Source organism: Dermacentor variabilis, chromosome 1 (assembly GCF_050947875.1).
Source record: "Dermacentor variabilis isolate Ectoservices chromosome 1, ASM5094787v1, whole genome shotgun sequence".
NCBI classification, from domain to species: Eukaryota; Metazoa; Arthropoda; class Arachnida; order Ixodida; family Ixodidae; genus Dermacentor; species Dermacentor variabilis.
This window is the reverse complement of record NC_134568.1, coordinates 391,673-463,591: the sequence shown is the minus strand read 5'-3', so window position 1 is coordinate 463,591 and position 71,919 is coordinate 391,673. Positions and strand designations below refer to the sequence as shown.

The window sequence follows — 71,919 nt, the reverse complement described above, 5'->3', positions numbered from 1 at the left end:
TAATTTATTGGAAATGAGAGTGGGTGAAAAAACTTGCCGATGGTGGGGAACAATCCCACAACCTTCGCATTTCGGGTGCGATGCTCTGCCAATTGAGTTACCGTGGCGCCGTATGTATATATTATATATGGTTATATATATGGAGTGGTTATATATCTATATAAACCACACTGATGCATATCCCTGTAGACAGTGTTTTTGGCATAAAGGCCTGCAGCATAACGCTCATGAAGATGCCACTACGTTTCTTTTTGTTGTATAATGTGTGCAAATCTAGTTAATTAATATGCAGAATAGAGAGGTAATATGAATAGACTGTCAAGCGAACAAGAATTCGCGATTGGCAGTCCACATCTAGAATCTGAGCAGGAGTGCACTTACTTAGGTCAAGTACCCACAGGGGACCTGATCATGAGAAGTAAACTTGCAGAGGAGTGAAAATGGGTCAGAGCGCACTCGGCCGGCATTACCAAATCATGACGGGGAGCTCACCGCTAGCGTTGGAAAGAAAAGGCGACAATCACTGCGTTCTACCAGTGTTCAAATATAGGGCGGAGACTTGGAGGTTAACAGTGGAGCTTGAGAACAAGTTGAGGACAACGCAAAGAATGATGAGACGAAAAATGTTAGGCCTAACATTACAAGACAAAGTGAGTGGTGTCGATCAGTGAGCACAAGTGAATAGCCATATTATAGTTGAGATTAGGCGAAAGAAATGTGGCAGTTTTGCCAGAAAGGCGAAGCATCTATTGCGATAGCAAATTAGTGGACAGCTATGTACACGAAGTAAGGAAAATAGTTTTATCGGCCGTGTAAACTTGTAAACGTAGGCATACTAACTAAATTAACAAGCATGGTGTCACGCGCGCACAAGCAATCATGAACACATCTTATTCGATGACCGCGGAAACTCACTGTCAAAACGCTGCAGTGAGGAAACGCGGCAGCAGCAGCAAGCGAATCGACCTTCGTGCAGCTACTCGCGTCAACGCGAACTAATACCCCTGTCACACGGGAAGATTTAATGTCATTCGAATCGAATGGCATTCGATGCATCGAATGCCATTCGGTCTCTTGCGGTGCTACACAGGAAAATATAATGGCATTCGCAAATGATAGCAATGACGATCTGGAACAAAATTTGTGAAATTCAAAGAAATTTTGTGCCTATTAAACGCGTTTAAGAACTTTTGCGAGTACTTTTAAAACGGACGAAAACATTTTGACGCCAATTATTCACAGCTAAAAGCACTTGGATCAACACATCCAATTTGCCGACCGTCGCAACAGGCTCCTGATGCAAAGAGTAACAGCGCTTGAGCACAGCCCGCGGTGAAAATATCATCGCGGCAGAAATGATTATTCCTTTTTATAAGTCTAAAAAAAATACCTTCTGACTTTGGTGATGCACGCATTATTTATTCGCGTTGCGTGCCGGCGTTGTCTACCTGGGGTCAAAAACATACATTCGGTTCGAAATCGAATGTGAATGAGTTCCCCTAACTCATTCGATGGCAAATGTCATTCCATTCGAATGAAATTAAGTTTTCCCATGTAAATCGCGATTAGTGGGATTATATGCGAATGCCATTCGATTCGAATGACATTAAATCTTCCCGTAGGACAGGAGTATAAGTCGCCAAAACACAGCGCAGCGCGCACTCTGTACCCGTCGCAGATGGTTTTCAAGATACAGCGGGCACTGTCGGGGTGCATGCTGCCGCCCGGGCCGCCCGTAGTATGGGCTATGATGGACACCGTAGTTAGGGGCTCCAGACCTTGACGTCACCAACCTGACTTATTGCCTCCAAAACTGAAGCGTACGCGTCTCTGTGTATATAGATTCTGTCGGAATGCGGCCGCCCTGAACCTGCAAAACGAACTCTGGACTTAGTGCAAGGCATCGTCGTATTTTATCAGCTCAGGAGAAGCCAAGAAGAAGCGATGAACGCTGATACGATGTCAAAGTGTGATACGCAGGGAAACTTGTACGCACGGACGTTGCGTGGCGAAGTTTTCTGTCATAATTTGGGGGTGTTGGTAGCCACGGCTTCTTTCTGCATTCCTCTTTTAGAGCAGCTTTCGTAACTCTCCGCGCCCTCGACAGGGATCCTATGTGACAGGAGCGCGCGTTTCATCGTCAGTTGGTGATCGGAGACATCGTCGACCAGCACCTTAGAGGGCACCGGCAACACATGGAGCTGGTATTGAGCCAATGCGGGGCTTTTAACTGCACCCTGCCACCACGTGCAGCGCGATCACGTACGGCACCGATGAACGTATAGGGGTGCTAGTGCTCTTGCCTTGAGGTTATATAAACTATTAATCGTGCTGCTTTCTTTTTTTTCCTTTCCCTAATTTGTATCGAAGTAAACATATTTAATCACTTGGCAATATTGTGGTTCTAGTGCTGGGGGTGATGATGTTGCTGTAGGCGGGTTAGCCTGACCGGCAATTGCTCCGCCTCAGCGTCTCTTTCTGCGTCAATTATGTAACCATTTGCCTATCACTGCTGTCTCTCGCGGCAAGGTTAGAAGCATGCGTGACAGTTCACGCTGCCATTCTGTTGGACGGTGGTGCAGTGAATGGGTGAGCGTGGTTGCGCTTTTCGGCGCTGTAACAGACGTCCGGAAAAGGAAGCTGTTTAAGACAGGCGTGCCATAGAGTTTCCCACAATAACTAGAGTGAACTCTGGCGCAGCCTTCAATCAGCCACCCTGAAAATGAAGTGTAGTAATGGATTTCTCTGGTGTGCTTGGGGCTTCAGACGTTCCTGTGGCTTAGTTTATTACGCTTTATCTGGACCTAAATTGGCCTAAAATTCAAATCAATTTTTCTTTTTAGTGCAGAAGGTAATAAGAGTGCAAGTGCGCATAATCGTTGCTAAGTGCAATGGTTCGGCTTGTCCATGCATCCGTGGCGTAATGGATTTAACATCGGGCTTCTGTGACAGAGGCCCTTTGTTCGAATGCTGCCACTGTACAATTTTAACAATGCTCGTTTAATTATATGTAACGCAATACTTTCTAAAACATGGTCACCTTGAAAAGTCACGAAGCCATTCAAAGCCAGAAGGAGAAAGTTTAGGCAAATTCTTGTGCTACCCATCATTCCGATGCTGGTTGCACTGCCCTGATTGCAGCACCCGTAGACACTCGCACCCTAGTTCTCTCTTGTAACTGTATCAAACTCTATAGGGAGTGTGCAGTGGTTTGACCTGAGAATATGTCCTCAAATACAGATGCATAATGGGCGATCATGCAATCAGTTGACCACAATTCTTTCATTGTTTGATAAATCTAAGCTTTGCTTCCTCCTCGCTCTTATGCAACGGCGTAAGTGAATGCGTTGCCACTTCGGTTGCACCCTTATTTTACCGCAACACCTTTTCGCCAAAAACATTGCGCGAGAACAGCGCAGCTTAGGGAATTCCGCTCCAGTTATTCTGACTGAGGTGCAATTTCGCCAGCTCCAGAATCCTCTAAACCGTGAAAACCAAATTAATATGTCTTTCCCGGTTTTCAAGATTGTCGAGTTTCTCGCTAATACGGTAGACGCAGCATTATTGTCTCATTGCTATTGCTCTTCAATTTTATCGAATGCTGTACGCTTGTCATTGCTTCTTGGTATTTTTGTAGTGGTATGAGCATCAAGTGACAGCGTTGTTTCTTGCGCAGCACTTCCGGTTCACTTCCTGAGACGACCGGGGACAAAATTCAAAATAAATCAGAAAAGAATAGTACAGTACAAAATTCATTTGTTTCATTAATGACATGATGTCAAATCATAAGTTACAATTTGAGTTACTGAAGTGCCTGGAATAATTATAATAGAAATAATTGATTACCGTCACAAATGCACAGAGTCGAAGACTTTAGAGATCCGCCACGTGACCACGACTTTTGTGAAATTTCTGGAAACCCGGAAGTAGAACGCCAAAGTACTGACGTCACTAATGACGTCACACACAAGAAGGTGGCACGATATTTAGCCGGATAATTAATGGAAAACAGTTGCCTGCCATAGACTGAACATCCGCCAAGCATATCGGATGTTACGTCGCTCCTCTCTCGCTTCTCCTCATCCGGCGTTCACCTGCTCGCGCGCGCGCTTGCCACAGCTGCGCCCGCACGCACGCTCGGTACATGTTCTGACGTCAGCACCTGAGAAGGCGCGTAAGCTGCGCTTCGTGCGCCGCCCGCTATGGGGATACACCATGCCGGGTGGCGAGCGCTACGCTTCCTCCTCGCCATTCCTCCCTCCCTCCTCGCCCGCACATCATGCCAAAGAAAGGGCGTTTGCTCGCTTAACCAAAAGAACACCAATGCCGAGGTGCAAGTGCCACTAAGAGACACCTAAGTCAAAGGTTAGGGTCGCCTGGCATTTTTTTATTTGTGTAATGATGCAAGACCCAATTTCAGTTCTATAACGTTGGAAGTAGCCTGTGATTTCTTACATTCAATAACAGATTGCCTAGAGATAATGGCATTCTGTCCTTCCACTAACTACTTGACCTGCCCTTCGCACGGTCCTGGGTTCATATTCATGTCCCCATTGCACAACAACAAAATAGGCGAATGAAAAGCTGCACTTCGCCTTTGAGAACAAAATGCCGCCTGCGAATTACTCTGCGTAAGATATCTCGATCAGATACTGTATAGGCAAGAAAAGAAAACACTGGAGCGGAACTGGCATAACAAGATAGCAATATTTAGAAACCACCTTATTGTGCGAAAAACCAACCTGCGTAAGGAGCAAAAAGGAAATAAGGGTCCCCGCCATGTCGCTGGTTCCATGCCCCGCCGTTGAAATGGTGCTCCAGTCCCATAGAAGCCTAATGCGACCACCGGTGCCACCCAACAGCCAGTGCTGGCAGCTGGACAGTAGCAAAAAATGCAATGGAGACAGCGTCGGGTGCACCCGCAGATCTTCAAGCCTTGCGAAAAGGGTAGGCAGAGCTGTATTGATGTTGATCAGGCACCCGGTATACCGGCGATGAAAGGTGCTGTAGCTTTCTTTTCGGAGAGAAATCCGCTGTTCCAGCCTGCGTAAACGCAAAGGAAATAAAGGCCACCGCCACAACCACCACATCACCATCAAAATTATCATCGTCATCATAATAATTTTTAAAGACCCTCTAGTCGGGGTATTATATAAGGGGTGAGCATACAACATATGCAAACTAGTGTCACAACAGTTTTTAATCATTAAAAAAAATTTGTTCCACCTTGAACAAATTTTGAGAGCAAGAGATATAGAAAAGCCATGTCGCCGGTTCCATGCTATCGCCGGTTGCATACATCGTAATGAAGTACTAGTTCACGTCTAAATGCGTATGTTGCTGAATTTAGAGAAAAACACATTTTTTAAGAGGACCATCGTCGCGTGGACAGGAATTCAGGTGACTACGAAGTTCGGAGGTGTAACTTTTCAGCACTGCAAACTTCTTCTCCCAAAAGAAAACTGCTGCAGCGGCGACATAGACAGTAGAGTAGGCGATCTCCACGGTTCGTACACCAGACACATTCGCGTAAATATATTTCGCAAGATAACGCATACTGCAATAATAACGATCATCCGCCAGCCCTACATCAACAAAAGGCAAGCGTGAAATTACTCAAGGCGAGATTGTTTGCATGTACAATGTGAGAAGCATAGCTCAGTATACTCACACACGAATAATCTCACTCATACTCCCTCAAGAGTAATTTCACAGCCGAGAGATAGATCATTAGTGAGTGACGAAGTGTCCGAAAGGTCGCGAACAGAGCTCAATGCCGCTGAGTTTGGGTGTAGATGAGTACGTGCTGGCTAACCTGAGTACTAACGCAAGGAAGTGACGTTGACTTTGAGTGGACGTCCGCACAAACATAAGTAGTGGTTCTCGAGTGAGAGCAGACGTGAGCGATGCGTATGTGAGTGTGTGCTGCTGAGAGGCATTGTCGGCGAGCATGATCGTGAGCAGGCGCTGGTAAGCTTGAATGGAAGTAAATATGAACGCAAGTCAGTTTCTGTGAGTTGAGTGAGCGCGAGTAGGAACGCGAGTGAATACCGGCGCGCATACGATACGTACGTCAACGAGCACGAAAATCTTGGTTAGTGAGTCGTGGTGTCACTTGGGTTCCCATCATCCTGTGCGGCGGCTCGGCATGTCACCCTGTTCTCTGTCTCTTGCCACTTATTCCTATTTAGCGTTCATTTTACATTTAAAAGGGCAAGGCTCTTATTTTTGCCTTTAATTCGGCATTGATTTATCTGCACAAAATAAGTCGCAATTTCACCCGAAATGCGAAGCATCGATTGGGATAGCAAATTAGCAGACGAGAGAGAAAATGCGGGACCTTTGCTCCTTGAATATTACTACTATTGCTTGCCCGAGAAAATCAGTGATGTTTTCTTTTGTTTTTCAATATAGAGTGGCCTAAGGCGCCACAATGCTATAATCCGGCATGACTGACTCCGCACCAGCGCTGCACGCGTGAGGAAGTCTGTCCGACATTCGCACAGGCTCCAATGTTGGTTCTACCGCAATATTGTTTTAATTTTTCGGTTTGAATATGTGTGCTTTTAGACAGCAGCAGAGGCTGTGTTATGACACAGACGTGTTCGACTGTAGTGCAGCTTCTAGAAATGTTTGCTGTGTTTAAAGCTTATTTACCCGGTGGCAAATTTATAAGGAAAGAACGTCTCTTTTCGCCTATGTGCGGCATCGAACAAATCTCGGACGAAAACGTGTTAATGACAGCGGTCCTAAGATAACGACAAGATAACCTATACAATGTTATCCGACAAGTATGGCTTGTCGCTAACGGCTTGAAAGCAATCTTGCGTTAGTTATAAAGCACTGACCTGCTGGACTGTTGATCCTGCGCCTGTGAAAAACATGCTGACAGAGTAATCGTTCCATCTATTTCGAGTGTGAGTTAACCTTTTGCCATTAATAAACAGCGATTGCTCTTTTACTCTGGTTATTGCACAGCTACGTAAAATCGCCAAGTTTTATCGAAAGCTTTGTTTATGGGTTACGTGACACTTGTGTTACAAAGCATAGAGAGCTGTGAGCTTAAAAATGTCAAGTAATAACTCGTGCTTTGCGATGTCGAAGCATTATCGTGGAAATGCATCATCTCCATGAGAATTCGTTTGGCATAAAGGATGTTACACAGGCTAGAAGAGTGAGAGATCACTCTTCGTTTAGTTCCTTGGTGTATATAAGTTATTTGTGCAGTTGGAGAGGCAGGAATTATTATAGCGTGAGCATTAGCACTTTACCAGAATAATATGAAACCGATTGGGTATTTCAACTTTTTAAGCTTGAGAGGCTTTTAGCTGCCGTTGTCAGCGACCTTCAAGTGACCTTCAGCCAAAAGGCAGAGCCGTTATCCGGGTAAGTTGCGAAAACAAAACTACATCATCCGGCCAACAAGTCAAAACGTAAGAAAAAGCGGTCTCTGGCCCCCAACCCCTTCTACAGGACCGCATTACATACGCTATTTAATGCCCGAACGAGTTACAAAAATATTACTTCCGAGTTCTTCCTGATGTTTGTTCACAATATATCACTCAACCTGTAATTCTACTACGCTGAAGTTTTATTTCATTTCCATTAACGACGTTCAAAAGGCAGATACAGGGCACCATGCGCTTCATTGTCATCTTTTGGCACTGAGGCAGGGTTGCCTGTGCTCCTTTGAACGCCAGCGGTCCGTGAGTTCCACGGGGCTGGTTTTGCCTCACCTCAAGAGATGGCTCCACGTTGTGTGGTGCCTCCTTCAGGTGCTTTTCTCCTTCTAGCAGGGCAGTACGCTCTGTCTCCCTGGCATCTTTCGCTGCCTGTCGTGCTGCCCTCAGCCGGTTTTCTACTTCTTTCTGGGCAGCGTCCATAGGGACCAATGCGCAGTATGTCGTGGTGCGATGTGGTGGGGTGTAACGTGGCGACTACACCCATTTTAAGATTGTGATTAGTATCAGCTCCAACCAATCTGCTTTGCCGGTTGCGATTTCATGCCTACATCTACTCTCGATTACGGGGAAGCCATCTATCTTCTTTTTCAGTTCTTAGAATTTTTTTTTCAGGCCTATTGTGACATGCTGTAATTTATAAACGAAAATTAGCGGCAGCCTCACCTGGCAGTATTTATCGCATGCAACTGGCTCAGTCGCCAAGGACACTCTTATAGCACAGCGACGATAAACACTGAATCCATTTAGACGGCGGCAGTATTATACCAAAACTCCAATTTCGTTATTTCGCTTTTAAAACGTTAATTACACTACCGGGAAAAAAGAAAGGCCCAAACATCCATTTAATAATATTCACTCCGATCGATGACCCAGTGCCGAATTAGTGTGATTTCACGGATTGTAGCGCATTTTCTGGCAGTTTGGCCGTCCTGGAGCAGTAAAACTTTTAGAATCTTTTCGAAAATTTGGCTCTTTGACAATACATGTAGTGCATGCATATTAAATACGAAAGGAAGAACTAGGAGGCCATAACAGACGTCGTTAAAGTAGTGATGTCACGCGACCTTGTGCGGGAACTTCAAAGTGGAATCACCGCCAGCCTTTCCCTCTTTTTTTTTATTTTCTGGCCTTACCGACCCTGCTGTCGCGCTAAGAGTGATTTTCTTGGTATCTTACAAACGTATATTAGTTATGCAGATGAACCTATTTCTCTGCTGTGTCCGTTTCAATTATTCACTGCTCGTGCACGTACTTTCGTATACTATAGTGTTGAAATGTTAATGGCCCAGCGCAGTGATTTCAGCATTTCAAAAAATGAAAGCCCTTCTACGCGTTCACGGATGCTTCGGCGGTGCTGTCGTGACCAGGACACAGTCTCAAAAGAGCATCTGTTTAACAGTTATACTAGCTGCTGTTCGCCTACAGAGAGCTCAGTGCGTAGCCACACGGCAATATACCACTGCCCTCAAGCATAGAGAGTTTCTAAAGCTGATACGAACAATTCAATTATTCATTTGTACTAACGACATCGAAGGCCATCGCACCAGAGCACACGAACATGGTTCTGCAGCACTACAAAATGCGTGGCTGTCTCCCGCACATCGAAAGTGTTGTCCATTTACAAACTACGAAAGATTAGAGAAGCACGTTTTGTCTGTCCCTGAGCTAATGAAAATAAAGGAAAGAAAAGGCAACAAAAAGATCAGATACAAGTATATTTTTTTATTATTGCTTAGGAAATTGACCTACAAGAATGCGAAGTTTGCAAGATTCTGTGTGTTCTGTTTCGGGCAACGAATATGCGCATTATACCGATCCACAATTATGATGAATGCTACGAAACGCCTTCGTTACAGTGAAGACGGAAACTCCGTTTTTTTTATTTTTACTGCAGAAATAGCTTGCTTAACGGTATTTTATTCTCAAGAAATGTTTTCGGTTTGTTTTATATAGCACTTCACCGATCTAGCCTATATTATGTGGGCATACAAGAGCTTCCAACAATTGCTTTGCACGCGCACGTCAAGTACGCATTAGTATACAGGTGTCTTGGCATCTACGTGTATAGCTTTTTGTTATTATTCACTTGAGTAGCCCTGTGCAATAACTTCCTGCAGGATGAAATTAGATACAAGTACGTGGGCCCCACACGTATGCTTCTGCCAAACGGTTTCCCTCTCCCTTCACGTGATAGGCTTGCCGCTCGTACAGAGAACGGTGTACTTTATGTTGTACAGCAGCGAAAAGATTCTTCACCTGTCAGCTCTCCCGTCGACAATAGCGCGCAGCCATTCCTGCCAGGAACCAAGGGATGCTGAGACATGTCAGGTGCCACAGGACAAGACTTCGACATGCCTGTCGTGTTCTGAACATTCGGGAGAGCATAGAGGTCAAAGGCAGCATCTCGTGGACGCTACTGCAGATCCGATCAGCTCAGCCATAGGTGGTGTCTTCAGGACTCGCGTTCTGGAAGCCGCAGCCGCTTGTTTTCGAATGTTCCTGAAATAGCTCGGCAAGAGAAATACGTTGTTGCATGATTGGCCGCACGAGGCTTGCGACAGCAGCTTGGCGTCAATGAAGGGCTTACGCCTGTACAGCTCCTTGAAGCCTCCCTGGCACCACGTACCGTAAATATCGAGAAATGGAATGCAGGTCCACGGACTCTACTTGCCGCACAAATAATCGTAGTTGCTGTTGCAGGAAAATTGGGGGCACGCAGAATGCTGCTGCTAATGATGATGATTCCTCATTTAATGGCACAAGCCCATTGTGGGTAATAGACCCCGAACTGGATCTTAATATAATGATGTTAATGAACCAAACCGTGGCTCGTACCTTTTAATTGGATAGGCAAAGAATCGGGTAGCACTAGGTAGCTAAAAAAAATTCTTATTTGAAAATGAGAATCGCAAAGTAAAAGAAAAAAAAAGAATATTTTTGAATAACTTCGATTCTTCATCTTCGTGTCGCCCGCGTTGCGGCGTGGATTACCACACTGAGAGAACATATTTTGAAAAGGGAACTCGTCTCCAGAGTATATATTCCACGGGCAACTGCACGCGCAGCCTAAGCGGCGTCAAGATTTTTGCGCGTTAGCTCAACGGTGTCCAAAAAAACGAGAAAATTTCTTTCCGAATACGAGATAACAATTTCAACTGAAATAATACAGCTATCTCAAGTACTGAACCAGTTGCAGCAGTGCTTCCACGTGAGGCCTTGCACTCCCCGCTAACTTAAGCGCGATATCCGCTGGCTACATTTAGAATGGAACCCACAGAAGTGCTCCTTCAGTGAAGTAGACAAAACCAGATGCAACCAGGTGAAAAGAGGCTACCTACAAAAAACATGCGGTTATCAATGCCCGAAAAATTACTTGGTCTAAGAATTCTTTGCAGTTGCGTCTCGACGAAACTTCTCGAAGGCACAGGACTAAGACGAAATCAAACATGCTGATTTTCTTTTTATATAAAATAATGAATGTGTACTCTTGGCCGTTGTGCGCTCCAAGAAAATGATTCTGCTGCCGGTTCCGCAGCTCTGTTTCCTGATGAAATGCAGGATTCGTTCGAGGCTATCCTTAGAGGTTTTGAGCGTTGCTTTTCTTGTAAAATTCCTCCATCTCCTTTGATTCTTCATACTGATGAATGTGTTACTAAAGTTGACTGGTGAGAATGGAGACATCTGATACGCGGTGGCTCCGAGCCCTGATAGAGTCGCCTCTTCTATGTTCGAAATTTTAAAGCTGGGGTTAAAGGCACCTCCGACGTATCGTTTCATCTCTTAAAGCACAGCACCCGTTCCTGCGTTGAGCCTCGACGTGCCTCGGCGTCCCTCGTAACTGCGCGAACGAGCACAGTGACGGATGAGAGAGCGAACGTGGAATGCAGCGGTTGACGAAAGAGTGCGAGAGTGAAGAGAGGGTGAGAATGAAAGCAAAGGAGGTGGGTGCAGCGGAACCATGACGCTGAAAGCAGATGAGGGGGGTGTGGCGAAAATGTGAGAAGCGTGGTTCCGCGCAACACGGGGGGGGGGGCTTAAAGGCGGGAGGGGGGGGGGCTCAGCGGCGACAATGGCTACGAGATGGCGCCAGAGTAGTGCGCATCAGACATATGACAAGAAACCGCTGCATGAGCGGAAGTCTGTCTGCGGCGGCTGCTGCAAATAGTGCCCACGTATCACCCACATTCAGCCTCTCACGATATCCCGATTAGCGAGGCGGTCACGCCACATTTCACTCCATTTGCAACGTACCGCGCGAAGCAGATTGCCCGCACCAGCTAATATATAGCGAAATGAAAACACGCATAGAGTTGCGCTCAAATTTTGCATTAGGGAGTGTGGTATTGTCGGCGAACTTCTTGACAGGTACGTCATACTCATTCGCCAGTGTTTTATGGAAGCATGGCCGACGTATCTAGAGGGTTTCGGCACTTTTCACGTTAATATACGTCGGGTATAAGCACGGGTATGGTCCTTCACGAATTCAAGAGTGCTGAACTGATGCAGACAAAAAAACATTTTTCTAGGTGAAGCGTTTATTTGGAACCAAACACCTGTGTAAATCTACAACCATTTGTAGTTTGAGAACATCAGAAACTTCTTAAAAATTATTGCAAAGTACAAACTTCCTGCAGCTTGACAATGACAATGATGTTTATTTGCATCAGTACATGACGCGAGGAGCATGCAGAAAAAGCTGCCACATGGACAGCTTGACGAAGCCGCAGGCCCCCGCATTGGCGTTTGCGCGGCGTTAGCGAGCACAAAGGTAGTACATCATTGTTTAGAAATGTCCTTTACACAATATTGAGCATCGCGAACCATGCGAAGCAAATGAAGAAAAAAGAAAGATGTGCTCTAACAGGTCATAGTAAAAATCATCTCTAACCAATAAGGATAAAAACAATGATAGGCACAACGGTATCGCAACTGTCCAAAAAAAAAAAAAAACACAAGGGTGAGAAAGATATAATCATAACACAAGGTGTAACAATAACATTTCTCATACAAACTAAACAAATGAAAAAAACCAAGAATATAAGCTATACAATGGGACTAGTTGTTTTCGATAAGGAAAAATTTGTGAACGCCAGGGAAACAATCTAGTGCAGGCAGAAATAACTATACAGAGCTTTAAAAGAGGTATTTTCCAATCCAGTGGTTTCGTTGTGTAATTTATTCAGTAGCCTTGGCAAGTTGTTACGAATAGTTTGTTGTCCGTATGTCGTTCTGAGGGTTTCTACTTTCCAAAACTCTCTGGACCTTGTCGCATATGCTTAATGTTGATTTTTAAATCCGCTAGTGTTCTTAGAAAGCTGGCTCCATTTTTTATTTCTTGTTTGTACGCTCTACAGAGTCGATAATCGTACATACTGGTAATTGGCATTACATTGTATTTTATAAAAAATTCACGTGTATGAACATATTTTGGAACATTTTCTACGACTCGTAGGAATTTTTTTTGCAGTACATAAAGTTTTTCCAAATTTCCCTGTGTGGTAGTAGCCCAAACTAAGTGACAGTAGTTTAGACTAGAAAGAAACAGTGTGTTGAAAATTAGCATCATTATTTTTGTTGGCAGTATATGACGGTTACGGTAAACAAGCCCGATTATTTGAGATAATTTTGTCGCCAAGGAATTTACATGCATATCCCAAGATAAGTTTTCTTGAAAGATAACACCTAAAGTTTTAAAGTACGGAACTATATTGATAGGAGTTGAATTTAGCAATATAGGCGTATTAATTAGTACGCTTTTATTTTTGCTTCGAAAAATTATTCCTTTTGTTTTGTTTGTGTTTATTTTGAGACAATTTTTACGTGTCCATTCATGCAATTTTTGAAGAATTATGTTTGCTTCCTCAACTAATTCATCCGCCGACTTTCTTATCAGGAATATGCTAGTATCATCGGCGTAAATTATATAGTTTGCCTTGATACTGATACTAATGATATCATTAATATATAAATTAAAGAGGAAAGGGCCCAAAATACTGCCTTGTGGTACGCCACAAGAAACGGGCAGTGCACTAGAGAGTTCATCATCAATACCGACCCTTTGCTTGCGGTGTTCTAGATAACATGTGATGAGGGATGCAGCCTTCCCGCGGTATCCATAACGTGTGAGTTTCCTAATAAGAAGTGAATGATTGACGCAATCAAATGCTTTTGTAAAATCTACAAACAACCCCAGAACCAGTTTTCCCTCATCAATTGCCCTTGAAATTAACTCTTTCTGAGCAAGTAAGGCACACTCCGTGCTGAGGCCTTTGCGAAAGCCAAATTGGCATTCATTTAGAAGTTTATGTTTTTGCTCAAAATCCATAAGCCGATTTAAAATTATTTTTTCAAGTACCTTCGAGAACATAGGGAGTATTGATATTGGCCGATAGTTGCTCATGTCATTTTTGTCACCTTTTTTATATAGGACACTAATGCGTGCTTCTTGCATTTTACTGGGAAAAATGGCTTGATTGAGACAAAGGTTGAAAATATGTGCAATGCATGGAGCCAGGATATCGACAACGTATTTTAAAGGTTTTATCTGTAAGCCGTCAATATCTTTCGCACTGCTGCTGTTTAGATTTTTAATTATGTGGATTACTTCGTTTTCATCTACAGGTTTAAGAAAAATAGTGTTGCTATTAACCGGAATATTACTAAGATCATTTGGTTGCATAGGCGTACTACCTGCACTTGCGAAATATGTATTAAATGTATATGCAAGCCGCTTCCCAGATAATTCTATACCATTAATATTTAATTTAAGAAGTTTACTGATAGGCGGATGATGCCTTAATACAGAGCTGAGCCTTTTCCACATAATCTCGGAGCATCCAGCAGCTGCTGCAAAGAAATTTGCAAAATATTCTCGCCTAGCCTTTTTTATATCTTTATCGAGGCGATTACGGCACACTTTAAACTGGCGGAATAATGCGATATCTTTAGTTGAAATAAACTTGCCATAGAGAACATTTTTATGCGCGATTCGTCCGAGAAGCTCAGAGTTAATCCATGGTTTCCGAATTTTTTTGCTTGGCTTAACGCGCACTGAGGGAAAGCTAGATTCGTATATTGATTTTACAATGTGAAGAAATTTTTCATAGGCCCCATTTGCTTCGTTGGATCTATATACATCATCCCAACAGGCATTTTCTATTTGTTCCCGAAATATAGACAAATTGCGCGGGGTTATTTTTTGCATCTGGTGCATTGGCTGCGTTACCTTCTCTCGAATGTGCCCTTTGGCGCAAATAAATATAGGCAAGTGGTCACTGAGGTTATAGGCAAATACACCCGCTTTAACTTTTTCAGGGATGATATTTGTGAAAAAAATATCAATTAAAGATGATGAATATTCGGTAATTCTAGTGGGCAAGTCTATTACATTCACCAAACCATTCACCTTCAGTAAAATATCTAATTGTAGAGTTTGGGAATCGTTTTTCATCATATTAATATTGATGTCCCCTCCGAAAATTAAATCAAGCCGATTTTTATTAACAAACTCAAAGATTTCTTCTAATTTATCAAAAAACTTGCTAACGCTGCCATTGGGAGGGCGATAACACACTATAATAACGGTGTTATGCATTCTTATTGCTAGAATTTCATAGTCAGTTGTTGTTGCGGAAAGTTCGGGCAGTAAGTCACAATCGAATACTTCCTTTACCAGGATGCAAACTCCGCCTCCTCGAGAGTATGACCGATTTAAGTAGAAGGTACTATAATTTGGGATACGGAAAATATCCGCATCGTTCATTGACCATGTTTCTGTTAACAGTATCGTGTCAAATGATTGTCCTAGCTGTTCAAAAAACAAGGAGAGGTCGTTTTTCTTATTAGAAACTGAGCGGATGTTTAGATGAAAGCATTTAAAGGATTGCTGAAATGTTTTGCCTAAATGCTGACTGAATACTTGTGGCAATATGTAAGTCTCCCCACTTGCACAAGCCATCGTTATCAAGAACTCTTTTTAAGCGAGTTTATCAAGATCCCTCTCGGTAGAAACAGCTACTGCGCGTTCCCCGTCGGTTTTTCGGACAAGAACGCGGCCGTTGCTGTGCCACACATATTTGTAGTTTGCTCGCTTCGCCCATATCTTTGTCTGAAAGAGCAAGTCGCGGGTCCTTTTCGTGACATTTTCAAGCAGGAATACATCGTCTTTCGATTCACGCAACTTCTGTCTGCTTTTCCACCAGTGGTCCCTATCTGCTTGTTTCGCGAAGCGACAGATTATACCCGGTATCTTTTCTTTCTTTGACGGCAGCCGGTGAACTGAAACAACGTCATTTTCTGAGAGCTGCGGAAGTTCGAGCTGCACGGCTACGTCGTTTAGCTTTTCGAGCAGGTTTTCTTTTTCAGAGTGCTGAATCCCATGAAATTCCAGGTTTAAGCGGCGGCTCCTCCATTCAAGTTGGTCAATTTCAGCGTGAAGCTGATTGACATCGCTCTCGTTTCCCTCAAGTCTTTCGGTTCTGCGTTTTAGATCCTTGATCTCATTTTCATTTCGCTCCGTTCGTTGTTGCAGTTCATCGTACTGTTCGCTCAGAAATTGTAAAGTGTCTTCAATGCCCTTAACAACCTCTCGGAGTGGCAACAGCTGGTCAAGCTTTCCGTTAATGGTCACTAACAACTGCCGCACGTCTTGCGCGTCAGAAACGTCACTAGATTTGTTAGGTTGCACACGTAATTTCTGCCGTCTACAGGACGTGCAGCGCCAAGCCAGGCGGTACGCATCTCCCTTCGACCTAATTGTCGTGTCCGAGATTCCGGAGCATTTCCCGGTGTGAAATTTAGAAGTACAGTCTCTACATTCAATGATAGAGTCATAACAAAATTGAATACGGACAGTTGTATTCAGTGTGTCCAAGTAAAAGATTTCCCAAAAGAAATAAATCATAAAAAATAAATACCTAAATAAATAAATGTACAAGCAGACTGACAGTAAATAAGAACATGCAAAAAAGGTACTTGCTTTCTTTATTGGGTAGTAAGTGGTACTATAACCATGACACGATTCGCTTGAGCCCACAGCACTCACTGAGACACTGATATGTAGGGTGGTTATCTTTGTGTTTAATGGAATTTATTAAAGACTGCCTGTTGCAGCTAACCTAATTCTAGATACAGAGTGCCTGACATTACTTGAATGAGAACTCAAGACACATATTCAGCTAATTAACAAGAACTCACTTTCTAATTCATTTTCTTACAAATCGTAGCTGGTAATTTTACAAAGTGTATGCACTCAGAATGAATTTCCAGAAGGACACCAGTGCCGAGACACTTGCCACCAAACTGGCCGTAACGGTGCACTGTTGTTCCACTTACCTTCTTTAACAAAACGCACTGTCGTGCAGTGAAGCACAAAAGTAATTGGAATGCCCATGTATTTCATCTCATATTTACGGGAAAATCTCGAAACTGGTGTCATCCTGGAAATTAATTTCAAGTGAATACGACTTTCAAACTCACTGGCTACAATTTGTAAACTGCAACATGTGCCCTAATGTTATAAGTCAATTAGTAAATTTGCGAGAATCAGTTGAACGTGTTTCCAGTTCTTGTTCTAGCGATGTCCACCTCTGAGTAATCCAGCTCAAGAACAAGAATATGCTACCTGGCACAGGCAACTTTAAAAAAATCTGTAAAACTCAAAAAGGATCACTCTGTACAATCCTTATTTGTTGCTCGAATGGTGTATGCCATTTTCAGTAAACATTATCTACTTTTTGAAACATCGCATTCGCAGTAAGTGATGCCATGGGAGCAGTGTATTATGCTGCATAGCTTATTGCAGGATCCAGTTGTGATTTCTGCCATTACGTCCCTACACAGGTCATTCCATATCGACTCATGCATATTGACGAATTCAGATATTTAGACGAAAACAATAGAGCTAGTAGTGACGTGCTGGAAAAATAAAAAATTATTCCTCGTGCAAGTTCAATTTTGTTCGGTGCCAAAAAAATAACGAAAGAATTCACAAAAAATATCTAGTTTCATGCAAACATGAAAGGCACATCATGCCACTACTAGAGAGCTTTTCTTGCACCTTAAATTTAAGCCGCCTTATATGAATTAATTCTTACTCATGAATTTTAAATTGCAAAATAAACCATTTTTGCGAAGTTATGTAAAATGCAGCTTTTAGTGAACAGAACCACTCTGACAATGGCACAGATGGAATTGCAGGTGTGTCATTCCATACCTAATCGACCAGCATTTTTTCAACACCGAAGATATAGCTGAAAACATTGCCACGTGTTTACTGGAGTTAACAACTCTTTCCCTACTTTTTATTTTTGCCCAAAATTTTGTAGCATTTTGGCGGCAGTTTATTTTTCCTGCTCAGCTTAGCTAAGGACGTCCACCGTCATTTTTTTTCAAGCATACATTGTATGGATCGAGGCCTTCACATGCTGTGCGTGGAAATACAGCGAAATGATGTGACTGCAAAAATAGCAAATTTTTCAAATATGTGAATACTTCAAGTCCTTTTGGCACCGGCACAAGTGAGTAAAATTGCAATTCGTTAATTTTTTTTCATAACGAAAAATTCTGAAGAGAGAAATTAAATACAGAATGGTAGTCCAGGTGATACAGTACAGCAGAAAAATATCTGAAGCTCTGGAGGTTCAGCCGATTGCCTATAAAGAAGCTGAAAATCCTAATCTTTTGCAAGAAGCTTCATGTTCAAGGCAAAAAACAGCTTTGGTGGTTAGCCAAAAAATATATGAGATACATCATTAGATAGCTCTACATGTCTGCTATGCATGTGTGAAGTTAAGAAAGAAGGCGTAATTTTAAATGCGAAAAATTCATTTTGAATTTTTGCCTGCATTGGCGTTTCTCCTATGTGCGCACAAGCTTGCCAGCCGGGAATGCAGAGGACAAAGCTGGCTTTGTCTGCAACACAGATGACAGAGAAACGGTGTTGGGGTCTGCGTTTCATTCCGAAGAAACGCACGCCCTAACACAACGAGGCTTGTGCTTTGTGTGGGCCGGGTGAACTATATTCATTGCACATAAAATATCAATACGTGTGAAATTTGTGAGGGAGTCCTGCAGTGGTTATAAGTTTCATGCAATTTACAAAAAGAAATATTTGCTATTACGTAGCCAGCAAATCCAGAGAACGCTGATATTGTTCATGCAAAGCACTTTAAAGGACATGTCGCACTGCAATGCAATGCGACATGCAGGGAGCAGGACACTGCGCCCTGCTCCCTGGAACACAATGACGATGCAAGTAGAACACACCTTCATAATTAAAACTGAATATCTACACAAATATGAACAAATTCTTTTGGTGTTGCGTGCTAACACTGTTTGAGAGCCGGAACGTGCCCATCTATAAAAGCCATATGTGCCGTGTTCAGTCTGATGTGGTCAGATGTGGTCAGATGTCGTTGGCAACCACTTTTCGCGTTTGTGTAAAAAAAATATGAGTAGAGACTGCGGCGCTTGACTTCGACTGCCTTCGTATCGATAAAAGAAAGGCAGTCACAGTTTGTTGACTCGTTTTTGTGGCTAATTATATTAACGATCTGTCCTTGCTAGATCACAAGGCTTCATATATTTATGCCGTATGCATGATCCACAAATGAACATTACAAAAAATAATTTATCGCACTTAAGGGATAGCACCTTTTCGTAACTTGTCACATGCATAGCAGACGTGTAGGGCTATGTAATGATGGGTCACATACTTTTGCGCCAGCCACCAAAGCTCATTTTTTTGACCTTCAACACAAAGCATTTTGCAAAACATTTGAACTTTACAGTTTTTTTGGCCGATCAACTGAACCTCCAAAGCTTCAAATAGTTTGCAGCTACTCCAGTTAACCACGCTGCGATTCTATATTTATTCTAAGCCTTCTCTACTTCCCTGTGTTCAAAGAAAAAAATTCGACCTTTACAATTCTTTCGAATTCGAAATTTACAATTCGTCTGCTGGGCCTCTCAACTGCGAGCCATGAAGCAATTGATGCCGTACGATTCCGCACACTCTAAGGTGGTGAAGCGAGCAGTTGGTAGTCGTTGCTTGGAATCGGCTTTGCGGAAATCGTGCGTACTAGTGCACCAAATGCGGTCTAGTTTTACGAGCCAAGTTGGACACCTTTTGGCAGCTGGTTTCCCTTTGACGGTCGTCGACGCTATAGTAGAGTCTCTTCTGCATAAAGTAAAGCTTGGAGCACAAAGGGCGAGAGCAGAGGTCAAACGACCGAAGGTAAGACCAGGGGTTATTCCCTACGTACACAAGGTGTCACATAACCTTAAAAAGGTTGCTAACCGTCATGGTATTCCTCTGGTTTTTTTTCTGCGCCCAACAAGCTCTCGAAGGTGTGTTCTCGAGTTTGCCGTGAGAGCAGGCGGGGATGCCGCTTGAGGCATGAGAAACCCTTTGTTGAGTGCTCCAGAGAGGTTGTGTATGGAATTCCCTTGCACCCTTGTGGGCAGCTCTACATTGGACAAACCGAGCGTTGTGTGAATGACCGTTTAAGGGAACATGCACAAAAACTAAAGAAAAGGGCGGATAAGGGCGCACATTTGGTGGCTCATGTTAGCGCGTGTGGTTGTGACGCTCGATTTTCTGCGACTACTCTTCTGGGCAGGAGCCGCAACGCCTCTTCCAGGCTCGCTCTTGAGGCCTTCTTTATCAAGAAGAATATAGATACGAGTGTAAGTGAGCCTCCCATCACATTACTAGATGCCGAATTTAACTTCTTGCGCAACCGCCTTTGATGTTCATGTACCTGTTTCTCTTCTGCTTGGTAGGCGCATGCGTGACAAGAGGATATATATATGTACTATCCTTCTTTCCATTAAACAGTTGTGAGTAGCGCTTGTCTTTGTCCGGCTTTCTTGTTTCCGTTTTTTTTTTATTCGCGCTAAGTTACGACTACAAATATGGACGACCATGCATCTAGCCCAACAGTCAACGCTAATCTAATGTAAGCGGGGTCGATACCAGTTCACTGTAATTGTTTTTTTTTCTTCTGCGGAAGTTTTCATGAAATGGTGAAATCCTTTTTCGGTACTTACATCTGAGAAGGCAAACATGACAGCAAACTGGGCATCTTCACTTTGACAATCCTATCCATTGGACCGTCAGGACAAGTGCTCAAGTAAGTCGTTTTTAAAGAGAAGCTTTTGAAAGCTAAGCTGTCGGTGCTTCTTCGACTTTTCCACTGCTTCTGTTGATATCGATGTCTTGCACACCGCGCCGGGAGGCGGTTCACAGCGCGTACGTATATGGCAGGAGCGCGGCAGAGAGGAAAGGCGGCGCGAGTGACTCGTTTGGCCCTTTCCACTGCGTCGACACAATGTCCTCTAGAGCTCGCTATGCGTCGCCCCGATACCCTCTTGACGGCTGTTGTTATCCGTGCCCCCTGCAAAAGCATCGCACAAGCTGCAGCGCTTGCCTTTGTACTAACGTGGAACAGTCCAAAGGAAAGGTCGATAAAATGGCAGAGAGGAGGTGGAGAGAGGATGCAGAGGATCGGTAGAGCCGACGCAGTCACGAAATGAGTGAAAAAGTAGACATCGCTTTAGCATATGCTAAAGGGGATGAAGGCGAAAGTCTGCACGCTCACGGGACATTCATTAAAGTACTTGACATTACCAGTGGAATGCGTTGTTACTTCCTATTGTTTTCTCCCACCAGCGGTCATGGGTGAGAGGGTAAGGAGTGTGTTAATTTCCTCTTAAGAAACTGTGTCTTAGTTCACTGTGTCTTAATAATTTCGCCTCAATTACCACCAAAGATCGGCGGTTCGGCTCCCACCAATGGTCGTGGGTTCGACCATCAATGGTGGCACGATCAATTTTGGTGCCATTGAATTTTGGTTCCACCAAAGTCGAGCGTGAGTGTCTTTGTTACCTACATATTAATTACTTCTATATTAGTTAACTTCGCCTTAACACCAAAGGTCGTAGCTCCGACTACCAATGATGGCACCATCAATTTTATGCCATTGAATTTTGGTTCTACCAAAGGTCGAGGGTTGAACACCTTCATTAACTTCACCTAATAAGCACCAAACGTCGTCGGCTCGACTCCCACCAATGGTCGTGGGTAACACCATCAATTTTGCGGCCATGACGCCGCACGGTCGATTTTTCGATAACAACTGACAACGGATTTTTGGACCCATGAGGCCCTTTAGGCTTTCGCCGCAATAAAAGCCCTGTCATTCTTCACCACCCACCGTGGTTGCTCAGTGGCTATGGTGTTGGGCTGTTGAGCACGAGGTTGCGGGATTGAATCCCGGCCACGGCGGCCGCATTTAGATGGGGGCGAAATGCGAAAACACCCGTGTACTTAGATTTAGGTGCACGTTACAGAACCCCAGGTGGTCAAAATTTCCGGAGTCCTCCACTACGGCGTGCCTCATAATGAGAAAGTATTTTTGGCATGTAAAACCCCATAATTTAATTTTAATTGTTTCATTCTTTGCTCACAGCTCGAATACATAGAGGCATAATGGGAGAGGGAAAAGGCGACGTAAGAAGGCACGGAAAGGCTACTAGTAATGACGACGGCAGTTGCGGATAGACTGAATAAATTTAAGTTCTAGGTGCGGCACAGTACGTTTGTACTATTTCTGAACAATAAACACCGTGGGGAGGTGGGGGGAGCAAATTTGTCTAGCGAAGAACTCACGCAAGGCGTGCAGGCGCAAAGCCGCATTAAAGCACCGTAGCGTCTAGGCGACCTTACACGGAAGCGGCTGTACGTCGAATCAGCACTTCTGTGCCCGCCGCGGTAACGTTGCGGCTAAAGGCGTTGCTCGAGGACCTGGGTTCGAACTCGCGTGCGGAGGCCGCATTTCGATGGGGAGGAAATGCAAAAACGCTCGGGCACTTAGATTTAGGGGCACGTTAAAGAGCCACAGGGAGTCAAAATTAATTTCCGAGCCCGCCACTGCGGCGTGCCGCATAATCAGATTGTAGTTTTGGCATGTAGAGCCCCTCAATTCAAGTTTCATACTTCGGCCATGATGCGATATGCCGTGTGAGGCAATAGCAGTGCTGACCTTCTCGGAAGTTATGAACAATTACGCAAAACAATGGCACAAGCAAACGCGTCTCGCTGTGTGTTCTGTGTACTATACGCAAACAGCAGCGGTGCACGCAAGGTAACGTTTAACATCAACTGGCCAATCTCGTATTGTAGTAAACGCTGAAACAAATTTAACATTAATCGTCGACGTGACCGCTAAATATCGTCGACGAAAGCAAACAGAACAGAAGCATCGCTTACATCGATTCCTTCTGTGCGTGGTGTCCGCATCACTTTTAAATGTGCTGTTTTACACAAGTAAAAAACAGCGAAATGAGCGTGCTGTAAACAGAGTCCAATGAACGTGCTTAAATGTATCACTCGACTATCCAATTGATGTGGTTCTAGTGAAAAAACTCACCCCTCAGCGCCCCTGGCACTAATTGCAATGGAAGTGTGCTATTTCACGCAGATTCTTTCTCGTGCTTGCACGCAATCCCATCTAGCACACATTAGGCCAGCAAGGTACGCGTGTATGATGAACTGTTGTGTACGTATTGCAACCGATGTATTTTGAACCTATATATGAAGTTTCGCGGGATGCAGCTTTGGCGCAAAAGCTTTGTTTCTATGGAACCGCAGCATATTTGAGATTCTGATGATCAAGAAGGTACGTAAGGCGTACCTGGAAATGAATATTATTGGATCCATCGGGCTTTATTAAATATTAGCGTGAACGTCCGACGCATGTTTACACATGTAGTATATTCACAGCTCTAGGATTCCGGAGGCACATGCATGCGGGATGGACAATAAATACAGCGGCTCTTGGTTTACACGTTATATAATTACTCTCGATCGCTGTTGTAAACTGCGTACGATCTGACAACATGGCGACGTGGTCGGGAAGTTCGTTCCACCCTTGAGTCGTAAGTGGGTAAATTCTGGTCGGTATTCGTACACGTTTGTTGGGAGCTGGGTTTAGCGGAGGCAAGGAATACACATTTTGACAGCTTGATAACGGAGAGTCGAGTGGCTTTATTCAAAAGTAAAAGCAGGTTGGGCCGAGTGGCTGCGGTGACATCCCACTCGGGCAGCCGCCTCGATTCCAAGGGAGAGCCGGGGGCAATGAGCCCCACGGCGAGGCAAACTGGATTTCCAAAAAAACGGGGCCAAAGAAGTGTCGGACGGTCGCTACACGTTCGTTGGGGACATTCGCTGTTTGGATGGCTTTCGCGAAATGTCCGATGGGCTGGTCTGATGACTACATTGTCTGATGGCGAGGAAAAGAAATGTGTGTGAGAGAGACTCAGGCGCAAAATTGGATACCAAACTTGATATCAAGGTATACAATAAAACATGCACATCATGTATCGTTCAGATTTAGACGTCCGGCACAAGTGAGGAGCTTGTAAACGATAAATATCTGCTTTCAATTATCTAGGGCACCATGACAATGACAATAATGAAACAAGGGAACAGCACGTTACCAGATGCACGTACAGTGTTGCGTTCGGTGAAGCACGGCTAATGTGATACTACACCGCCGTAGATTACTTTAAAGGGCCACTAAAGAGGTCTGGCCAATTCGAACAAACAATTGCAGTGTATACAATGCGCGTTAACGATCGTGTCTGCAAAGTATTACAGCGCTGCACACCGCGAAAACAGCTGCAGTTTCAAACCAAACGCCGCGCGCCCTTGGTCAAATCACGTGGTCAAATCAAATCAAATCATATCAGTGTTTATTTAAAACACATTTTTTGACATATCTTGTTTGCTGGTCAATCTAAACACATCGTGCTTGTTAGAAGATCCAGCAGCAGGTGGTACAGCTCTCAATAGACATATAAAACATACACCGTAAAACATACAGAGAATAAATTCTACGTTTTACAGCCACGTAAGAATACCCCCAAAAATCACATATTACCACAAACAGTTGAAAACCACTTCCTCACATGTTTCACCATATTACCTTTTGAAATTATATCATACAGTGTTGCAGCAAGTTCATTAAAAATATCAGGGACATATTAATTTCTTGTTTTTTTTCCATAGTTTGTTAACACCCTTGGCTTAAAATACCTTTCTGTCTTTCGTAACGCACATCTTTTTTTACCGATACTTTAAAAGAATTTGAATAATAATAGCGTGTTACAACCACATACTTAAATACCTCATGTACTGGAAGTATTCCCAGAATATTATACTTTGCTTTTCTGTCTGATTTTTCTAGTCCGGTTCCATATCTTATGGTATTGACAATTATTTTGACTACGCGATCAATATCTTGCTTTTTATAGTCAGAACGTCTACGATATAGCGTTATACCATATGTAATTACCGATTCTGCTAATGCCTTATATATAGTAACTCTTAGATTGATAGGCGTTTTTATACATCATGGCCGCGACAGCTCTTAGCTTTCCACAAACGTGTATGACATAGTTAGTCCAGGTAAGAGGCTGGTCAAATATAATTCCTAAATACTTAACCACACGCTCAAACTGTAATGGTTGACAAATACATGCGTTGCAATTTGGGGCGTGCAAATATACATTCATATTAAATGAAAGCGCCTTATGTGGATTCCTGAAGTAGATTCGTTTAGTTTGTTGATGATTTATAAAAATTGAATTGTGTGCGAACCAGTCTACGATTACTGACATGTCTCTTTGGAAGATTTGACATTCCGAGTTACAGTTACTCATTTGTAGCGCTATCGCAGTGTCATCAGCGTACTGAAAAAGTTTTGATTTCAGTTGTAGGAGGCCGAGATCTGAAGCATATATATTAAAGAGTATTGGCCCTAGCGTGCTTCCTTGGGGCACACCACACTCTATTAATTTGAGATTGCTGTAGCTATCATCAAGTTTAACACATTGTAGTCGATCAGTAAAATAATTTGGAAAAATTTATACAAATGACCTGTGAATCCTAAATTCTTTAGCTTGTTGAGTAATATCTTACGTACTACCGTGTCAAAAGCCTTTGATAGGTCTGAAATAGGGCTAAGACTACATTATTATTTTCTATTGATGTACTAATATAGTCAGAGAATTCTTCTAGCAGAGTAATTGTGTTTTTATTCTTTGTGAAACCAAACTGCGCCATGTTATTCAGGGAATACTTTTCGTAGAATGATAGCAATACAGAGACCACGTATTTTTCCATTATATGTGCTATTGTGGACAACATCGCTATCGTTCTGTAATTTGCGCAATCACTTCTCTTTCCGTTTTTGTAGACATGCCTTACGATTGAAATTTTTAGTTCCTTGGGAATTATGCCTGTTTCGAAAATTCTGTTTAGAATCTTTAAAAGTACTTTTCTGAGTCTGTGAAAGTTGAAGCACAAATCTCGAGGGCGGATTTTATCAAACCCTGGTGGTTTTAACTTTGCCATACCTTTAATTATCGTCCAAATATCAACGTCGGTCATCGCTGGAAGATAAGCTGAGTGCGCGCATGTGCGTTTCGGCTCGCATTCTAAATGTAGGTCGCTCTCCGTTTTCTTTTTTTCAGCTTCTCTGCCGCAGCAATAAAAGTTTCATTCAGGTCAGCCGCACAAGTGCGACTACGTAATTCGCATTGCTGAAACGTCATTCACCTTAACACCGTAAGGTGGCTTCGAGAATCATTGAAGGCTAAGGTTATTTGTCTGATGTGCTGCTTCACCAGGCGATATAAAGTTTGGAGAAATAATAAAACCTAGCATCCAATGGTCGACACGAATTTCAGTTTTACTCCGGGGCCATAGCAAGTGGGCCGTACTTCCGTTTCGTCTGATATAGCTTCCACGTTGTGCAGTCGCGCGCGCAGTAATAGAAACTGCGCGCCCGAAAAACAAAAGGGGGAGGGGGAACCACACCTCTATATGAAAAAACATCTAGAACATAGATCTAAGCCGAATTTTCTGAATGCCTTTGCCCAAAAAGTTTCTCGCACTGCCAATCTGTGGCAGGAATGTAGTCTGATTCGCCTCCAGACGGTATTTAGAAGAGAGGCTACTGTCGTCTGGCCTTTGATGTAGCAGGAGGACACGATGGTGACGCACGAGCCGTGCCGTTCTCCATGCATTTCTATTGGAAGGCGAAGGCCAAGCGGAACGGTGGAGACCAGCCCCGTCGAGAGCGAGCGTTCTTTTCCTCCGCACGACACGAGTCCCTTGCGAACGTGCACAACGCTGATGATGTTACATGTGACGAAACGCGGTGGTGATACATTTCGGATAGAGGTGCTTTTGCTTTCAAAGGTTCAAAATGTAACGTGTTATTGTATATGAAGGGTATACAGATAATTCTAGTGCTCATTTTTATAATTACTACAACGCTAAAAAACGGTGCGGTGCGGGCTTTCATAAGCAGGTTTCTGCATGGCACGATTAAGTTTATGGACAAACGGTCTTGTACTTATCTTAGTGTTTACTTGTGCACGATGCAAAAGAAAGAACAATAAAAGTATTCAGTATCTTGTCAGTTACAAGGTTAACTGTAATAAACCACAAACTTCAATGCACGCTGACACACGTACATCTTGCCCTCTGCAGCAAAGGCACCTTCGCAAGATATTTACTCGTATGCGATCGAGGCGCGTGAGTAGAAGAAAATGAAGAACGCAGCAGGCAGCTGTCTCGTGCACTGCGCGCCCTCCGCCATTTTGCACGCGCACTGCTACTGTCTAGTTTAGCGACTAGTTTCTCGGTTCCGCAGTGCCTAATCTAAAAGAAAATACGGCTAAGTTTTAGGACGCGCCCAGCGGCAAGGCCTGCATTACCGCCGAGCTGTGCGGTATCGACGCCTCGTGTCCGTCATGAAGCAACGTTCGCAATCTGATGCCCCGGCTGTGAACAAGGATGGAGCCACGGCTGGCCGCGGATTTTGCCAAGCAGCTCAGCAACACAACAGGTACGGCCTTGCTCAGGAATCAGCAACAGCGCCCGCGCAGGGCTGCGCTCGGTCTCCGCCTTCTTGTGGGGGCGCGATACACGGCTCGCCTCCCGGGACTTTTCCTACCGGCGGCTGTCACGTGTCGGCGTTCCTTTGGTCCGGGGACGGCTGCCCACGCACCTTCGTCAACGGAACAGCTGACAGGTGAATATTCGCCCGTGTTCTGTTAGCGAAACAGAAGTCTTTCTGGGAGAAAACATTGAAAAGGTAGCCTTTAGGTGCAGTGCTCTGTCGAGAGTTGGTGCTCATTTCGGTGGCACCTTACATCGAAGACCGCCTAAATTGACGCGATATGGATTTTAGGCATATTTCCAATACTTGTTCAGACTTAGAGGTAATTGTAGCAGAAACCTGTGTGTGCTTTGTACATTTGGTGCGTAGCCATCTGGAGCTTTTCCCTGGATAAGTTGACGCTTACTTAGTTACATTTCAGGCACCGAAACAAAAAAATAAGACCAGGACAGAACACACCACAGAGCACCTGTATCATTTGCGTTTTTTTTCTGTGTGTGTGTGTCTCACGCCGAAGTGCCAAAAGCAGAATATAATTTATATGAAAGCTTCCATTGGTCGGTAACCAACAGCAATAGAAAGAGTTAAATTACGTGTTACTTCTCAGTTATTTAAGCATATGTTGTTGAAATTTATTACAGGGTGGAAAAAGCAAATAGAAGAGAACGTATAAATTATGCAGTAACTTCTAGCAACTGTGACGCAAAGGTTCCCGAATTAATGCGAAGTGTTTTTATTTCAGTGGTAAGCAGCAAAGAGGCGGCCCTTGTCATTCTGGCCGTGGATCGGTTGGTGCACCCACGGCGTCGCTCTTCCCTCCAGCTTCCGCACCCAAGACGGTGGTTCACAGCAGCCGGACGGAGCTGGCCGCTGGTGCAGCGTATTGTCATCCCAGGCGACGCCTTCACCAGCCCCGGTTTCTCGAAGCCTCCGCCCAACACCTGGCCATCGCAGCTGTACTGCGCAGTTCTAGCCGCTGTTCCAGCAGTGGGACTTGGCGCAATGGGCGACGTTCCTCGCTTTCACTGCGCGCACAGCTTTTGCGTGGCTGGCTCCGCGTGTGGCGTCGAGAAGAACGCCGTTGTCGCCTTCGACGCGTGGCTCTGGCCCGCGGCGAGCACCACGAGATATTCAACATCCGGCGACTTCCAGTTCCGTGATGCCAGGCACTCCACCGCCATTCTGACTGTGGCGGATTAATTGTCACACAAGTTTTCATACTTTTCAAGCAGTACAAGGACGTCCACGCTGTTGCTTGGGACGCTATAGGCTTCCATAAAATCGGTTCTGCAAACTCTGACCCGGAAGCCTGAATGAGCCCTGACAATTTTTCTGATGTCGTGCCGCTCCAGGCACCGGAGAATGACGCAACTTGTCCGTGACTCGCGCCTTTTTTGTATAGTATTTTTTTTCGTACACTCCTGCTGCAACGGGTACGCATTTTTGCCCTTATTAACGCGAGATCTTGTATTTTCCTCCATTGCGCAAATATATTGTCAAATAGGTTATGTTTGTTGACTGGCTATAATTTCTGTATTTTTTCTTTTTGCTAATCGTTGTTTTTCGATTCTCGGAATTTACGCCAACATGTTACGGTAAAAGACATGAGGTGGTACATCTTCACTTCATATACGTTACGCTCGGTAGAATAAGAAAAAGGAAAAGAGGAAACACATAGAGCTGCGATCTATGTCTCCACCTCGCTTTATCTTTGGGTGCTAATTGATCGTGTGCTGCGTACATAAAAAAAAAACTAAGGATATACCAAGTCGTTCAAATCGTTACACTTCTGAATAAAACTATTCTTTGCCTCGCTCTGGTATAGAAGTTAAATATAGAGGAATAAAGTGCCCCAGGAAGGACGGTCAACGTTTCAACGGTGGTCAACGGTGGACCTATCCCTGTCAAAGGCGGCCTTGTCATCCTCGGTGGATTAGTTTCAACGGGTTATTGAGGTGACTTCACCTGCGGCTGGCTGTAAAGGTAGAGACTGTAAAGAAGAACATGAGTGCTGTCATTTGGAGTTTCTAGCCGTCGTGGCAGGAAATCTAGAGGAGGGCGTGAGGGTGAGGAAGGGGAAAGGAGCAAGAAAAAGAAACAAAGAGACAGGAAGAGGAGTTGCCGGAAGAAGTTAATCGGATGCCTTCAAAGAACTGTACAGAGGCCGTGGGCGTCGTAGGCGACGTGCGCTTGCGGGTTTGGAAGGTCCGCTCAGCCGGTCAGCGCGGATAGGACATAAAGACATGAGTTGAAAGAATGACCTGAGCGAAAAGTTTTGAATGAATTAAGATAGCGACGTCGAGTCTCTGCGAAAAAACGAAGGGTGGAGAAGGGGGAAGGCTGGTGGGAGAGATTCGTGGTGGGAGGGAGCGGGTTGGACCTTAAAGGGATGTTGGCCTCACTATAGATGGGCTTAGGCGTCATTGCGACGATATACAGAAGTGGCATGATCCTGTAGCGCACAGGCCATGCTCAAATTTGGCACTGTGCTACGTGTCGGGGCCTGTTGCTCAAATTAGAGAAGAAAGAGAAAAGTAAAAAAACGCTTGAAGGGAGAGCTGAAGATGCGAGAAGGTCTCGTGTAATTTTGTCATTTTGTTTTTTTCAGGAGTGATATATGCGTACACGCGTGGGAAGACGCGAAAATTTTTGATTGAATGGTGTGGGAGAGGTAGGGAAGAGCTGGAAAAGGAGGCATACGTAAGCCTAAGAAACCAGGTTGGCTGTCCTATTGCAGAACCCAGTATCCAGTGTCCAGTGCCGCGCCGGATTATGGGCCCAGTGTCGCGCGCTGGTTGCCGGGGCGCTGGGTAGGCGCGGCGTACTGGGAGGCGCTGGGTACTGGTGCGAAAAACAGCTCTAGTGAGTTAAATACGAAGCCCCTGGCCATCGAATCTATTTTTTTAAATATAGAAAGCAACACAGAACGCTTTAGTGGAATAAAAAAAGAACAAGGAAGTAAAAAATAAAAATACTCCGATCAGGATTACATCGCCGGACCAACACAGATCCCAAGCGCGGTACTTTACCACTACGCCACTACGTGTTTGCGTGGTTTCGTTCAAAAATTTAGCTATCCGCCAAGTCAAAAAGGAAAATGCAAAAAACGAAAGTGAACTTCAGTATGTGCATGCATAAACAGGGCAGCTCACGCAAATTTATTCCAAGCTGCGACACAAAATACAGTTTTATGACCCCAAGATATAGCGTTATTTAGAGCAACAGAGTATTAACAAGCGATGAAACTGTATAAAGCATTTACTATTCAGCAGCGCCTGTCCTTGCGTACTGGAACCAGCGCGGCAGAAACACAACCAGCGAAGTTTGGGGTGATAAGTGTTTGTGAATGTGACAAATTTACCTCGACGGTCCGGACTATGTCTCCATATCTTAAATATCTCCTCTAGGCATGTCTCAAGAAATCAGATCATATGTAATCTTTAAAATTTAGAGTTTTCCTGTAGTGCTTCTTTAAAGCCCTTTTCGGTGGCTCTGTACACACGTACTAAACCTCGCAAGATATTTGCCAAAAAATTATCCGGGCACTGCGTAAGAAGAGTAAGTGCAATGGAAATGTACATCCCATTTTATTTAGAGGATGGGTCGTTAGAAAGAGCCACTAGTGTAGCGATATCTGTTGAATGGACACGCCTATGGTAATGCTCGACTTCAATTCCGGTATGGCAACATGTGCCTTCATGTGAATATACGAGAGTTTATTAACATTAATGGGTAAATAGCGGACCAAGCATTTCAATCTGGCGCGGTAATTCAAATGTCTGCCTTTTCAAGGTGACCCCTTCAAAAGACACAAGTGCATAATGTTCCACAGGAGACTGTTGAGCAATCTGCCCAGAATTAGGGAAAAGTGGCTTTGATTACTAGACACAGGCATGGAGTAATGCTATTGGAAAGGAAAATCTTGTCACACACACGTAGTTGTAGCCGTTGTAGTAGTAAAGATTCCTCGAAATTCATGAGCATTTAGGCATTTCGGTTGGCCCTGCGAAAGGCAAAAGGAAGAAAATGGAGCTTTCGCAGAATAAGGGGAGGAGGTGGGAGGAGGCCGGTAAGGCCAAGAAAACACTGTAAGGAACGAGCGCTGAGAAATTCTGCAGTCTCCTGGTGGTAGCGACAAGGGAGGGGTTTGCACTTCGTGCGCTAGAACTTTCTCTATAATCGAAGAAAGCAGATGCTAGGGGAGTGCGGGTGTTTTCTTGTGGGCACTGTTTTGAAATTCAACTTCTTTAAACAAGAAATTTTAGTTTTAGGAAGGGTGACTTTTGAAGGCAAACAAATTCGCTATGGAGAAATTCGACGTGCAGTATCTCCTAATTTGCGAAGAGTTGGTGATTTCCGCTGGCTCCGCAAAAACAGAAGACGCAGTTCTCCACGTCATGAAGCAAGAAGTTGTGACGGTCGAGGAGGCTGACGAGACTTGGGAAACCATCTTTGAAAAAAAGCGAAAAGTAGAGACAGCGGCGGCGTTCGGTACGGAGAAATCTAAAATGCAGGACCTACTTTTAATTTGCGAGGAATTAGGTATTTCTCTCGGTTCCACAAAAACGAAAGCAACAGGACTCGACATCATGTATGCTGAAGAAGTGACGGTCGAGGAAGCTGAGGAGGCTTGGGAAACCAATGATGAAAGAACGCAAAAGGAAGTGGAGTACGAGAGGCGGGAGCGGGAAGAAGTAGAAATGCGCGAGAACTGTGACGGTGAAGCGTAAATCCGCGTTTCTGAAGACGTAGAGAGCCACAAAGGAGAAGCCGAGGACTGCGAAAGGCGCGAGTAGGTGGCAGCGCAACGGTGCGCTTTTAGGATGGCAGAGCTTGAGCGCAAAAGTCAGATACTCATGGCGTTTTTCACTGGTCGATTCGGAGCAGGATTTGTTGCACCGCGGCAACGAATCCTAATTTCACTGGCCGATCTGGGGCGGGTTCGCGCGTTCCACTGGTCGTTTCGGATCAACGCGCTCCGCGCCGGATCCCTCTCACTTGCTCCGCTGCCAAAGCGCGGATTCGGGCGGAAATAGCTCGCGTCACTGACGTCTTGAAGCGAAATCGGTACCCGGTTGGTACGCACCTTACGCTTAACATTGTGTAGCTTCGCAACATGGCTGCGTTCGGTGCTGCTGCAGAGCTCGCGTTTAGCGATGAGAGCTCGGACGACACCGATTACGAGGTGACGCAGGTGCTGTAAGAAGCCTTCTATGCACGTTGTGCATGCACAATCCTTGCAGGCGCGACATGGAAATGACGGACTCTGCGACTGCGGCAGTCAAATTACGCACGGGGGACGGCTAGATTGGTTGCCGTGGAAACGTACAGAGCGGAAGTCGGGCATGGTTTCCGGAAGCGGTTTGTGCGACGTGTACGCAGAGTTCCTGTGTGATCCCTCGCGGAGCGGTTTTTCGCTCCGCTGGCCGATTCACACTTGTGAAACCAGAGCGCTCGCTCGAGGATTTCGGCGGCTGCGCCAGATCGACCAGTTAGAAACGCCATTACATGAATGATAGCGCGAAGCCAGCTCCCCACTTATGCACTCCACAAATTAGTTCATTTCCTCGCCGGTTTTACAAATGTGTGTGAGAAAGTGGGTGCTTGCTGTGACATGTGGACCGAGAGATTACCAGCGCTCTGAGTGATATCTCTGAGTGATTCATGAACTGCTTATCCGAAGAGAAGGCGAGAGACTATACGATAGGGCTAAGAAGGCTTTGTTCAGACACTTCGGTCTGGAATTTCGGACCTCGAAGGCCAAGAAGTCAAGACAGTGGAAGAATTCGCCGAGGATAGCTGCACGTGCCAAAGTTTCCGCAGTACGCCACGAACGCCATGCAGGGAGAAGCGACAAAGCGAGATATGGTGCCGGGAAACAAAAGGGTAACAAGTCTTTACGTAGGAATGTTAAGCCGGAGACTTGAAATTCCCCGGGCACGGCATCAGGAGAAAAAGGGTGACGCACTTCATATAGAGCAAGTCAGCTATTGCTCTTCGAGTCGGTCCTAGCCAACGCTGACGGAAGGAGAACCCTTCCCCAATATGGAGCTTTCATGGCAAAAACACCGGAGGAGACTCAGAGAGTGATAGCCGTGTCCCCTATGGCGCAGCGGTCAGAGGACCATAGAACGATTACCGCAGCAGCTGCGTGCAGTGACGAGTCAGACTCAGACGTGTTAGTAGCCTGAAGCAAGGAGAAGGCTGTAGAGAGCTCCGTTTTTCCCGGAGGAAACGGAGGGCCCGTTAAACCAAGCTTCTACGGAGGCGGCAAGTTCGGCCGGCCTGCCGGAAAAGGTCACCTATGGCTGTTCGGATAGGTCCGAACAGATGGTGAAGTGAACGCGTAGGCACAAGGAGAAAGGCGGACGCGGTCGAGGCGTCGAGAATCAAACGTGCAAAGCACCAAGGCGACAGAGGCGAAGTTGCGAAAGTCGGCATCCAGCCGAAGATTGTGAAAAAGGGAAGGACGGTAAATCCCAATCTTAGGCGCTTGCAGAGTTCGAGGGATCGGCGTGACGCCTGTCGCGAACGGAGAGTTTCGCGAACATTCAGACGTAGTAACCTTTGCCTAACCGCATTGGGGACGTCTCGTTGCAAGCAGAAGGACAAGGGGAAGCGTTCCGTCGGCAGCTACAACAGCCGATCCCTCGCTGGCGCAAAAAAAAGCAACTGCCTAGCACTTCAAGGAAAAGCGCCCGCGCGGGTCTTTCAATATACCCCTCTGCTATTACGCGGAGGCTGTTCTAAAGTCGCAGCTACGAGGTGCGTCAGGCAGATTAGCGGCTTTTCGTTTCTTCGTGACGGCACTTTGGGATAGAACCACAGAAAGCGCGTCCCTCTCTAGTTCGTTGAAAAGGGTTCAAATAAGGAAGACATGTTTCTAAATGGTTTTGTTCTTTTGTAGTCATTTAGTATTCAGCTTAATTGCACCTCGGACATTTGAGAAGTGTAAGAAATACCACAATCATTTTTTGTTATTAGCATTTTCGAATATGGTTAGATCCACAATTTCAAGTGGCACGTTTACGTGACGACGTCTGTAGAACTGTAAGGAAACAGCGTCAGTGTTGCATACAATTTGGAAAGTCAGGTGCAAGTTGCGCAAATAGGCAATTTGTGCTTTAGTGCTAGCTAATAACCAGTCGGGCTTTTGCTAGACAGAAAGTACTTTTGTTTGGCACAAGGCATTGTTGGTCTCTTCTGTTCGAGCTACGGCAGATTTTTTTTACACTGTTTGATTACTTTTTTGAAAACCTAATGGCTGAATACTTGAGACAGCAGGCGTCAGGGAAATTCCGTTGTCAGTGTTTTCATTGTCTTAAGTTGCACGGAGATGTAGGCTAAAGGCGAAAAGGGGTCAGTGTACGTTTAATTCCGGATTGTTTTGGATATGTCGCGCGAGTTTTGGGCGGAAGTTTTTTTTTTTTGTAATTGGTCGGATTTGGTGATTTCTTGTAATCACGCTGCGTCCTAATACCAGAAAATAAGCGGAATAAGTCAGGTCTTCGGAGCCAATGTAGGAACGTGATATGGTTTGTAGATGGTTTTACCTTTTGTTGATTTTGCAATTTGTCATTGTGTAATGGTCATGTAGCTATCAAGTGCTAAGTGCTATGGACGTGAACTAATCAAGGCCAGTCGTCCCTTCGCCTTCTTGACCTGAGGAAGCTCTAATTCATGATTGCTTAGCTTCGTTACATAAGCCACATTTGTGTCTTTTTGCGAGGACTCATAACTAGAAGTTTCTTGGTACTTGTCCAAATCAACGTGAACTTTGTGTTTCAGGATTTTCTTGAGATAGAGGGTTGTCAGATTATTTGAATTTGTACAGTCTGGCGAAGAGAGTGGGCTTGCATGTGGCGTTTACGGCATTGTGTGTGGATGACAACGGCCGCTCCTCGGAGCTTGTCTTGTTGCATTTATGCAGTCCGTTGAAAGCGCACCTATCAAGACGCCTTCGGCCAGAAGAGCTTCATTCTCGGAGGCTGCGGCTTCATGGCTTTGAGCAATGCAGGCATCAAGACGGCCGACCTGCATCGAACAACTCGACTTTCCGAAGCACCATCTGGCGGTGGTGGTGCTGTTGTGACTGGCGGTCCTTCAGAACGGGGGATGCCCCCAGAGCAACACGCACTTGTCATGTTTGATGTCCATGCATCATCATTCACATCGCGTCAAGACAGCAACGTCGCCATCCTGACCGCCACGAAGTGGCCAGTTATCGTTAAAAGCTCGAGGAAATCATCGACGAGAGGTGGTTGTCCCCTATTGCGACACGTTGGACACGAGTACACCACGTACACCGGTAGCTCATCGAGGACATGAGCACCGCGAGCAGCACGTCGAGGACGGCACCCGAGCAGCACGCTGACGACCAGTGAGGGGCGGTGGAGGTCGTTAATGATTCGGCTCTGTGATTGGCCAGCGACCCTCAACGAGGGAAAGATGGAAGGAAAGGCCGTAAAAAGCGGATCTGGATGGCTGTGAAGGGGGAGGCGCTCGGACATGCAAGGACGCTACCACAAAGTTCTCCGATAGTCAAAGCCATGTTGTTAAACTTGATCGTGTACTTTTTTTAATAGAATCCTGTTTTCATTCTCTTCAACGTCGCTCGGAACCCTTCTTCCTCCCGGCCCCTGGCATGGCACCGACATATGGAACCTTCGTTGGCGGCACGGACCCCCGACTTCACAACAGGGGTAGGCAGCGGTGAGATTGAGCTTACGGAACTTGGGATCGCCAACTTCACTACAATAGATGACCCATGGCGCGCTGGGAGCACACTGATGTTTGAGTAACATTGGATGCCGAACATTTCCAAGATAAATGCCACGAACCGCTCTTCGTATGGCCGAGACACCCACAATTACAATGGCAGTGGAGTCGGTAGGGGTGATCCAACCAAAGCTGCCTAGGCTTGGCGTTTGCGGCACGATCTTCCGCTGCATTACGTTTCAACTGCCGTCGCCGCGCACATACCCGCTTCTTTTCACGACGGTGTTCTTCGTAGCCGCGCTGTTCTTACGCACTCCTCACCGCACGCGGCCTACCCAATGCACGGGGTTAGAAGGGAACGGAGATAAGGTTACGTGGTTTGCCTATGGAGCCCGTGACGGCGCACCGCAATCCAAAATAAGCAGCCTCTATTCGAGTTGTAGTTTTTACAGCGGAACTGTTACACGCTATAGGTCCTGGCGGTTTGTGTAAGTAGGCTAAAAAGATGCCTGCCACCCCAGATCTAAAAGAGCCAAAGCATAAATCAAAATCGTGCAGCCTGGCACGCCCCAGCTCCATTTAATCGCGAAAAGTTCGAAAACATATTGTGATAGAAAATGTCGTGATAAAAAAGCGCTTGCGGTATTTCCTCGAAGCCATCCCGCTGCAAAGCCCCGTCCTGCTCGGCACTGCGCTTTTCTTCTCAGGCTTTCGCCACACCCTCCTCCTCTCCTTCCCGCCTCGTGGTTCCGCTCGAATCTCCTCCTCCGCTTTCATCCTCCCGCTCTTTTCCTTATCGCCGTATTTCATCTCCACCTGCGCCGTTGTCGAAGACAAAGCACGGAGTACGAAAAAGGGGGAAGAGCACCTGTATATGAAAAACAAAAATCGAGAACATAGATCAAAGCTGAATTTTCTCAATGCCTTTGCCCAAAAAGTTTGTCTCACATGGCCGATTTGCGGCAGGAATGGAGTCTGGTTTGCCTCCAGCCAGTATTTAGAATAGACGCTGCTATACATCTGGTATTTTGTGTAGCAGAAGGACACGATGGTGGCTGACGAGCCGTGCCGTTGCCCATACATTTCTATTAGAAGGCGAAGGCCAAGCGGAACGGTGGCTGCGGAGACCAGCCCCGTGGAGAGCGAGAGGGAGCCTTCTTTTCCTCCTCACGACACGAGCCCCTTGCGAACGTGCACAACGCTGATGATGATGCTACATGTGACGAAACGCGGTGGTGAAGATGACGTTACGTTTGGGACAGAGGTGCTTTTGCTTTGAAATGTGCAAAATCGAACATGGAACCGTACAGATAATTCTCTGCTCAATTTTATCATTAATACAACGCTTAAAAACCGGTCCGGTGCGGGCTTTCATTAGCAAGTTTTGGTATGGAACACTTAAGTTTTGGGAGAAACGTTCTTGTATTTCTCTTAGTGTGTACTTGGGCATGACGATAAAGGAAGAACAATAAACGTATTCAGTATCTCGTCAGTTACAAGGTCAATTGTAATGAACCACAAACTTCAATGCAGGCTGACACCAGTCCTTTATTGCGTACATCTTACCCTCTGCAGCAGAGGCACTTTCGCAAGGTATTTTCTCGTATGCGAGTATTTAGAATAGACGCTACTACACGTCTGGTATTTTGTGTAGCAGAAGGACACGATGGTGGCTGACGAGCCGTGCCGTACTCCCTACATTTCTGCTGGAAGGCGAAGGCCAAGCGGAACGGTGGCTCCGGCGATCAGCCCCGTGGAGAGCGAGAGGGAGCGTTCTTTTCCTCCTCACGACACGAGCCCCTTGCGAACGTGCACAACGCTGATGATGATGTTACAAGTGAGGATGCGCGGTGGTGAAGTTGACGTTACGTTTGGGACAGAGGTGCTTTTGCTTTCAAAAGTGCAAAATCGAACATGCAATTGTATTTGAACCGTACAGATAATTCTTTGTTCAATTTTATCATCAATACAACGCTAAAAAACGGTGCGGTGCGGGCTTTCATAAGCAAGTTTCTGCATGGAAGGCTTAAGTTTATGGAGAAACGTTCTTGTATTTAAGTTAGTATCTACTTGGGCATGATTAAAAAGAAAGAACAATAAAAGTATTCAGTATCTCGTCAGTAACAAGTTTAATTGTAATAAACCACAAACTTCATTGCACGCTGACACCAGTCCTTTATTGCGTACATCTTACCCTCTGCAGCAGAGGCACTTTCGCAAGATATTTTCTCGTATGCGATCCAGGCGCGTGAGTAGAAGAAAATGAAGAATGCAGCAGGCAGCTGTCTCGAGCACTGTGCGCCCTCCGCCATTTTGCACGCGCAGTGCTACTGTCTGGCAGCAACTAGTTTCTTCGTTCCGCAGTGCTTATTCTAAAAGAAAATACGGCTAAGTTTTAGGACGCGCCCAGCGACAAGGCCTGGTGCTTTACCGCCGAGCTGTGCGGCAGCGACGCCTCGTGTCGGTCATGAAGCAACGTTCGCAATCTGATGCCCCGGCTCTGCACCAGGATGCAGCGACGACTGGCCGCGGATTTCGCCACGCAGCTCAGCCAGACGACAGGTGCGGCGTCGCTCAGCGATCGGCAGCAGGGTCCGCAAAGGGCTACGCTCGGTCTCAACCTGTTATATAAGGCGTCGCTGCCTACCGCAGCGCCATGAGCAGGCGCGCGCTTGGAGCCGCCCGAGGGGGAGGAAGAAGAGGGAATAAAGGCAGAGGATGAGTAATGTCTTCATTTCTGTCGTACTGAATAATATGCACGATATAACATAATTGGCGACGAGGATTTAACAACCCATGTGCTACCGGCTTCCCCTTCATCTGTGCCGTCGTTTGCTGCATATCATCCTCTACGATGAGTATTTCGGGGCTCCATCCGCCACCCCCGTTCCTGTCCTCACCTGGAGACCCAGTCATCCCATGGGAGCAATGGATTCAAGCGTTCAAGAACTACATGGTGGCGTCGGGCGCCTCCGACCTACCTGCCTTGCGTCGGAAGGCGATTCTGCTCAACTGCCTGGGCTTGGAAGGACAACGCATCTTCCAGACCCTCACGTCAGAGGACGATCCGCGCTTTTTGGCTTCGAGCGCCACCGGAGGGACGTTGACGACTCCTGCCCCTGATGAGTTTGCCTGCGCTGTTGCGACACTTGAAAGTCACTACAAGAGCTCTGTCAATGTCACCGCAGCGCGTCACCGTTTCCGTCGGCGTGCACAAGCCCCAGGTGAGACTGCGCTCGATTACGTCACCGCGCTACGAGGTCTCGTAGGAGCTTGCAACTTCGGTGACTTGGCGGACGACATGATGCGCGACCAGCTTATAGAAAAAACTAATAGCGAATACTTGCGTGAACGTCTTTTACTGGAAGAGTCTCTTACGCTTTCTCGGGCCCTTACCATTGCGAGACAGCATGATCAGGCGACTAGAGAAGCGAGAGAACTTGCACGACATGAAGCACAAGTGCATCACGTTGAAACCACAAACACGTCAAATATGCGAGAAAAGCACTGTGGCACGTGCACGTGCTATAAGACGCCAACTGAAAGTCGTCGAGCTCTGAAAGAGCAAGAATGTTATCGTTGTGGCTATTTGGGCCATCTGGCGAATAGCCCTCACTGCAAAGCTAAGACACGTAAGTGCCGCAGATGTGGAAAGACTGGCCATCTGGAAAAGGTGTGCAAGTCTTCCGGAAAGTCTGACAAGAAAATTCAGCATGTCATAGAAGGCGACGCAGATACAGCTGACACGGACGATCACATAAGTGTTTGTCACATCTGGAGCCGTAAGAAGGGCATTTATGCAGTGTTGGAAATTGCAGGAATTTCCGTATCGTTCCTGATTGACACTGGATCATCGGTTTCAATCCTAGCCGAAGAACTTTACCGACGTCATTTCGCTACTGTATTTCCTCTGACATCAACCTCCGTCCAGCTGCTCGATTATTCTAAGTCGGCCATTCCTATAAAAGGATGTTTCATTGCTCCAGTTTCATTTCATGGCCGATGCGCTTCTGTCCTTCTGTACGTTGTGTCGGGAGGAACAACAATTCTTGGTTTAGATGGCATCGCGGCTCTGGATATGAAGATTCAAGGGTCACCTCTCAGGTGTCTGCTAATGACGCAAGAAACTCCTGTGCTCCCTCCTGAATTACGTTCCGAGTTCGAGCACTTGTTTGAAAAGCAGCTAGGAACTGTCAAAGGTTTCACTCACAAGGTCAGAGTTCGCGCATCTGTGCAACCAGTGGCCAGCAAACTGAGACGACTACTACTCGTCATTCGTGAGCAAGTCTCGGCAGAACTACAAAAATTAGAAGCTCAGGACATCATTGAGCGCGTCGATTCTTCAGAGTGGGTCTCGCCAATTGTCGTAGCCAGAAAAAAGGATGGCTCGATTCGCATGTGCGTCGACCTCCGAGAGCCAAACAAAGCTATAGTAGTGGACAGTTTTCCCCTGCCACAAACTGAGGAACTTTTGAACAGCTTGGCTGGTGCACAGCGATTCTCCAAGCTAGATTTAGCTTCTGCATACCACCAGTTACCACTAAGTCCAGAGAGTCGTGATCTCACCACGTTTATAACGCACGACGGACTATTTCGCTTTAAGAGGGTGTGCTTCGGACTGGCATCGGCACCGTCAGCGTTTCAGAAGATGATGCACATGATTCTCCAAGGATGCAAATGCGTCTTGTTCTACATTGACGACATAATCGTGTACGGACGCTCCAGAGAGGATCACTTGGTCAATTTGCGCACTGTTTTGAAACGGCTCTCTGACGCTGGTCTCAGGCTCAACTATAAATGTGTTTTTGACGTCACTGAGTTGACTTTCCTGGGCCATGTTGTCAGCGCAAAAGGGTTATTCCCACTGATGTCATCTATCGAGGCGATAACCAAGGCACCATCACCTACAAATATTAATGAACTTCGCTCGCTGCTGGGCCTCGCAGGCTTCTTCTCCAAGTTCATCCCGCATTTTTCTGATGTTGTGGAGCCAATGCGTGTTTTGCTTCGAGGAAACGCGCCTTTCGCTTGGACTGCGGCAGCCCAAACCGGCTTGGAGCAGCTGAAAACGTTGATAACATCTTGCGAAGTACTTCACCTTTTTGATCCTGAGTTACCCGTGTACGTTACAACTGATGCCTCGGGATACGGATTAGGTGCTGTACTGCAGCAGGATAACGGAACATCACTGCAAACTGTCGCGTTCGCCTCACGCACTCTTCAACCGCATGAACGGAAGTACTCCGTCGGTGAACGTGAGGCCCTTGCCTGCGTCTGGGCTTGCGAGCACTGGCACGTTTACCTGTGGGGCCGACCTTTCACCTTGCGGACAGACCACGCTGCTTTGGTTACGCTCCTCTCAACGAAAGGCACAGGTCACCGTCCGTTAAGGATTGCGCGCTGGTCATCACGGTTGCTGTGCTACAACTACACCATGGAATACAGGAAGGGTAGCGAAAATGTCGTGGCTGACGCACTCTCCCGGCTGCCCGTACAGAGTTTCATCCCGGCTGCACCCGAAGAAGAATTTATATGTCTCTTGTCCCCAGTAGTTACCATGCAAGAGCTTCACGAAGCAAGTGCCGCCGATCAGGCTATCTCTCAAGTTAAGCAGTTTCACACTACTTCTTGGCCTGACAAGAAATCCTTGTCAAAAGAGCTGCTACCTTACTTTCACGTGCGATCTGAACTCTCTGTTGTTAGCGACATTCTTTGCCGGGGTGACAGGATTGTCGTGCCTTCCGCTTTGACCCGCCGTCTTATGGATCTGGCTCATGAGTCACACCCAGGAATTAGTCGTACCAAAGCTCGTCTTAGGGAGTCATATTGGTGGCCGTGCATGGATAATCACATTGAAGAACTTGTACGCACATGTGTAGCCTGCCAGTCATGTGACAAATCAGCGCGCACATCTGCAGCACCAATGCAACCCGTGACTTTTCCCGAGAAAGCCTGGGACAAAGTTGCTATCGACATTGTGGGACCTTTCACGCAAGCTCCAGCTGACTGTCGATTTGCCATTACGCTTATTGATTATCACAGCAAGTGGCCAGAGGTGACTTTCGTACGCGATGCGACCACGTCTACAGTGACCAAATTCCTACTTGAACTTTTCGCAAGAGAAGGATATCCACGTGGTGTCGTATCCGACCATGGACCGCAATTTTCTTCAGCGAGTTTTGAAGATTTTCTGACAGAGCGCGGAATCGCCCATTACTACTCTTCTGTGTATTACCCGCAAGCTAACGGCTTAGTGGAAAGATTTAACAGGGTATTAAAGTCCTATATTCAATTAGCCCTGTTAGAACGTCGTGAGATAAGAACAGCGATGTTCGATTACCTACAAACATATCGCTGTACGCCTCATGCGACTACTGGTGTTGCACCCGCTATTCTTCTTCATGGACGCCAACCTCGCACCAGACTTGACATTGTGGGATTTCCTGCCAAATGTTTCACCGATGACCCTTCAAAAGCACTACAGCAGTTGAGAGAGCGCATCAAGAACAAGCAACTGACGTCGAAGCGCTACACCGATCAAAAACGCGGTGCCAAGGAACCCAACTTCGCCGTGGGTGACTACGTGCGGGTTAAATTACCTGCAGTTCATGGGAAGTTATCTTCACAGTTTTCTGCGCCCAAGAAAATTATTGGAAAGCGCGGACCCGCCTCTTACCTATTGGAGGATGGGCGGGTGTGCAATGCTTCCAAATTAGCGGCCGTTCACCCTGAAGCTATCAGCAGAATGAAATTAGGTACCACTGCTGTCATGACCTGGTCACCGGCATCCGATCACTCAACTAGTGCGGCTGTAAGCAATTCATCACAACCTGGCACATCAAGCGCAGATGAGGCACCCCTGATTCCTGAACCACCTGCTGCAGGGCGCACGCAAAAAGCTTCAGGTACTTTGCCAAGTTGCGAAGAGCGCGTGAGGAGAAGCGCCCGCAACAAGAAGACACCAAAGAAGCTGCATGATTACATCAGGAAGTAACGGACAATTTTTTTTTTTCTTTCACGAGGGGATATGTTATATAAGGCGTCGCTGCCTACCGCAGCGCCATGAGCAGGCGCGCGCTTGGAGCCGCCCGAGGGGGAGGAAGAAGAGGGAATAAACGCAGAGGATGAGTAATGTCTTCATTTCTGTCGTACTGAATAATATGCACGATATAACACAACCTCCTTGTGGGCGCACGATACGCGGCAGGCATCCCGGGATTTTTCCTACCGGCGGCTCTCACGTGTCGGCGTTCCTTTGGTCCGGGGACAGCTGCCCACGCGCCTTCGTCAACGGAACAGGTGACAGGTGAATATTCGCGCGTGTTCTGTAAATGAAACGGAAGTCTGGGAGAGAATGTTGAAAAGGTAGCCTTGAGATGCAGTGCTATGTGGCGAGGTAGCGCTGATCTAAGTGGCAACGTACATCGAACCCGCCGAAATTGTCGCAATACGGATTTTAGGAATATTTCGAATATCAGACTTAGTGGCAATTGTAGCAGAAACCTGTGGGTACTTTGTACATTGGGTGCTTAGACATGTGGACGTTTGCCGTGGGCAACATTACGGTTACTTAGTTATATTTCACGCCCGGCAAAAAAAAAAAGAACGCACCACAGAGCAACTGTATCATTTGCGTTTTTTTTTTTTTGCGGTAACCTTATTGCACTGACTGTGATGCTTGCAAGATGCATGATTCTTGTTTGTAAGTGGCTCTTTGGGATTGGCCTGTCGCTTTCGGTAATAAAACGCACACGTAATCATGAATGGTTGGTATCTACGCTCCATGGCACTTCTAGCATAATGCCAACTTTGTGAATTTACGCCCAAGTGCCAAAAGCACAATATAAGTTATATTAAAGGTACCATTGGTCGGTAACTAGCAAAAATAAAAAGAGTAATAATTTCATTACGGTGTTACGTTAGAGTTATTTAAGCATTTATTGTTAAAATTCATTACTGCGTTGAAAAACAAATTAGTAAAGAACAAATAAGTTATGCAGTAATCTTTAGCAACGGTGATGCAAAAGCTCCCGATTTAATGCAAAGTGTTTTTATTTCAGTGGTAAGCAGCACAGAAGAGGCGGCCCTTGTCATTCTGGCCGTGAATCAGTTGGTGCATCCACGGTGTCGCTCTTCGCTCCAGCTCCCGCAACCAAGACGGTGGTTCACAGCAGCCGGACGGAGCTGGCCGCTGGTGCAGCGTATTGTCATCCCAGGCGACGCCTTCACCAGCCCCGGTTTCTCGAAGCCTCCGCCCAACACCTGGCCATCGCAGCTGTACTGCGCAGTTCTAGCCGCTGTTCCAGCAGTTGGACTTGGCGCAAGGGCGACGTTCCTCGCTTTGACTGCGCGCGCAGCTTTTGCGTGGCTGGCTCCGCGTGTGGCGTCGAGAAGTCCGCTGTTGTCGCCTTCGACGCGTGGCTCTGGCCCGCGGCGAGCACCACGAGATATTCAACATCCGGCGACTTCCAGTTCCGTGATGCCAGGCACTCCGCCGCCATTCTGACTGTGGCGGATTAATTGTCACACGAATTTTCATACTTTTCAAGCAGTACAAGGACGTCCCCGCTGTTGGAGATATAATAGGCTTCCATAAAATCGGTTCTGCAAATTCTGACCCGGAAGCCTGACTGCGCCCTGTCAATTTGGCCGATGTCGTGCCGCTCGAGGGACCGGCGAAGGACGCAACTTGTCGGTGACTCCCGCCTTTTTTGCGCCGTTTGTTTTTTTCTCGTACGCTCCTGCTGCAACTCGTACGCAGTTTTGCCTTTATTAACGCGATATCTTCTATTTTTCTGGTTTGCCCAAATATATTGTCACTTATATTATGTTTCTTGACTGGCTATAATTTTTCTTGCTAATCATTGTTTTCCATTCTCGGAATTTCCACGTGCACCTGTTACGATAAAAGACATGATGGGGTACACCTTCACCTCATATTCGTAGCGCTCAATAAATTAAGGTTAAAGAGAGAGGAAACCACATAGAGATGCGAGCTTTGTTGCCGCCTCGCTTTCTCTTTTCGTGTTAATTGATGGTGCACTGCGTACTTAAATAAAGTCACGATGTACCAAGTCGCTCAAATCGCTGCACTTGTGAATCAAGATACTCTTTGCCTCGCTGTGGTATAGAAGTTACATAAAGAGGAATAAAGTGCCCTAGAAAGGATGGTCAACGTTACAACGGTGGTCAACGGTGGACCTGTCTTTGTCAAAGGTGGCCTTGTCATCCTCGGTGCATTACTTTCAACGGGTTATTAAAGTGACAGCACCTGCGGCTGGCTGTAAAGGTAGAGACTGTAAAGAAGAAAATGAGTGCTGTCATTTGGCGTTTCTAGCCGTCGTGGCAGGAACTTTAGACAAGGGAGTGAGTGTGAGGAAGGAGCAAGGAGGAAGCAAAAGAAGGAAAGAGACAGGAAGGGGAGTTGCCGAAAGAAGAAGTTAATGGGATGCCTTCAAAGAACTGTACAGAGGCAGCGGGCGTCGCAGGCGGCGTGCGTGTGCGGGTTCAGAAGGTCCGCTCAGCTGGTCAGCGCGGATGTGACATAAAGACATGAGTTGAAAGAATGACCTGAGTGAAAAGTTTTGAATGAATTGAGATAGCGACGTCGAGCCTCTGCGAAATAACGAAGGGTGGGGAAGGGGGAAGGCCGGTGGGAGGGATACGCGGTAGAAGGGAGCGGGTTGGACCTTAAAGGGATGTTGGCCTCAGTATAGATGGGCTTAGGCGTCGTTGCGACGATATACAGAAGTGGCATGATCATGTAGCGCACAGGCACCGAACTGCTCAAGATTACCACTGTGCCACGTGTCGGGGCCTGTTTCTCAAATTAAAGAATAGAAGAAAGAGAAAAGGCAAAACACGCGTGAAGGGAGAGCTGAACATGCCAGAAGGTTGTTGTGTCTGCAGCGGCAGGCACAACAACTGTTGTGTCTGCGGCGGCTGCGTCGGGCGCTCGCCGCGAACGCGCGGCGAGCGTCCGACGCGCCGCGCGTTCGCAGAGAGGGAGACGCGCTCGACGCAGAGAGGGAGACGCGGAGCTAACTGCTCCTGATGACAACCGGACAAGGACTGAGCCGGCTCGCGGCCGTTTATTACCAAAAAGGACTTCACACGCCAGATGACACCTCCCGATTGGTCCAAGCTCGTCACATGACAGAAGGGGGGTGCGCCATCTAGTTAGCCTACTAAGAAACATATATGCATGATAACACAGAGATCTGGCAGGAGGCGACACTATACTACAAAGGCCTCGTGTAATTTTGTCATTTTGTTTTTTTCGGGAGTGATATATGCGTACACGCGTGGGAAGATGCGAACATTTTTGATTGAATGGTGTGGGAGAGGTAGGGAAGAGCTGGAAAAGGAGGCATACGTAAGCCTAAGAAACCAGGTTGGCTGCCCTATTGCAGAACCCAGAGTCGAGTGCCACGCCGGATTATGGGCCCAGTGTCGCGCGCTGGATGCCGGGGCGCTGGGTAGGCGTGGCGTACTGGGAGGCGCTGGGTACTGGTGCGAAAAACAGCTTAAGTGAGTGGCCACCGAATCTATTTATTTTTAATATAGAAAGCAAGACAGAACGCTTTAGTGCAATAAAAAAAAAAGAACAAGGAAGTAAAAAATAAAAATGCTCCGATCAGGATTACAACGCCGGAATTACACAGACCCCAACCCCGGTACTTTACCACTACGCCACTACCACTAGGCAGAGCCACATATTCAAGCAGCAAAAACCCCCAGATTTTCTCTCTCGCGCCCGCTCTTACTCGCGCCTGCGCACAAACGGCTGGCGATCCCTCAAATGAACGTCTCGTGCTCGCACAGACATGGTAGATGTGCTATCGCCCAGCAACTAAAACTCACGCGTATAGCAGAAAGAAAAAGTTGCTGTCCGTATTCAGTCGTGCGCTCAGTGGCGTAGCAACAGGGGGGGCCGGGGGGCCGTGGGCCCCGGGTGCAAGGGGCTAGTGGGGGTGGGGGGGGTGTCATATACGCCTGAAGACACCCCTCTTTCCGTCGGCTTGACTGGGCGCAAATTGCGAAGAATGCTCCGGTATCCAGTAGCACGAGCTCATGCACCCGATGCGTTGCGCCGCAGAATTGTCGACTGCAGCTCTATCAACATCTCAAGAAATAATTGCACAAATTGGCTAAAAAATTTAATTCGAGAAATGGTCGCTAAACTACTCGCCTTAGCGGAACGTTCCATGTGGGGTGCGCTCGTGCTGTGCGTTCATGCTGGGAGCAGGAGTCGCTAAACCTACAGTGAGGCGTTGTAAGGCGTTGGGGCTCTTGGGTCCCTCTTCCGTTCAGAACGCGAAGCGAAGACGAACAAAGACAGCAGCAAGAGGGCGTTGAACCAGCGCGCCCGGCGCTCGCGTTTACGGCGAAGCGTTCGTTGAGAGCGACGTTGCATAAGTGGGGCCGTCAAAAGTCGCGAATGGGATTCTCTGGATCGTCTGCAGACTCGATTCGGCGGAAGAGTTTGGCGGCGTATGATTCGACAGGCTGTAGTCGCGGGCCCGCCGCGATGTCCTGCTCGCTTTTACTTCCCCTCTCCCGCTCGCTCCGAGAAGCCGCTGCGAAACCTGCCGTTATGTTTCACGCTTTCCTTCTTACCCTCGAAAGTTTCCGAAAACTGCTGTTGTTGTGTGTCTTCGTGTCACAAGTACAATGTCTGTATCAGCTGCACAGAATTTTATAAAAAAAGAGGTGAATTTTGTAAGGATATTTCTCGATCGAGATTCTATGAAGTAATGTCTTTTTGTGATTACTAGGAACTCGGTAGCGCGAAAAATATGGCAGATAAGTAATAACCGTATCCTTAATAATCCCGTGATTAGTACTTATAGAGGAAGTACTTCAATTCGAGAATTGAGGACTCAAAGTCGTATTATTAACTCAACAAAAACTTCTTAAACAAAATCGTTTTGGGTGCTACAACCTACAGTACTTTGGCACTGCGGGCGGCGCCCAGTATATGGCAGCAGCGAAAGAAATATGAAATAGTGGACCAGTGACGTTGATCCCTTAATCCTCTCCATTGCGAGTGCAGACCAACAGTAGTGCAAGCTTTCGCTGGCACGGGCTTCATCGCGGCCTTTTCTTTCTTTTTTTATGGTGACGCCAAGAATCGGCGGGAAGCGTTCTCTATACTGTTCCCAATCTTGCGGTGGTACTGCAGCTCGGACAATAACGTTTGTCCGTAGAGCAGCAAATGAAAACAAGGTTTTATTGATTAGAATGAAGAGAACTCGTAATTTTCATAGCATTGGCGCCCACGCAGCGGGGAAGCAGGTAGCGTTTTCTAATAGGGTGGGGAGATCAGCGTCACTGACAAACAATTTAATTTTCGTTTTCGTTCAGGGCTGCCCACAGACAAAATACTGCCTGCCATAGAACCTACGACGATTTTTGTGAAGTTGTTGTTGGGCAAGATATGAATGCCGGGCTTCACTTTTGCAAATGCAATATTGCCGCTAAAATTGGTAATTAAAACTTTGTTATAACGATATGTTTTGTTACTTGTGACGTGAGTCATATTTCCCACGATGCCGCATTTGTATTGGCTGCCAAGCCTTACAGTCTGACAGAAGATGTGCACATGGGCTTATCACGCGTTATCAGTGCAGCACCCTGTGTTATTTGGCGCAGGAAAAACAGCGCGTATATTTGCTGCATTCGCGATCTTTGGGAAAGAAAGCGAAGGAGAGGGGACCCGGGGAACGTGCGCGGTATCCAAGGCGGCTGTACTGGTGCTGAAACCCGGAAATTGTCGATATCCTCTCCTTCCTCGACTACATAAGTGGGGGGTGACAGAAGACCTATGGGCCCCTTGTGCCAGACGACCTAGCTACGCCACTGCGTGTGCTTGGAAGTGCCACAACATCGATTTTCACTTGCGATTGGTATATTTTACCTTCGAAAAAAGACCTAAATGACCGCCTACCCATGACGCTGTATTGGAAGTTGCTGCCGATTTTGATAGCAGTCTCCTGTTCTTCACGCAAGGAATATGCAACCTTTTCTTAGTTCAGTGATGCGTTTCAATCGACATGTCTGTCTAGTCGTATCTGCGTCAGAGAAGCGCAGGCTAGTGCTGGCAGCCTTCGGCGACAGCACATATACCTGTGTTTATGGCGCGTCACATCGGCGCTCATCGCTTCTTGTGCTGGCACTGTAGACACTAAAAAATTGTTCATTTAAGAACAAAGAGGCGAAAGCTGAAATAAAGAGCGATTTATCCTTGTTAGGCTCGTTGATTCCTGAAACCAGGCGCGCCGATAGCGTGCGGACAGACTCGGCGGATGCGCTATAGCCCATGCTTCGGTGGGGACCGATCTCGGCGCGGGTAGCTGGCGAAAGCTAAAATGTGTGTATTGGAGCCTCAGAACCTTCTTTTTTAGTACGAAAGTGGCAGCGCACCAATCGCCTCAGCTTTGTCATCGGTAAGATAATGTCAATCAGCGGCATACGCTTAGAACTCGGGGTACGTTCGAGCGTGCCTGAACGACTTCTGAATTTCATGTCCACTCCACAACACTGCGACAACGGCCACAACTCCCAGACATATATTACATGCAAACTACTAAGCACCGTGGCGTCCTCTATGTTTGCGTGGTTTCGTTCAAAAATTTAGCTATCCGCCCAGTCAAAAGGGAAAATGCAAAAAACGAAAGTGATCTGAAGTATGTGCATGCATAAACAAGGCAGCTCACGCAAATTTATTCCAAGCTGCGACACAAAATAGCCTTATGACCCCAAGATATAGCGTTATTTAGAGCAAGACAGTATTATCTAGCGATGAAACTGTACAAACCATTTACTATTCAGCAGCGCTTGTCCTTGCGTACTGGAACAAGCGCGGCAGAAACACAACCAGCGAAGTTTGCGTGCGAACTGGCCAGCGAAATGCAGCGAGAACCAGCGCCTGTACAGCACAAACCAGTGCGCCCCAGCGTCATGGCAGTGGAACCAGCGTCTGGTCCAATATGACCCAGCTCTTATCCATCGTTCTCACTGGTGTCCCAGTGAGTCCCAGCGAGCGCCAGCGTCCCCAGTGCGATCTATTGTCAAAAAACGCGCTGCTTTCGCACTGGAAGGCACTGGAAGACGCTGGTTCTTGCAATAGGGTGGTGGCGTAACGTATTTTTGCGTCTTCGTTAATGATATAAAAATTTCAGAGGTATACAAGTAACAGTATTTAGGGATTCTATGTTGCCACGTGCCAACTCGATTCCCTTAGGGCATAGGCATTTCAACTTGTGTATGATTCGTAATTCTGCATAATTCCCTCTCACTCTGTGAACGCAAATTTGGTTATACTGCATAAAGTCTTGCTTCGTCGAATATATGGCCATGTTCATTTAGATGCCTGGTTGTACTGCTTTAAGCAAAATGTGCTTTGTATCTGAACGATGGCCGTTCTGGCTGCTATGAATTTGTTGTCGAGTCTCAGCCATGTACCGTCTGCTACAAGAGGCACGCTTTAACCAGTAGACTACGTTATTGACGCGCAGGGGGAACTTGGACTTACTTTGGGAAAGAAATATGACAGCACACATTTTACTGTAATAGCAGATTGTACGTGTTTGCAACAAGAGCATCTGGGACGGCTACAGGGACCGGATGTTGGCTTTGTCTGTGTTCTTACTTTGGCACGTACAAAATTGTCCTTGAAATTGATGTATCTGGAGGCTATACTGCGCGGGATGGAAAATATCTACTTCCTGGTGAAAATTGGCTAGTATTTATTGAGGATATTGATTAGGTTTAAGGTGCATTTGTGAATTTAGTAGTAAGAACAGGCCTTCTTGTTCCTACGACCTTAAGGCGGTGTTTGACGACCTCGGCTCACTCAAGTTTTGTTGCGTCGGTGGGGGCGTTTTGAAGGGAAGTGTTCGTGTGGTTCCTGTCCGATGAGGTTTCCTTACAGTGATCCAGCCTTGTTCAAGGCAAATTCGAAGTACTCGTGTGGCTTGGCTTCTAAAAATACCTTGCTTGCAATGCCTGGGATGGTGGCTTGTATATCCTAGGTATTGTTGTTTGTCAAGAAGTTTCCTATACAGCGTCGTTGTCATTAGTGTCCCATTGTAAACTATGGGGTTGTGTCCAGGAAGGTTATGAGCCAAGTTGAAGATTGTGATGTGGATTTTAGTTTGGGGTGATAAATCTTTGTGAATTTCACATATTAGCCTCGACTGTCCGGACTATGTCTCCATATTTTAAATATCTCCTCTATGCATGTCTCAAGAAATAACTGATCATATCTAATCTTATTTAAAGTTTTTCTGTAGTGCTCCTTTAAAGCCTTTTTCGGTGGCTCTGTACACAATACGAAACCTCGCAAGATAGAGAGAGAGAGAGGAGAATTCAGGAAAGGCAGGGATGTTAACCAGTCAATAGTCTGGTTGGCTACCCTACACTGGGGGATGGGAGAAGGGGAAGAGAAAGAAGGGAGAGAGAAGGCGTAGATACGCGTACGGACAGCACTTCAGTTAGAGTCGCTCGAGCAAACCAGAAGTTCTGAGAAAACACAAAAGTGCCTTCACTGCCTTCTGAGCCGATGATCGGTCGGGACGGTGCTCTAATATGGTCTGTTCACTCAGAGGACGATCGTCTAGTTGCCTCAATGTGTTGGACAAAGACTGTCTTTGTGCTTGAAATTGTGGACAATGGCACAATAAGTGGTCAATGTTCTCCTCGCATCCGCAAACATCACATGCAGGAGTATTAGCCATTCCAATTAGTGCTGAGTAGGCATTCGTGAAGGCAACTCCAAGCCATAACCGACACAGAAGAGACGCTTCACGTCGGTGTAGACCCGCTGGAGGTTTGAGTTGAAGTGACGGGTTTAGTCTGTGCAGTCTTGTGCGCCTTGTATGTGCGGTGTTCCACTCTGCCAAGGAGATCATGCGTGCTAGAATGCCAAGTTGCCTCGCGGCGTCGGTCCTTGAGAGAGGAATGGGGACGCAGCGGTCTTCTTGGTTTGATGTCCGAGCTGCCTTATCGGCGTCATCATTTCCAAGGATACCGCAATGACCTGGTATCCACTGAAAAGAGATATCATGTCCTTTTGCTATTAAGTGATGAACAAGTTCCGCGATTTCGCACGTGAGCTGATCGTGAGTTCCATGTCGGAGAAACGACTGCACACATTGCAAGGCCGGCCTTGAATCGCAGAAGACGGCCCATTTTCTAGGACTTTCAGCGTTTATCACTTGAAGCGCGTCGCGGAGGGCCGCGAGCTCTGCAGCTGTGGACGTAGTGACATGGGAAGTCTTGAACCGCTTGGTTATTCTCATTGCTGGTATAACTAGAGCGCCGCCGGAGCTGGTTGATGTAGTTGATCCATCAGTGTAGACGTGTGTGCAGTCGCTGTATTTCTCGTACAAGAGAAGTAAAGTTAGTTGCTTGAGCGCTGATGATGGCAAGTCCGACTTCTTCTGAAGGCCTGGGATTGTAAGGTTCACTTGAGTACGGCGCATACACCATGGAGGAATGGAAGGCCTTGCCGCAGGTGTGTAACCTGACCTGAAAGAGGCACAGTGCGCGAAGACAGTCGCACTGAATGTCGTGTGGGGCCTATCAACTGGGAGACTTGCTAGGTGGTGGGTAGGGGTCCGGGCAAAGTGTCGTATGTGCACACGCATTGTTTCAATGATAATGTGCGTTTTAATAGTGAAATCTTGAGCGACTGCAATAACCTCAGTCGTTGACGCACTCCGCGGTAGACCGAGACATATCTTGAGGGCTTGGGCTTGGATGCTTTGAATTATATTCAGGTTAGTTCTGCAGGTGTTGGACATGACCGGTAGACTGTACCGTAGGAATCCAATAAAGAGGACCCTGTACAGTTGCAGCATAGAGTGTATTGGTACTCCCCAGGTCTTTCCTGCAAGGAACTTAAACATATGACAAATTCCTGTCAGGCGCTTTTTCACATAATTCACATGAGGGGTCCAGGAGAGATTTTTTATCAAGGACCACCCCCAAAAATCTGTGACTCGTGTTGTACGAGATCATGTGTCTGTCGACGGATATCATGTATGGAGACATTGATTTCCTGGTAAATGCCACCGCTGCGCACTTTTCGTATGATATACGAAGTCCTTGTTCTCTAAGGTAGGATGATGTTAAAGTGGCTGACTTTTGAAGCCACGCGCGAAGCTGCAGTCGCGTCACAGCCGACGTCCAAATGCAAATGTCGTCGGCATAGATGGAGAGCCTAACGGTGCCTGGCAGGATGTCGGAGAGTCCAATGAGTGTTAGACTGAAGAGCGTTGGGCTGAGTACTCCGCCCTGAGGCACCCCACGGTTACTGTAATGCTGTGAGGTCGGGCCATCCTCGGTAAGCACGAAAAAGGATCTCTTATGTAGATAGCTACTTATCCAGAGATAGACTTTGCCGCCAAGTCCTACTGCCTCTAACGCGTTGAAAATCGCTTCGTGCGTTACGTTATCGTACGCTCCTTTAACATCCAGAAACAGGGCAGCAGATAATCTTTTGCAGGACTTCTGGTGCTCGACGTACGTCACTAAGTCGATAACGTTGTCTATGGAAGAACGGCCACGCCTGAAGCCGGCCACTGCATCTGGATATACCTGGTAATGTTCGAGGTACCATTCTAGCCGTGCTAGAACCATCCTCTCCATTAGTTTTCCGATGCAACTGGCAAGCGCAATAGGTCGGTATGATGCAATGTCTACAGGCGACTTGCCAGGCTTGGGTAGTGGAATTAGGCGACTGGTCTTCCATTCCTGCGGAACCGTACCTGTCCGCCAGGAGCTGTTGAACAAGAGCAGGAGCTCTTTTCGAGCCTCTTCGCCAAGATTACATAGGGCACGGTAGGTTATACCGTCGGGTCCTGGTGAAGATGAACGCTTGCACAAGGCCAGTGCAGCTTCGAGCTCGTCCATGGAGAAAGGACTATCCATGCGGGGGTCGCGTGAAACCGGTGAGTGGTGGAGCGTCGATGTTCCAGCGGAACTAGTTTCGCCAGCAATCCTCCTGCAGAAAGCTTCCGCTACGTCAATCTCGCTGCATTGTTGGTGAAGGGCCAAAGACTTAAAAGGGTGGCGCTGCTGAGGGGTTCCACGGAGACCACGAACAGTTCTCCATATGTGAGACAAAGGTTTTCGTGGATCCAAAGATTCGCAGAATGATTTCCATCTTTGCGATGCGAGTTTGTCCATGCGACGCTGAATCTTCTTTTGAGTTCTTCTGGCCAACCTCAAGTCATGTACAGACTTCGTGCGCCTGTATCTTCGCTCTGCACGACGACGAATTGCACGAAGCTTCTCTAGCTCGATGTCGTATTCGGTGCGTGTATACGTTCTCAGAAGCGAATGTTTCGCAACCTCTAGGGCACCTTTTATGATGTCCTCTAGGCTAGAGGACAATTCATCACGACAGCCGTCTTCGACAATTGACTTGAACATTGGCCAGTCGATACATTGTGTGACGCCGGCTAACCTGGAGTCCGTCAACCCTTCAACCCTAAGATAAGTGGGTAGGTGGTCACTTCCTCGCGTTTCAATATCCGGAAACCACCTGACCTTTCTAGTGAAAGAGCGTGAAACAAAGGTCAGGTCCAGGCAGCTACAGTAGGCAGTTCCACGCAGGAAGGTGGGGCTTCCATCATTTAACAAGCACAGTTCTTGTGCGGAGGCAAATGACACTAATTTTCTGCCTCTCGAGTTTATCTTAGAACTTCCCCAGAGATGGTGGTGGGCATTAAAATCTCCAGTAATCACCAAAGGCTGCGGAGTCGCCGTCGTGATTCGCCGTAATCTCTCGCAGTCCAGCCGACTTGAGGGCGATATGTAGGCTCCAATTAATGTGAAAGTGAGCTTGCCTTTCTTTACTGTCAGACATACGTATTGGTTTTCTTGGTCAGGCGACACTGGGTGATGGACATACGTAAGATCACGTCGCATGAATACGATGATCTTGCTGCATTCTCCGTGGGTGGCTGACATGAAACACTCATACCCGGGCAGTCTGATGTTATCTGATAAGGGCTCGCAGATGACGATGATTGGGAACTTATTCGTGAACACACACTGTCGAAAGTCCGACATGCGTGACTTCAGTCCTCTGGCGTTCCACTGAAATATCGACGCGTTTCGGACTTCGTCACGAAACGACGGCTTCTGGAGAGCCATGATTTTAACCAAGAGCTGCAAGTACTGGACTCAAAGTGTCCAGCACCTGTAGTGCGCTTTGCGCAGACGAAGACTTCATGTTGGTAAGTATAACGCGAATGGCATTCATGAGCGACCGCAGAATGTTGATGAACTGGAGATCATCAATCAGCGTCGCTTCAACAGGTGCAGAAGCCGTGGAAGTCGGTGCGTTTTGAGGTAACTTAGCAGGGAGATGTGCGCTCGGTAGCTCAGGCCATTCTTCAGAACGGGCGAGCCTCCCCGCTTTGTTTTCTTTCCTTGTATCTGTCTTGGTGGCGCAGTGTGGTGATGCGGCAGTCCTGACGGTAGCTGGCGTGTACCTATCTGCAGTTTCGGAATGTCGCGAACGTTTTCTGTGTCGATGCCGACGTCGCCGTACAGCGGTAGCAGCCTCTCGATGCGTTGAATTGTCCCGCACCATTCGTTTTAGAATGGTGAATTCCGTCCGCATCCGCGGGCAATCCTTTGATGAGGCCTTGTGAGGACCACTGCAGTTAGGGCATTTTAGAACATGTGCGTTGCAGGCGTCTTCTGAATGAGACTCAGAGCACCGCGGGCACACGACGTTGTTCACACAGACACCCTTCACGTGGCCAATCTTGCAACATTTGAAACACTGGAGGGGCTTCGGTACGAATGGTCGTACTGGATGGCGGACATGTCCTACTTTGACGTGGGAAGGAAGGCTGTCTCCTTCAAACAAAATCTTCACACAGCGTGTGTTTCCCAATCTGGAAATCCTGGTAATGAAAGTGCCTTCTGTCGTTGGCTTTATCAACCTCGCAAGATATTTGCCAAAAAACTATCCGGGTACTGCGTAAGAAAACTAAGTGCAATGGAAATGTACATCCCATTTTACTTAGAGGATGGGTGGTTAGAAAAAGCCACTCATGTAGGAGTATCTATTGAACGGACACGGCTTCGGTAATGCTAGACTTCAATTCCGATATGGCAACGTGTGCCTTCATGTGAATATACGATAGTTTATTAACATTAATGGGTAATTAGTGGACCAAGCATTTCAATGTGGCGCGGTAATTACAATGTCTGCCTTTTCAAGGGGACCCGTTAAAAAGGCACAAGTGCATAATATGCCACAGGAGCTGCTTGGGCAATCTGTCCAGAATTAGGGAAAAGTGGGTTTGATTTCTAGACACAGGCATGGGGTAATGCTATTGGACAGGAAAATCTTGTCAAATCCACGTAGGAGTAGCCACTGTAGTAGTCGAGACTCACCGAAATTTATAAGCATTTTGGCATTTCGGTAGGCACTGCAAAAGGCAAAAGGAAGAAAATGGAGCTTTCGCAGAATAAGGGGAGGAGGTGGGAGGAGGCCGGCAAGGCCAGGAAAACATTGTAAGGAAGGAGCGCTGAGAAATTCTGCAGTCTCCTGATGGTAGCGATAAGGGAGGGGTTTGTTCTTCGTGCGCTACAACAGTCTGCTATGCAGATGCTATGGGTGTGTGGGTGTTTGCTGGTGGGCATTGTTTTGAAATTCACCTTCTTTAAATAAGAAATATTAATTTTAGGAAGGGTGACTTTTGAAGGCAAACAAATTCGCTATGGAGAATTTCGACGTGCAGTATCTCCTTCTAATCTGCGAGGAGTTGCTCATTTCCGCTGGCTCCGCAAAAATAAAAAAAGACGCAGTTCTCGACGTCATGAAGCAAGAAGTTGTGACGGTCGAGGAGGCTGACGAGACATGGGAAACCACCTTTGAAAAAAAGCGAAAAGTAGAGACAGCGGCGGCGTTCGGTACGGAGAAATCTAAAATGCAGGACCTACTTCTAATTTGCGAGGAATTAGGCATTTCTCTCGGTTCCACAAAAACGAAAGCAGCAGGCCTCGACATCATGTATGCTGAAGAAGTGACGGTCGAGGAAGCTGAGGAGGCTTGGGAAACCAATGATGAAAGAACGCAAAAAGAAGTGGAGTACGAGAGGCGGGAGCGGGAAGAAGTGGAAACGCTCGAGAGGCGTCAGGGTGCAGCGTAAATCCGCGTTTCGCAAGACGTAGAGAGCCACAAAGGAGAAGCCGAGGACTGCGAAAGGCGCGAGTAGGTGGCAGCGCAACGGTGCGCTTTTAGGATGGCAGAGCTTGAGCGCAAAAGTCAGATACTCATGGCGTTTTTCACTGGTCGATTCGGAGTAGGATTTCTTGCTCCGCGGCAATGAATGCGCATTTCAGTGGTCGATCTAGGGCGGGTTCGCGCTGTCCACTCCATGGTCGTTTCGGATCAACTCGCTCCGCGCCGTCTCGCTCTCTCTTGCTCCGCCGCCAAGGCGCGGATTCGGGCGGAAATAGCTCGCGTCACTAACGTCTTGAAGCGAAATTGGTACCCGGTTGGTACGCACCGTACGCACAACATTGTGTAGCTTCGCAACATGGCTGCTTTCGGTGCTGCTGCAGAGCTCGCGTTTAGCGATGAGAGCTCGGACGACAGCGATTACGAGGTGACACAGGTGCTGTAAGAAGCCTTCTATGCACGTTGTCCATGCACAATCCTTGCAGGCGCGACATGGAAATGACGGACTCTGCGACTGCGGCGGTCAAATTACGCACGGGGGACGGCGAGTTTGGTTGCCGTGGAAACGTACAGAGCGGAAGTCGGGCATGGTTTCCGGAAGCGGTTTGAGCGACGTGTACGCAGACTTCCTGTGTGATCCCTCGCGGAGCGCCTTTCGCTCCGCCGGCCGATTCGGATTTGTGAAACCAGAGTGCTCGCCCGAGGATTTCGGCAGCTGCTCCAGATCGACCAGCGAGAAACGCCACTTGATGGAAGATAGCGCGACGCCAGCTCCACACTTATACACTCCCCAATATAGTTCATTTCCTCGCCGGTTTTACAAATGTGTGTGAGAAAGAGGGTGTTTGCTGGAACTGGCGGACCGAGAGATTACCAGCGCTAATCCCGTTGTATATCGCTAAGTAATTCATGAACTGCTTATCCGAAGAGAAGGCGAGAGACTATACGATAGGGCCTAGAAGGCTTTGTTCAGACGCTTCGGTCTGGAATTTCGCGCCGAATTCGAAAGCCAATAAGTCAAGAGAGTGGAAGAATTCGCCGAGGATAGCTGCACGTGCCAAATTTTCCGCAGTACGGCGCGACAACCATGCAGGGAGAAGCGACAAAGCGAGATATGGTGTCGGGAAACAATAGGGTAACAAGTCTTTACGTAGGAATGTTAAGCCCGAGACTTGAAATTCCCCATGCACCGTATCAGGAGAAAGAGGGTGACGCACTTCATACAGAGCAAGTCAGCTATTGCTCTTCGAGTCGGTCCGAGCAAACACTGACGGAAGGAGAACCCTTCACCAATATGGAGCTTTCATGGCAAAAACACCGGAGGCGACTCAGAGACTGATAGCCGTGTCCCCTATTGCGCAGCGGTCAGGGGACCATAGAACGATTACCACGGCAGCTGCGTGCAGTGACGAGTCAGACTCAGACGTGTTAGTAGCCTGAAGCGAGGAGAAGGCGGCAGAGAGCTGCGTTTTTCCCGGAGGAAACGGAGGGCCCGTTAGGCCACGCTTCTACGAAGGCGGCCAGTTCGGCCGCCCTGCCGGGAAAGGTCACCTATGGCTGTTCGGATAGGTCCGAAATGATGGTGAAGTGAAGGCGTAGGCACAAGAGGAGAAAGGCGGACCCGGTCGAGGCGTCGAGAATCAAACGTGCGAAGTGCCAAGGCGACAGAGGCGAAGTCGCGAAGGTCGGCATCCAGCGGAAGACTGTGAAAAAGTGAAGGACGGTAAATCCCAATCTTAGGCGCTTGCAGAGATCGAGGGATCGGCGTGACGCACGTCGCGAACGGAGAGTTTCGCGAACATTCAGACGTAGTAACCTTCGTCTAACCGCATCGGGGACGTCTCGTTGCAAGCAGAAGGACAAGGGGAAGCGTTCTGTCGGCAGCTACAACAGCCGATCACTCGCTGGGGCAAAAAAAGGCAACTGCCTTGCACTTAAAGGAAAAGTGCCCGCGCGGGTCTCTAATTGTACCCATCTGCTATTACGCGGAGGCTGCTCTAAAGTCGCAGCTGCGAGGTGCGTCAGGCAGGTTAGCGGCTTTTCTTTTCTTCGCGACGGCACTTTGGGATAGAACCACAGAAAACGCGGCCCTCTCTAGTTCGTCTAAAAGGGTTCAAATAAGGAAGACATGTTTCTAAATGGTTTTGTTCTTTTGTACTCATTTAGTATTTAGCTTAATTCCACCCCGAACATTTGAGAAGTGTAACAAATACCACAATCTTTTTTTTTGTGTTATTAGCATTTTCGATTATGGTTAGATCCCCAATTTCAAGTGGAAGGTTTACGTGACATGTGTAGAACTGTAAGGCAAATGGCGTCAGCGTTGCATACAATTTGGAAGGTCAGGCGCAAGTTGCGCAAATAGGTAATTTAGGCTTTAGTGCTAGTTAATAACGAGTCGGGCTTTTAAATGTATGGGGTTTTACGTGCCAAAACCACTGTCTGATTATGAGGCACGCCGTAGTGGGGGACTCCGGAAATTTCGACCACCTGGGGTTCTTTAACGTGCACCTAAATCTGAGTGCACGGGTGTTTTCGCAAAGTCGGGCTTTTGTTAGACAGAAGGCATTGTTGGTCTCTTCTGTTCGTGTTATGGCAGATTTTTTTTTTACACTGTTTGATTACTTTCTTGGAAACGTGACAGCTAAATGCTTAAGAAAGCAGGCGTCAGGAAAATGCCGTTGTCAGCGTTTTCATTGTCTTAAGTTGCACGGAGATGTAGGCTGAAGATAAAGAGGCGTCAGTGTAAGTTTGATTCCGGATTGTTTTAGATATTTCGCACGATTCTTCGGGGGAAGTTTTTTTTTTATCATTGGTCGGATTTGATGATTTCTTCTAATCACGCTGCGTCGTATTACCAGAAGAAAAGCGGAATAAGTCGGTCTTCTTCGTAGGCGCGCTGTTCTTCCGCACTCCTCACCGCACGCGGCGTACCCACAGCACAAGTGTGGAAGGGAAGTGAAATAAGGTTAAGTGGTTTGCCTATAGAGCCCGTGACGTAGCACTTCAATCCATTCTAAGCAGTCTCTATTAGACTTGTAGTTTTTACAGCGGAGCTGTTACTCGTTAGGTTCTGGCGGTTTGTGTAAGTAGGCTGAAGAGATGGCGGCCACCCCAGATCTAAAAGAGCCAAAGCATAAAGCAAAATCGTACCGATGACATGCGCCAGCTACATTTAATCGCGAAAAGTTCGAAAACGTTATGTGATAGAAAATGTCGTGATAAAAAAAGTGGTTGCGGTATTTCCTCGAAGCCATCGCGCTGCAAAGCCCCGTCCTGCTCGGCACTGCGCTTTTCTTCTCAGGCTTTCGCCACGCCCTCCTCCTCTCCTTCCGCTCGAATCTCCTCCTCCGCTTTCATCCTCCCGCTCTTCTCGCTATCACCGTATTTCATCTCCCCCTACGCCGTTATTGAAGACAAAGCACGGAGTACGAAAAAGGGGAAGAACACCTTTATATGAAAAAAAAAATCGAGAACATCCATGAAAGCCGAATTTTCTGAATGTCTTTGCCCAAAACGTTTGTCTCACATTGCCAATTTGCGGCCGCCGCAAATTGGCAATGTGCAACAAACGCAATTGGCAACAATTGGCAATTGGCAACAAGACTACATTCCTGAGGAATGTAGTCTTGTTCGCTTCCAGCCAGTATTTAGAACGGACGCTACTATACATCTGGTATTTTGTGTAGCAGAAGGACACGGTGGTGGCTGACGAGCCGTGCCGTACTCCCTACATTTCTGCTGGAAGGCGAAGGCCAAGCGGAACGGTGGCTCCGGCGATCAGCCCCGTGGAGAGCGAGAGGGAGCGTTCTTTTCCTCCTCACGACACGAGCCCCTTGCGAACGCGCACAACGCTGATGATGATGTTACATGTGAGGATGCGCGGTGGTGAAGTTGACGTTACGTTTGGGACAGAGGTGCTTTTGCTTTCAAAAGTGCAAAATCGAACATGCAATTGTATTTGAACCGTACAGATAATTCTTTGTTCAATTTTATCATCAATACAACGCTAAAGAACGGTGCGGTGCGGGCTTTCATAAGCAAGTTTCTGCATGGAAGGCTTAAGTTTATGGAGAAACGTTTTTGTATTTAAGTTAGTATCTACTTGGGCATGATTAAAAAGAAAGAACAATAAAAGTATTTAGTATCTCGCCATTTACAAAGTTAATTGTAGTAAACCACAAACTTCAATGCAGGCTGACACCAGTCCTATATTGCGTACATCTTGTCCTCTGCATCAGAGGCATCTTCGCAAGATATTTTCTGGCATGAGATCGACGCGCGTGAGTAGAAGAAAATGAAGAACGCAACAGGCAGCTGTCTCGTGCACTGCGCGCCCTCCGCCATTTTGCACGCGCATTGCTACTGTCTTCCAGCGACTAGTTTCTTGGTTCCGCAGTGCTTAATCTAAAAGGAAATACGGCTAGGTTTTAGGACGCGCCCAGCGCCAAGGCCTGCTTTACCGGCGAGCTGTGCGGTAGCGACGCCTCGTGTCTGTCATGACGCAAAGTTCTCAATCGGACGCCCCGGCTATGCACCAGGATGCAGCGACGACTGGCCGCGGATTTCGCCACGCAGCTCAGCAAGACAACAGGTGCGGCGTCGCTCAGCGATCGGCAGCAGCGTCCGCAAAGGGCTACGCTCGGTCTCAACCTCCTTGTGGGCGCACGATACGCGGCAGGCATCGCGGGATTTTTCCTACCGGCGGCTCTCACGTGTCGGCCTTCCTTTGGTCCGGGGAGAGTTGCCCACGCGCCTTCATCAACGGAACAGCTGACAAGTGAATATTCGCGCGTGTTCTGTAAATGAAACGGAAGTCTGGGAGAGAACGTTGAAAAGGTAGCCTGCAGATGCAGTGCTATGTCGAGAAGTAGCGCTCTTCTTGGTGGCACCGTACATCGAGGCCCGCAGAAATTCTCGCGATGGGGATTTTAGGGACATTTCCAATACTTGTTCAGACTTAGTGGTAATTTTAACAGAAACCTATGTGTGCTTTGTACATTGGGTGCGTAGACATCCGGAGCTTTTCCCTGGACAAGCTGACGCTTACTTAGTTACATTTCAAGCACCGCAAAAAAACAATGAAAGGACACACCACAGAGCACCTGTATGATTTGCGTTTTTTTTCTTCCTTTCTTTTTTGTGTTAGCCTTATCGCACTGACTGTGACGCTTGTAAGATGCATGCTTCTGGTTTGTAAGTGGCTCTTTGCCCTTGCCCTGTCGCTTTCCGTAACAAAACACACACATAATCATGATTGGCTGGTATCTACGCTTCACGGCAGTTCTAGCATAAAGGGAAGTTTGTGAATTTACGCCCAAGTGCCAAAAGCACAACGGAAGTTATATGAACACTTCCATTGGTCGGTAACCAAAAATAGAAAGAGTAATAATTTCATTACGGTGTTACGTTAGAGTTATTTAAGCATTTATTGTTAAAATTCATTACTGCGTTGAAAAACAAATTAGAAAAGAACAAATAACTTATGCAGTAATCTTTAGCAACGGTGATGCAAAAGCTCCCGATTTAATGCGAAGTGTTTTAATTTCAGAGGTAAGCAGCACAGAAGAGGCGGCCCTTGTCATTCTGGCCGTGGATCGGTTGTTGCACCCACGGCGTCGCTCTTCCCTCCAGCTTCCGCACTCAAGACGGTGGTTCACAGCAGCCGGACGGAGCTGGCCGCTGGTGCAGCGTATTGTCATCCCAGGCGACGCCTTCACCAGCCCCGGTTTCTCGAAGCCTCCGCCCAACACCTGGCCATCGCAGCTGTACTGCGCAGTTCTAGCCGCTGTTCCAGCAGTTGGACTTGGCGCAAGGGCGACGTTCCTCGCTTTGACTGCGCGCGCAGCTTTTGCGTGGCTGGCTCCGCGTGTGGCGTCGAGAAGTCCGCCGTTGTCGCCTTCGACGCCCGGCCCTGGCCCCGCGGCAAACACCACGAGATCATCAAGACGCGGCGACTTACAGTTTCGTGATGCCAGGCACTCCGCCGTCATTCTGACCATGGCGGGGTAATTCTCACACAAATTTTCATACATTTCAAGCAGTACAAGGACGTCCCCGCTGTTGCTGGGGGCGTTTTAGGCTTCCATAAAATCGGTTCTGCAAAGTCTGAAACGAAAGCCTGACTGCGCCCTCGCAACTTTGCCATGTCGTGCCGCTTGAGGGACCGGCGAAGGACGCAACTCGTCGGTGACTTGCGAATTTTTTGCGTAGTTTTTTTTTCTCGTACACTCCTGGTGCAACTCGTACGCAGTTTTGCCTTAACGCGAGATCTTGTATTTTTCTCGTTTGCCCAAATATATTGTCACTTATGCTATGTTTGTTGACTGGCTATAATGATTCTTGCTAATCATTGTTTTTCATTCTCGGAATTTAGGCGCATACCTGTTACGATAAAAGACATGATGGGGTACATCTTCACCTCATATACGTAGCGCTCGATAAATTCAGGTTAAAGGGAAGAGAGGAAACCACATAGAGCTGCGAGCTTTGTCGCCGCCTCCCTTTCTCTTTCCGTGTTTATTGATGGTGTGCTGCGTACTTGAATAAAGTCACGATGTATCAAGTCGCTCAAATCGCTGCACTTGTGAATCAAGATACTCTTTGCCTCGCTGTGGTATAGAAGTTACATAAAGAAGAATAAAGTGCCCCAGAAAGGACGGTCAACGTTTCAACGGTGGTCAACGGTAGACCCGTCTCTGTCAAAGGTGGCCTTGTCAACTTTGGTGGTTTAGTTTCAACGGGTTATTAAGGTGATTGCGCCTGTGGCTGTCTGTAAAGGTAGAGACTGTAAACAAGAAAATAAGTGCTGCCATTTGGCGTTTCTAGCCGTCGTGGCAGGAAATTTAGACGAGGGCGTGAGTGTGAGGAAGGGGGAAGGAGGAAGCAAAAGAAGAAAAGAGACAGGAAGGGGGGTTGCCGGAAGAAGTTAATAGGATGCCTCCAAAGAACTGTACAGAGGCCGTGGGCGTCGTAGGCGACGTGCGTTTGCGGGTTCAGAAGGTCCGCTCAGCCGGTCAGCGCGGATAGGACATAAAGACATGAGTTGAAAGAATGACCTGAGCGGTCCAGCGGCAGTGCGCCGGAAAAGTTTTGAATGAATTAAGATATCGACGTCGAGTCTCTGGGAAAAACGGCGGGGGGGGGGAGGCTTTGGGGAGGGATGCGGTGTGGAAGGGAGCGGGTTGGTCCTTAAAGGGATGTTGGCCTCAGTATAGATGGGCTTAGGCGTCGTTGCGACGATATACAGAAGTGGCATGATCCTGTAGCGCACAGGCACCGAAGAAGCCATGCTCAAGTTTAGCACTTTGCTATACGTGTCGGGGCCTCTTTCTCAAATTAAAGAAGAGAATAAAGTGAAAATGCAAAACACGTGTGAGGGGAGAACTGAACATGCGAGAATGTCTAGTATAGTTTTGTCTTTTTTTTTTTTTCAAGAGTGATATACGAGCACACACGTGGAAAGACACGAAAAGTTTTGATTGAGTAGTATAGGAGACCTAGGGAAGAGCAGGAAGAGGATGCTTAGGTAAGCCTAAGAATCTAGGTTGGCTGGTGGCGTAACATATTTTTGCGTCTTTATTAATGGTATGAAAACTTCAGAGGTACGTAACAGCTTTTAATGATAATATGTTTCCACGTGCTAACTTAATTCCCTTAGGGCTGTTTATTAATTTGTTATTCATTTATTCATGTGTGTGCGTTATAATTCTGCATAATTTCCTCGCACTTGGTGCACGGAAGTTTGGTTGTACTATTTAAAGCATTGCTTCGTCAATTATATGGGTGTGTTATGTTAAGTGGCTGGCTGTACTGCTTTAAGTAAACTGAGCTTTGTATGTGAGCGATTGCCGTTCAGGCTGGTATGAACTCGTTGTCGATTCTCACCTGTGTATCGTCTGCTACAAGTGGCACAATCTAAACAGTAGACTACGTTGATTGCCGTGCAGGGGGAAGTTCGACTTACGTTGGGAAAGTAATCGGACACTGCACGTTTTACTGTAGTAGAAGATTGTACATGTTTCAACTAGAGCGCCTGGGGTGGCTAGAGGGACTACATGTTGGCTATGTCTTTGTCAATTAGTTTATCACTTACAGGATTGTCCTTGAAATTAATGTTGTATCTGGAGGCTACTCTGGGTGAGGCGGAAAATTTCTAGTTGCTGGTATTTATTGAGGACGTTGTTCACTTTTGGGATGCTTTTGAGAATTTAGTGGTAAGAAGTGTCGTTGTTGTTCTTGTGATTGTAAACGGCCCCTCACGAGGCCCCATGGCTGATTTAGGTTATACGCTGGAAGTTGTTACTTGTTGTCTAGGGAGCGTTCTGCTGCAAAATTTTTTTTCAAATTGGCTCATTAATAGCCGAGATAGAAATATTTCAGTGCCGCGAACCTTGATTTCAGCAGGCGGGTTCCTCTGCAAAGCAAGACGCTCTCTCCACTCGCCCCGTCTAGCCCCGCCGCAAGCGAAATTCCTTCCCTGTGTTCTCCCATACCGGACCTCGAGGATATCGTGACGCATGCGTCAAAGGCCTCGCCTTCATTTCTTTTTTTTTTTTTGCTCCTCCCTTTCTTTTTTTCGGCGCTAAGCACTTCCGCCGACGGCGTCGCGCGCGAGCTGTTGTCTCGTTCGCGCCGCGCACGATTTTGCGCGCTGTGCACAAGCAAACGTCACTAGCGGTATAATTCGGTGCTACACGAATACTGAGGCCGAACAAGCAGATCGCAGAGCACGATCACGCACTGCAACACGGTAGAAAATGGCATTGTTTCGGTACCTGCGTGCGTCATCGCACGACCGGGGGAAGAAGCAGACGAAGCGGAAGTACATCTCTCTTGCTTCGGTGCGCAGTAAAACGAAAAACACGCAGACATTCCGTTTGTCTGTTTTATAATTTCTCTAACCTTCAATTCGTAAATTCAAGCAACAGATCGCACAGATCACAGATGTTTTCTTGAATAATTCTCGAAGTCACGTGTCACCACGAGCGACGTCACACTTCGGCCACGACTGCGTAGGCGCAGGGCACGACTACGTCACCGTCCGGCTTGGAGCGCGGCGGCCACGTGGAGAAGGGAAAATGGCGTTCGGTTTGAAATTTCAAATCTTTCCGAGGCGCTTAGCGATGTAATACTTTGCAGACACGATTGTTATCGCGCAATGTATGCTCTGGGCTTGTCAGCTCAAAATGGCCAGACCTGGTGAGGGTCCCTTTAAGGCCGTGGTTACGACCACGGCTCGCTCAAGATTTGTTGCGTCGGTGTGGGCTTTTTGAAGGTTCTTGTTTGATGAGGTTTCCTCATAGCGATCGAGTCTTCTTCAGGGAAAATGCGACGTACTCATGTTACTTGACTTTTAAGGATACCTTGTTTGCAACGTCTGGGATGCTGGCTTGTACATTCTATGTATTGTTGTTTGTCAAAAGGCTTCCTATGCAGCGTCGTTGTCTTTAGTGTTCCATTGTCAACTATGGGGTTGTGTCCATAAAGAATATGCGCTCAGTTGAAGATTTCGATGTGTACTTTAGTCCGGGGTGAAAACTGTTTGGGATTGTCACAAATTCACCGCGATTTTCCTTACTATGTCCCCATATTATAAATATGTCATTATGCACGTCTCAAGACATAACTTATCAAATGTAATATTATTTTGTGCTTTCCTGCAGTTTTCCTTTAAACCTCCTTCAGTGGCTGTGCACACAGTACTAAACCTCGCAATATATTTGCCAAGAAAAGTCTCCGGGTACTGCGCAAGAAAACTGAGTGCAACAGAAATGTAATTCGCATTTTATTTGGAGGTTGGCTGGTTAGAAAGAGACACTAGTGTAGGGATTTCTGTTGAATGGGCACGGCTTCGGTAATATTAGACTTCAATTCCCATATGGCAACATGTGCCTTCACCTGAATATTCGACATTTTATTAACATTAATTGGTTTTACCGGACTGAGGATTGCGATTTGGCGCGGCAATTGTAATGTCTGCCTCTTCAAGGTGCTCGCTTGAAGAGACAGAAGTACGTAATATCCCGCAGGAGACACTTGGGCAAACTGTCCAGAATAAAGGAAATGTGGGTTTGATTACTAGACACAGGCATGGTGAAATGCAATTGGAAACGAAAATCTACAACGGAGTAGCCGTTGTAGTCGTCCAGACTCCTCGAAAGTCATGAGCATTTCGGCATTTCGGTTGGCCCTGCGAAAGGCAAAAGGCAAAAAGTGGAGCTATCGCAGAATAAAGAGAGGAGTTGGAAGGAGGCCGGCAAGGCCAGGAAAATATTGTAAGGAAGGAGCGGCTGAGAAATTCTGCAGTCTCCGGATGGTAGCAATAAGGGCGGGTAGAGTAGGGCCGAATGGTTGCTCTTCATGTCGCCAGAACTCTTTCTAATACAAGGAAGCAGATCCTCGGAGAGTATGGGTGTTTTCTGGTGGACACTATTTGGAAATTCACCTTTTTTAAATAATCAGAAGAAAGGGGGTTAACCGAGGGGCCCGATCTTCATTAATCGTATCATAAGGAGCCAACAAACAAAGACACCAATGACAGCAATGAGGAGATTACTTGTACTTACGAATTGAATTAAAGAAATGATAAATTAATGGCAATGAAAGGGGATGAAAACAAACTTACCGCAGGTGGGGAACGGTCCCACGTCTTCGCGTTGAAGCATCGCACGCATAATTCGCAGACATGGGATCGTTTCCAACCTGCGGCAAGTTGCTAATTCATGCTCGTTTATTATCATTAATTAATCATTTCTTTAATTCAGTTAGTAAGCACAAGTAATCTCCCCTGTGCTGTCCTTGGGGTCCTTGTTTGTTGGCTGCTTATGATATCATGATCATCATCATCATCAGCCTGGTTACGCCCACTGCAGGGCAAAGGCCTCTCCCATACTTCTCCAACTATCCCGGTCATGTACTAATTGTATCCATGTTGTCCCTGCAAACTTCTTAATCTCATCCGCCCACATACCTTTCTGCCGCCCCCTGCTACGCTTCCCTTCCCTTGGAATCCAGTCCGTAACCCTTAATGACCATCGGTTATCTTCCCTCCTCATTTGAGGTCCTGCCCATGCCCATTTCTTTTTTCTTGATTTCAACTAAGATGTCATTAACTCGCGTTTGTTCCCTCACCCAATCTGCTTTTTTCTTATCCCTGAACTTTACACCCATCATTCTTTTTTCCATAGCTCGTTGCATAGTCCTCAATTTGAGTAGAACCCTTTTCGTAAGCCCCCAGGTTTCTGCCCCGTACGTGAGTACTGGTAAGACACAGCTGTTATACACTTTTCTTTTGAGGGATAATGGCAACCTGCTGTTCATGATCTGAGAATGCCTGCCAAACACACTCCAGGCCATTCATATTCTTTTGATTATTTCAGTCTCAGAAGAATAAGAATGGGCTGGGGTGCGTTTGGCGGGCTTATGATATGACCTTCTTCAAATCAGGAATTTCAGTTTTAAGGAAGGCTGAACTTTGAGGGCAAAGAAATTTGCTATGGAGAAATTCAAAGCGCAGGACCTCCTTCTAATTTGCGAGGTGTTGGGCATATCCGCTGGCTCCAAAAACAAAACAAATGATGCAGATCTCGACGTCATGAACCAAGAAGATGTGACGGTCGAGGAGGCTGACGAGGCTTGGGAAACCATCGTTGAAAGAAAGTGAAAAGTAGAGAGCATCGGCAGGGTTCGCTATGGAGAAATTCGAAATGCAGGACCTACTTCTAATTTGCGAGGAATTAGGCATTTAATTGACTACGCAAAAACTAAAGCAGCAGTTCTCGACGCTATGAAGGCAGAAGTGACGGTCAAGAAAGCTGACAAGGCTTGGCAAACCATTGTTGAAAGAAAGCAACAGGCAGGTGAGTACATGCTAGAGACGCGAGCGGGAAGGAGAAATGCGTGAGAGGCGCGACGGTGTAGCAGTAGAGATGCGTGAGCATGAAGCTGTACAGAAGCGCAAGCGCGAAGCAATACAGAAGCGCGAGCGTGAATCAGTAGAGAGGCGCGAGCGTGAAGTAGTAGAGAGGCGATAGCGTGAAGCAGTAGAGAGGCGCGAGCGTGAAGCAGTGGAGAGGCGCGAGCGTGAATCAGTAGAGAGGCACGAACGTGAAGCAGTAGAGAGGCGATAGCGTGAAGCAGTAGAGAGGCGATAGCGTGAAGCAGTAGAGAGGCACGAACGTGAATCTGTAGAGAGGCGCAAGCGTGAATCAGTAGAGAGGCGCGAGCGTGAATCAGAAGAGAGGCACGAGCGTGAAGCAGTAGAGAGGCAGGAGCGTGAAGTAGTAGAGAGGAGATAGCGTGAATCAGTAGAGAGGCACGAGCGTGAAGCAGTAGAGAGGCACGAGCGTGAAGCAGTAGAGAGGCGCGAGCGTGAATCAGTAGAGAGGCGCGAGCGTGAATCAGAAGAGAGGCATGAGCGTGAAGCAGTAGAGAGGCAGGAGCGTGAAGTAGTAGAGAGGAGATAGCGTGAATCAGTAGAGAGGCACGAGCGTGAAGCAGTAGAGAGGCACGAGCGTGAAGCAGTAGAGAGGCGCGAGCGTGAAGCAGTAGAGAGGCGATAGCGGGAAACAGTAGAGAGGCGCGAGCGTGAATCAGAAGAGAGGCACGAGCGTGAAGCAGTAGAGAGGCAGGAGCGTGAAGTAGTAGAGAGGAGATAGCGTGAATCAGTAGAGAGGCAGGAGCGTGAAGCAGTAGAGAGGCACGAGCGTGAAGCAGTAGAGAGGCGCGAGCGTGAAGCAGTAGAGAGGCGATAGCGGGAAACAGTAGAGAGGCGATAGCGTGAATCAGTAGAGAGGCACGAGCGTGAAGCCGTAGAGAGGCGATAGCGGGAAACACTAGAGAGGCACGAGCGTGAATCAGTAGAAAGGCACGAGCGTGAAGTAGTAGAAAGGCGATAGCGGGAAACAGTAGAGAGGCACGAGCGTGAAGCAGTAGAGAGGCGCGAGCGTGAAGCAGTAGAGAGGCGATAGCGGGAAACAGTAGAGAGGCGATAGCGTGAATCAGTAGAGAGGCACGAGCGTGAAGCAGTAGAGAGGCGATAGGGGGAAACAGTAGAGAGGCACGAGCGTGAATCAGTAGAGAGGCACGAGCGTGAAGCAGTAGAGAGGCACGAGCGTGAATCAGTAGAGATGCACGAGCGTGAAGCAGTAGAGAGGCACGAGCGTGAATCAGTAGAGAGGCACCAGCGTGAAGCAGTAGAGAGGCGATAGCGTGAATCAGTAGAGAGGCACGAGCGTGAAGTCGTAGAGAGGCGATAGCGTGAAACAGTAGAGAGGCACGACCGTGAAGCAGTAGAGAGGCACGAGCGTGAAGCAGTAGAGAGGCGCGAGCGTGAAGCAGTAGAGAGGCGATAGTGGGAAACAGCAGAGGCACGAGCGTGAAGCAGTAGAGAGGCGCGAGCATGAAGCAGTAGAGAGGCGATAGCGGGAAACAGTAGAGAGGCGATAGCGTGAATCAGTAGAGAGGCACGAGCGTTAAGCAGTAGAGAGGCGATAGGGGGAAACAGTAGAGAGGCACGAGCGTGAAGCAGTAGAGAGGCACGAGCGTGAAGCAGTAGAAAGGCACGAGCGTGAAGCAGTAGAGAGGCACGAGCGTGAAGCAGTAGAGAAGCGATAGTGTGGATCAGTAGAGAGGCGCGAGCGTGAAGCCGTAGAGAGGCGATAGCGTGAATCAGTAGAGAGGCACGAGCGTGAAGCAGTAGAGAGGCGCGAGCGTGAAGCAGTAGAGAGGCACGAGCGTGAAGCAGTAGAGAGGCACGAGCGTGAAGCAGTAGAGAGGCACGAGCGTGAAGCAGTAGAGAGGCGCGATCGTGAAGCAGTAGAGAGGCGATAGCGTGAATCAGTAGAGAGGCACGAGCGTGAAGCAGTAGAGAGGCGCGAGCATGAATCAGTAGAGAGGCACGCGCGTTAATTAGTAGAGAGGCGATAGCGGGAAACAGTAGAGAGGCGCGAGCGTGAATCAGTAGAGAGGCACGAGCGTGAAGTAGTAGAGAGGCGATAGCGTGAATCAGTAGAGAGGCACGAGCGTGAAGCAGTAGAGAGGCGATAGCGGGGAAACAGTAGAGAGGCACGAGCCTGAAGCAGTAGAGAGGCGCGAGCGTGAATCAGTAGAGAGGCACAAGCGTGAATCAGTAGAGAGGCACGAGCGTGAAGCAGTAGAGAGACGCGAGCGTGAATCAGTAGAGAGGCACGAGCGTGAAGCAGTAGAGAAGCACGAGCGTGAAGCAGTAGAGAGGCGATAGCGTGAATCAGTAGAGAGGCACGAGCGTGAAGCAGTAGAGACGCGATAGCGGGGAAACAGTAGAGAGGCGCCAGCAGTAGAGAGGCGCGAGCGTGAATCAGTAGAGAGGCACGAGCGTGAAGCAGTAGAGAGGCACGAGCGTGAAGCAGTAGAGAGGCGATAGCGGGAAACAGTAGAGAGGCACGAGCGTGAAGCATTAGAGAGGCGCGAGCGTGAAACAGTAGAGAGGCGATAGCGGGAAACAGTAGAGAGGCGATAGCGTGAATCAGTAGAGACGCACGAGCGTGAAGCTGTAGAGAGGCGATAGGGG

The 71,919-nt window shown here is 47.1% G+C and overlaps 1 protein-coding gene and 1 long non-coding RNA gene across 2 annotated transcripts; one reads left to right on the top strand and one right to left on the bottom strand.

Annotated features, from left to right (window-relative positions):
- Positions 1–14,910: 14,910 nt before the first annotated feature.
- Positions 14,911–28,617, bottom strand: LOC142574821 (uncharacterized). The gene is made up of 2 exons (XM_075683831.1): positions 28,472–28,617; positions 14,911–16,273 (listed from the first exon to the last, which is right to left on the bottom strand). Exons 1-2 carry the CDS (start codon positions 28,615–28,617, stop codon positions 15,439–15,441), a joined length of 981 nt encoding a protein of 326 aa, XP_075539946.1. The 3' UTR covers positions 14,911–15,438.
- A 14,718-nt stretch (positions 28,618–43,335) lies between these two features.
- Positions 43,336–44,982, top strand: LOC142574965 (uncharacterized). The gene is made up of 2 exons (XR_012826545.1): positions 43,336–43,460; positions 44,215–44,982. It is a non-coding gene; the product is annotated as an uncharacterized LOC142574965 (long non-coding RNA).
- Positions 44,983–71,919: the final 26,937 nt, after the last annotated feature.

Excerpts from the sequence above, each read along its gene's own strand:
- LOC142574821 (XM_075683831.1), bottom strand. The coding sequence starts at position 28,617 with ATGGCGGTGGAGTGCCTGGCATCACGGAACTGGAAGTCGCCGGATGTT. Across the intron at positions 16,274-28,471 it reads GAGCCAGCCACGCAAAAGCT|AGACTGTACTTCTAAATTTC; the intron begins GTGCGCGCAGTG and ends CATTGAATGTAG.